At 42.1% G+C, this 72,089-nt stretch overlaps 1 protein-coding gene across 4 annotated transcripts; it reads right to left on the bottom strand.

Moving 5' to 3' along the window:
- Positions 1-16,555: 16,555 nt before the first annotated feature.
- On the bottom strand, positions 16,556-41,685 carry MYB (MYB proto-oncogene, transcription factor). 4 transcript variants are annotated; one of them, XM_082248837.1, is made up of 16 exons: positions 39,878-39,940; positions 34,824-34,938; positions 33,916-33,987; positions 33,699-33,791; positions 31,889-32,109; positions 30,331-30,553; positions 29,141-29,209; positions 27,929-28,033; positions 27,020-27,262; positions 24,816-25,139; positions 24,265-24,410; positions 23,509-23,623; positions 23,291-23,416; positions 22,333-22,425; positions 21,054-21,143; positions 16,556-17,639 (listed from the first exon to the last, which is right to left on the bottom strand). In XM_082248837.1, exons 1-16 carry the CDS (start codon positions 39,928-39,930, stop codon positions 17,529-17,531), a joined length of 2,199 nt encoding a protein of 732 aa, XP_082104963.1. In that variant the 5' UTR covers positions 39,931-39,940; the 3' UTR covers positions 16,556-17,528. The 4 variants fall into 4 exon arrangements, with proteins under 4 accessions (XP_082104963.1, XP_082104964.1, XP_082104965.1 ...); XM_082248838.1 differs by lacking the exon at positions 39,878-39,940 and adding an exon at positions 41,558-41,685 and having other exon boundaries at positions 16,557-17,639; XM_082248839.1 differs by lacking the exon at positions 24,816-25,139 and having other exon boundaries at positions 16,559-17,639.
- Between the last annotated feature and the right edge of the window lie 30,404 nt (positions 41,686-72,089).

Below are 72,089 nucleotides of genomic sequence, written 5' to 3'. Positions count from 1 at the left end.
TCTTCTCCCCCGATAGCTCAGTTTGGCCGGACGGCCAGCTCTAGGAAGGGTTCTGGTCATCCCAAACGTCTTCCATTTGAGGATTATGGAGGCCACTGTGCTCTTAGGAACCTTAAGTGCAGCAGAAATCTTTTTGTAACCTTGGCCAGATCTGTGCCTTGCCACAATTCTGTCTCTGAGCTCTTCAGGCAGTTCCTTTGACCTCATGATTCTCATTTGCTCTGACATGCATTGTGATCTGGAAGGTCTTATATAGACAGGTGTGTGGCTTTCCTAATAAAGTCCAATCAGTATAATCAAACACAGCTGGACTCAAATGAAGGTGTAGAACCATCTCAAGGATGATCAGCAGAAATGGAAAGCACCGGAGTTAAATATATGAGTGTCACAGCAAAGGGTCTGAATACTTAGGACCATGTGATATTTCAGTTTTTCTTTTTTAATAAATCTGCAACAATGTCAACAATTCTGTGTTTTTCTGTCAGTATGGGGTTCTATGTGTACATTCATGAGGAAGAAGAATGAACTTAAATGATTTTAGCAATTGGCTGCAATATAACAAAGAGTGAAAAATTTAAGGGGGTCTGAATACTTTCCATACCCACTGTAGTCATTTTGACTAAAAACGGTTTTTCACACCCTTTGAGACCAAATACAGTCATTTTGACTAAAAACGTTTTTTGACTAAAAACGTTTTTTCACACCCTTGGAGACCAAATACAGTCATTTTGACTAAAAACGGATTTTCAGACCTTTGGATACCAAATACAGTCATTTTGACTAAAAACGGCTTTTTTACACCCTTGGAGACCAAATACAGTAATTTTGACTAAAAACGTTTTTTCACACCCTTGGAGACCAAATACAGTCATTTTGACTAAAAACAGATTTTCAGACCTTTGGAGATCAAATACAGTCATTTTGACTAAGAACGGCTTTTTTACACACTTGGAGACCAAATACAGTAATTTTGACTAAAAACAGTTTTTCACACCCTTTGAGACCAAATGCAGTCATTTTGACTAAAAACGTTTTTTGACTAAAAACGTTTTTTCACACCCTTGGAGACCAAATACAGTCATTTTGACTAAAAACGGATTTTCAGACCTTTGGATACCAAATACAGTCATTTTGACTAAAAACGGCTTTTTTACACCCTTGGAGACCAAATACAGTCATTTTGACTAAAAACTGATTTTCAGACCTTTGGATACCTAATACAGTCATTTTGACTAAAAACGGATTTTCAGACCTTTGGATACCTAATACAGTCATTTTGACTAAAAACGGATTTTCAGACCTTTGGATACCTAATACAGTCATTTTGACTAAAAACGGATTTTCAGACCTATGGAGACCAAATACAGTAATTTTGACTAAAAACAGATTTTCAGACCTTTGGATACCTAATACAGTCATGTTGACTAAAAACTGATTTTCAGACCTTTGGAGACCAAATATAGTCATTTTGACTAAGAACGGCTTTTTTACACACTTGGAGACCAAATACAGTCATTTTGACTAAAAACAGATTTTCAGACCTTTGGAGACCAAATACAGTCATTTTGAATAAGAACAGCTTTTTTTACACACTTAGAGACCAAATACAGTAATTTTGACTAAAAACGGTTTTTCACACCCTTTGAGACCAAATACAGTCATTTTGACTAAAAACGTTTTTTGACTAAAAACGTTTTTTCACACCCTTGGAGACCAAATACAGTCATTTTGACTAAAAACGGATTTTCAGACCTTTGGAGACCAAATCCAGCTCCTCTCTTGACTTCCCGAAGACGCCCGATAGCTAAATGCATTATGGTCTACTTACCCGGAAACACTGAGAGCCAGCGATGTCACTTCCGCATTCCATCTGGAACGCACACCGACCGCTGCCACGCTACAAGTGCTGCACAGTTCTAGGCAGAGAAGTGCAGAGGGGTATACTACCATCTTTACCACAACCCTTAACTAGCAGAAAGCGCATTCACCTTTGTGCCAGGTGGGCACACTTAAATGTAAGCGGACAATTTTTTATTTATTTTATATATTTAATAAAAAACTTTATTACACTATATTTTGGCTTCCCATTGTTTATATACATATATACCTGCCTGAGACCATTCTGATTTGGAGAGAAGGAGGAGTAAGGGGAAGGAGGTACCCTGGAGGCAATATCTTATCCCATTGAGTTAACATACCAGAGGAAAACTGTGGTATAGGAGAAAGTTGGAGGATTGATCCATCCTAATTGAATACGGATCAAAGGCTCCATAGGTCTGTGTGACCTGATGCTATCTAGTAAGCAGGATTGATTACCATAAATATCACCAAAACACGAGGTGAAGCACTTGAATTGAAGATTCCTTCATGTTTTGTGTACTATAGTATTACACGGACTGAGAAACCCCTATTTTGCACAATATGTTATTGTTTACTTATTTTACTTTGTCACTAACTATAGTCACCATTTTGCACCAATATTACAGTAACAATGTGTAGATATATTGCATTCAATACCAGTTGATTTGAACCAGAATATTGCACAAACTGTCATTTGGGCCATCCTTGAGCCATTGAGGTGACACACCCAAGCACTGGGTGCATTGATCTTTGTGGTAGTTTATTTATTATTTGGATTAAGTATTGAATTTTCCAAAATACTGAATCACTGCAAGTATTTGTTTTAGATATTTTTTGAACACACACTACAGACACCATTTTGCACCAATACTGCAGTAACAGTGTGTAGTTATATCGCATTCAATACCAGTTGATTCTAACCAGAAAATTGCACATACTGTCATTTGGGCCATCCTTGAGCCATTGAAGTGACACACCCAAGCACTTGATGCATTGATCTCTGTGGAAGTAATTTGTTTTAGATATTTTTTAAACACACACAGAGGTACACTGAACACATTGAGTAAGCACACAATCACTAAAGAGGCAATTGGGTATTACATATACTATATTTTTTTACCAGCATTGCGCATGCTAAATGATTGCAGGAAATACAGAGACACACCCACCCTGCAATAAGGAATCCACGAATACCAGCGCCTTCTTACACAATACCATTAACCACTTTAAGATCGGATTTTCCTGCTTAACGTCCAGGCCACTTTTTTCAACTTGGCACTGCGCGACTTTAACTGACAATTGCGCGGTCATACAATGCTGTACCCAAACAAAATTTACGTCCTTTTTTCCCCACAAACAGAGCTTTCTTTTGGTGGTATTTGATCACCTCTGCGCTTTTCATTTTTTGCGATATTAATAAAAAAAAGAGCAAAAATTTTGCGAAAAATTTACATTTTCTACTTTGACTGTTAAAAAATATCCAATATATCCAATTTTTGTCATATATTTAAGCCAAAATGTATTTAGCTACATGTCTTTGACAAAAAATTGCTCAATGAGCATATTTTTAAGCACTTTAAGACCAGAAGATTTTACCCCATTCCTGACCAGGCCATATTTTGCGATTCGGCACTGCGTTACTTTAACGGACGTGCAACGCTTTACTCAAATTTAATTTATACCTTTTTTCCCCCACAAATGGAGCTTTCTTTTGGTGGTATTTGATCACCTGTGCGATTTTTAATTTTTGAAAAAAAGCGACAATTTTGAAAAAAAAAAACAATATTTTTCAAATTTTGATATATAACATTCCCCCCAAAAAAATCTACAAATGAAGTTTTTTCAACATTTTAGGCCAATTTGTTTTCTGCTACACATTTTTGCTAAAAAAAAAAAAAAAATCACAATAAGCGTATTTTGATTGGTTTGCGCAAAAGTTATTGCGCTTACTAACTACGGGAAAGATTTGTAATTTTTATTTTTTTTTTTTTACTGGTAATGGCAGCGATCTGCGATTTCTTTTGCGGGACTGCGACATTGTGGCGGAAAGATCGGACCCCTAACTGACATTTTTGACACTTTTGGGGGGACCAGTGACATTACTACCGTAATCAATGCTATAAATATGCACTGTTACTGTAATAATGACACTGGCAGGGAAGGGGTTAACACGATTGGTGATCAAGGGGTTAAATGTATGCCTCATGCTTACTGACGTGTGTGGGGGGAGGGGGTTGTGTGACACAGACACAGATCGCAAGGTTCTGCTATGCTGAATCCTGTGATCTGTCCCTGCCTGTCACAGAGGAGATCCGCCCGCTTTGTTTACACAAGTGCGCGGATTTCCTCACTCTTTCCCCGACGATCGGGGAAGAGAGGCGGTCATCACCGCCTCTCCTCCCCTGGCCCGACTCCCGCTGTGTCGCTAGACCCAGCCAAGCCGTAGCAGTAGCAGCAACGTGAGCGGTCGGCAAGTGGTTAAAGAAAATAATCAGGCGCCTTCACCTACATATACACATTGATGGTATCATTGGTTGTTAGGATGCCAGTGTTTAGAAAGTCATAATGGTGCATAATGAAAATCAGTGGCTTTGTGTAACTATAAGGAAGGCTTGATTCACCTGCTGGCTTTTATAAAATTTTTGACCAATTTTTAGGCATTTTGCCAAGGCACCTGTTGAAAAAGGCTGGCTTAGACTACAGACATAGGTCATGCATTAACCTGTGCATGACATGCCAAGTGCTTGACCACAAACAATCTGGACGCTCCAGATGACGTCGTATGACGAAACGCGTAGGGCGTGGTTCACGTACGTCAATACGTCACTTCCGGGAACGGTGGTTTGAGCCGGTGGAACGCGGAAGCGGTCCGGCGAACACCTCTCCAAGCTGATAGTGAACTCCCTAACTGTGAGTGGATGCTACGTTTGTTTGTCTGGACATAACATATGCTACGCAATGGAGGCTAATGCCCCATACACACCTGCAGATTATCTGCAGACTTTTGTCTGCAGACTTACCTTTTCTATGTAGTGCAAGGGCCTGCCGGATTGCATACAAATTGAAAGTGTTTAGGTTTGACCTCATATTATATGGTTTTGGTAAGTCTGCAGACAAAAGTCTGCAGATAATCTGCAGGTGTGTATGGGGCATTATCCTTTATTTTAGTGACCGAAGAAGTGTCGAGGTATCGGCCAAAAGAGTGTGGTAAGCAGGGGTGTTTTCGGTGAATCACCTACCGACACCATACTTTGTTTGATTTCTTAATCACTACACGGGGTTTTGGCAATATCAGCACTCAGCACTTTATTTGTATAAGTATATGCATAACATATGATGTTTACAGTATGGTACACTAGGCACAGCCCATAAATAGCATGTAGCACTTTATATATCTTATTGCGTGCACCTTTAGCACTATATGCACTTCTCTATTTTACACATGCACGTTTTATAAGTGGTAGCGCCGGTCCCAACATTTTTGCAATTCTTTCTATTTTACTACCTCAGAGGTAGGTTGGAGGCAGCTTACACCACCTTTTTAAACTTTTTAAGCCTGATTCAGTATATGGAAAACTCCATAGCGCTGGTATACATTCCTTTTTTCTATAGTGCAAAATAGCCTAATATTCTAGAGCCAGTTATTTCACACTGCATACAGACAGGGCCCATGGATATGGGGGTACCACAAGTCCTCCTGTATGGGGCCCAGGCAGTTGGGTGAATCAGATGGGGGCAGGGAGGGTGATCGGCACAGCAGGAGGGGGGGGGATTACTGGAATTGATCCCCTGTGTGGCTCTCTCTGCAGCAGGCCCCCCTGTATTCCCCCACTTCCGCAGTGCTTCCTCCTCTCCTTCCCACCGGCAGCTGCAAGCACACAATAGGATCCATCAGGATGGAGAATGAGGTAAGGGTCCAGTAAATGGGTCACATTTACCAGCCACTTCCTTTTATAAATGAACACAAAGAGTGATTCGTACCGATCACTCACTGCGTTTGCTCAAGTGGTTACGGATGTGCATTTGGCTGTTTGGAGTGTAAAGGAATGTATTGCATGGCTCTACCCACTGTCAATGAAATGAGGAGCTATTGCCATGATCCTCCTGGCATAACCATTTTTTTAAAGACAAACTTTACAGCTAGGGGATCAAGCAGGGCGGGAGGAAGGAAGGGCACAGCAATAGTAGACGTAAGCAGCAGTGTTGGATAGTCCCCTGAAACAGACAAATACTTTTGTCGCTCAGGAATTATGAAATGTTGAGTTCACATGTTTTTAATATATGCATGCAGATATGTGTAATCTGCATAGAATTTTCAATTCATGAATTATAATTTCCTGGTTTCTTACCAGCACTAGTACTACTACCTGAAGCTCACGAGTTAGCTTATTTTAGGTTATCCGGCCATAATTTTCAGTGAATTGTACTAACTAAAAAACACAATATATTTCATATTCCTAATATGTGCCTGCTGTACCATGTACTTGTATCAGAAAGCATCCTTTTCTCTCTGTATTGCTTCCTTTGTGTGAAATCCCTGGTGTTCCTGCTTTCCTATTAAAAATTGACCACACTTAGCAGGAGAACATAACGTGGTCAGTTCTGTAGCAATACTGGGAACTTAGCCTGCTCTCCTCCAATGAGCAGACTTGTTGTGAACACACACACACTCACCCTCAGCATGCTGCTGTTTCTCCTCCCCGAGCTGAGAGGGAATGTAATCACTTATAAGAAGGGGGGAAAAAAAGTATTTATAATGTTATATATCTATGTAAATATACACACACAAATGTTTTGCCTTTCATTTCTATTTTAACCACATCCGGACCTGCCAGTTTTACGTCGCTACTTTGACATTAAAGATAGCTGCCATAACCCCAATATTTTCTTACAGGGCAGGCAGTCTGTTCTCACATAAAAGTGGTCCCAGCGGAGTATACGCCGCGGGATCACTTTTATGAGCGGCAGGAGAGGTGCTCCTCCCGCTGCTTTCTAGTCATTTTTCCTGTTTACCGGAGCCGTCAGTAGTGGGGAAAACGATCTGGTCCTTTCAGGTCCTAAGCAGGAAGGTGATTTAGGGCAAGATGGCCCCCATTTGACTCTATGGCCTTGGAGGACCGGAGCGACATCATATGTTGCTTCCTCCTAACTGCCTTAACCACTTACCGCATTCTAACGTACCCGTACGTCGGGTAACTTTGCGGGGTTATACCGGGATGATGCCTCTAGCTAGACGCATCATCCCGGTACCGTGGTTTGAAGCCGACGGTCAGTTTTCCGCCGGTAACGACCGATGCGGCTCGGGAGCCGCTCGATCGTTACCCGGGTGAGCGGGAGGGGACGTCCCCCCCCCTCCCGCCGCCTTCCGTGGCTTTGCTCGGGGCTCCTGTCCCACCGGGAGCCCCGAGCACCCAGCCGGCACGTCCGCCGGCTGGATGGAGTCCCGATGAATGCCGGAAACGGCATCGATCGGGTCTCCGATGACATAACCCGGAGGCGGCGTCCATGACGTCACTTCCGGGTTACTGTGCTGCAAAAGGCGGCAGATTTGAAAAACGGCTGTATGCAAAAATGCCGTTTTTGGCGTTTTGCATACAGGGAAGTGTAGTGGAGGGGTCCAGGGTCTTTTAGACCCTTGATCCCTCCATAAAGTGTACCTGTCACTACATATTGGTGTCACAAGGGATGTTTACATTGCTTGTGACAGCAATAAAAGTGATCAGATTTTTTTTTTTTTTAAAAAAACCTGTAATAAAGTTAAAAAAAAAGAAAAAATAAATAGGAAAAAAAAAATGTTAGCCGCCCCCGTCACCGTTAGCTCGCGCACAAAAAAAAACGTATACGCAAGTCGAGCCGCGAATTAAATCGCTGTTCAAACCACACATGTGAGGTATCGCCGCGATCCCCAGAGCGTGGGCAATAATTTAAAAAAAAAGAGCTACACTCTAACTCTAAACTGGTAAATGTTAAATAAATTTAAAGCGTCGCAGATTGAGATCTCTATTGACCGTAGTTTGTCGCCATCCCACGGGGGGCGCAATTTTAAACCGTAACATGTTGGGTATCTATTTACTCGGCGTGACATCATCTTTCACAATATACAAAAAAAATGGGCTAACTTTACTGTTTAGTATTTTTTAAATGCAGTAAAATGTGATTTTTAAAATTTTTTCCAAAAAAATGGCGTTTTAAAGACCACTGCGCAAATACCGCGTGACAAAAAAAATTTGCAATGACCGAAATTTTATTCTCCAGAGTCTTTGCTAAAAAAAAATATATAATGTTTGGGGGTTCTAAGTAGTTTTCTAGGAAAAAATACTGGTTTTAACTTGTAAACAAAAAGTGTCAGAAATAGGGCTGGGGCTTAAGTGGTTAAAGGGCCCATTTTTTTTCATGATAAAAAAAGACATTTTTTTTTGCTTTTAAAGTAGATGTGAGTTCTGAGGTCTTTTTGACCCCAGAACTCACATTAAAGAGGACCTGTCTTGCATATTTCTATTACAAGGGATGTTTACATTCCTTGAAATAGGAATAAAAGTGATTAATAACATTTTTTTTAAAGGGACATTAGGGTTCGGTAAATAAATCCTCTGTAACTCTAAACTGGTGACATGTAAAAATTGTGAAAGTGTCGCCTAAGGAGATTTTTAAGGATCAATGTTTGTCGCCATTCCACGAGCGTGCGCAATTTTTAAGCATGACATGTTGGGTATCTGTTTACTCGGCGTAACATTATCTTTCACATTATAGAAAAAAATTGGGCTAACTTTACTGTTTTTTTATTTTTTATTCAAAAAAGTGTATTTTTTCCCCAAAAATTGCGTTTGTAAGACCGCTGTGCAAATACGGTGTGACAAAGTATTGCAACGATCTCCATTTTATTCTCTATGGTCTCTGCTAAAAATATATATATATAATGTTTGGGGGTTCTAAGTAATGTTCTAGCAACAAATACTGATTTTAACTTGTAAACAACAAGTGTCCGAAATAGGCCTGGCCCTTAAAGCGTAACTCCACTTTTGTTGAGAAAAAAACATTCCCCTCTGGGTGATCTATGTACATAACAAGGATTTTAACAAACTTTGTTGCAGATTCCTATCTTTTGTTATTCTGAAGAAATCACTGTTTGTTCCTCTGTGCCTCTGTGCTGAGTGGGTCAAATGGGAGTGGTTTCATAATTATCGATCAGCTGTGGCAGCTGCAGGGCACTAATGAGGAAAGCTGCTGGGCCTGCATTCCTTTAGACGTGTTACTATTGGGAGTATCTCACCAAAAATGACATTTTTGTTGCAGGGGATGCCAGAAATCTGACTTGAATTTTAGGCAGGCTAAACAAGTGCCTAAGTCCCGGTTCACACTACCGCGACTTGTCAGGCGACTTGGCCGCCTGACAAGTCGCGATCCATTCAGTGCAATTGGAACCGTTCTAATAGGAGCGACTCAAGCCGCTCCGACTTAGAAAAAGGTTCCTGTACTACTTTTGATCGAAGTCGGAGCGACTTGCATTGACTTCCATTATGTGAAGTCTGTGCAAGTCGCGCTGAAGTTGCGGTGCACAGGACCTTCACTAGTCGCCCCCGAAGTCGTGTCGCCATAGTGTGAACCGACTCTAAAACATAGTATCTTTGCTTGCCTGCTTAAAAAGACATATACACTATACATTGAGTTTAACCAAAAAAAAATGTCCAGTTGATTTGGAAGAAGGCAAAAAAAAGAAAAACTCTATAAAAATAACCATCTTTTCCAGAAAATTACCTTAGACCAGTGATGGCAAACCTTGGCACCCCAGATGTTTTGAAACTACATTTCCCATGATGCTCACCTACACTGCAGAATGCATGAGCATCACGGGAAATATAGTTCCAAAACATCTGGGGTGCCAAGGTTCACCATCACTGCCTTAGACTATGCAAAATCTTCAATTCCCAGGGCACCTTCTCGCAAGATTTTGACAGCTCTGTATTCCCCAGGATCTAATATGCGATCCAGAGAATCAGGCAAATGATATAGCACATGGGTATTCTGTAGATGCTTGTTGTAGGTTCCTAGGTCCACATTTCCATTTATTCTGTCAGTTTGTGTTTAGAGATTGCACAAAATAAAAAATAATGTTTGCAGGATATCATTACCAGAAATATGTTTAATGTATTATTTGTCCAGCATTGGACAAATGCTGGATGGGCCTAGACTGGCTCATCCAGCATTAGTAATTAAAAAGGTATTGTGCAATACAAGATCCATAGCTAAAATGTGAAATTTGCTCTAGTCCATACAGGTATGAGAGCTCGACGACAAAAAAAGTGAGAAAGGTGCTTCACAGCACAAGTACCAAGAAGAAAGGAATATTTATCCCAAACGATCACATAAGTAGATGACTTTACTGTGTATCATAAAATAGTTTGTCTGACTTGCAGTACTGGCATGCTTGGCACTGCATGATTTCAGTTATGCAACAGATAATGAAAATGGCCCTCTCTGGGGAAAGGGGGGGGGGGGTTAAAAAAGAGAATTACAACAGCACTACCCTGTAAAGAAGACAATTTAATTGTCTGGCAGCCCATTTGCAGTAGTTGTGCTGTAGCTTTGCTTGCAGCACCAATCTAATTCAACCCCTCTGGTGTGTCTCTCTGTTAGCCACTGTGGTTCCTCCTGCAGACCCCTTGTCATTGCAGGATGACCAGAGAGGGAAAGAGGGTAGGCATGAATGGAGAAAGAAAATAATTAGAAAAGGGAGCAGGTGATGAGTGAAGTAAAGAACAATGACAGAGGACAGCAGACATGGAGGAAAATGAAGGAGAATAATCACTTAGAGAGGGGAAGTAAATGGTATTGTAGGAAAATGAACAGAAAGAGAAGGCCTGCCATGAATGAAAGTAGAGGAGAATGTCCAGATAAGAGAGTAGGCATAGGTGTAAGTGGAGAATGATCACAGTGGGATGAGACTGAGCATAGGTGAATACTCATATTATGAATGCACATTGCCAAAACACATGAACACTAACATTTCTCCTGCACTGTATTAAGTAACTGGGATTTTCACCATGTGGGTCTTGCAGCCTGGATGTCAAAAGGAGAATTAATTTGCAATAATGCGGTACAACTTGGCAGACCTAAGGGCATGAGAATAATAACATATAAGCTGAAGCACAACCCCTGGCTAAGCATGGAACAGTGTAGATGACACCACAGCCTCAAATGAGCCATTAGGGAAAGGGAATCACAGTAAAGAGTAGCATAGTGTGCATGACAGTGGAAGAATCACATAAAATGAAACACACAGACATTTCAGACCTGGAAGACACACACAGAAGACGAGCTGGGAGACTAGAGTAGAAAGCCACATGAGCAAAAACAGCCTGAACAACTCTAGACTGGCACATTTGACGCTAATAGATATGATGAGAAGAGTGTGGGTTTTCAGAAAATAGCAGTAAGTTAACCACTTCTGGACCGAGAAGCATTTGCCCCCTAAATGACCAGGCCATTTTTTGCGATTCAGCACTGCATTATTTTACAGAAAATTGCACGGTCGTGTGACACTGTACCGAAATGAAATAAAATTGATGTCCTTTTTTTCCCAGCTTTCTTTTGGTGGCATTCGCTCACCTGTGCGATTTTTATTTTTTGCGCTAAAAAACAAAAAAAAAAAAACAATATTTTTCACTTTCTGCTATATAACACATATAATGAAGACACACCAAAAAAAAATTAAAAATCAAAATGTTTCATCCTTTTAGGCCAAATTGTATTTTGATATATATTTTTTGTAAAAAAAAAAAAGAAATCGCAATAAGCATATTTTGATTGGTTTGCGCCTACAAACTAGGGGAAAGATTTGTCATTTTTATTTATCTTTTTACTAGCAATGGCGGCGATCTGCGATTTTTAGCGGGACTACGACATTGCGGCAGACAGATCGGACCCCTAACTGACATTTTTGGCGGGACCAGTGACATTACTGCAGTAATCAGTGCTAAAAATATGCACTGGCACTGTAATAATGACATTGAAATGGAAGGGGTTAACCCAGTTGTGATCAAAGGGTTAAGTGTGAGCCCGGGGGAGTGTTTTCTAACTGTATGGAGGATGGGCTTGTGAAATGAAATTACCACAGAGACCTGTGATCCTATATAGAAGGATCACAGGCGCTCTGATTGTTTCAGAGAAGAACCGGCAGCTGTGTTTACAACAGCTGCCCGTCCTTCTCTATCAGCGGGGAACGATCGCGGGTGCCTGGCAGCAATCGTAGATCAGTGTCCCTGCTGCCTAGTGAGGGCGGGAGTGCGCCCACCCCCCAGCACCACGTGCCTGACCCACGTAGGGCTACGTCAGTTTGCGTAGGCGAGCCAGCCTGCCGCAGTAAATGTGCGGTGGGCAGTTGGGAAGCTGTTAATGCATATCTCAAGTGCAGCGATCTAGCAGCACTTGGTCTGCAGCAAGTCACAGTGGCTTAGTGGTTAGCACTTCCACCTAGCAGCACTAGGGTCCTCGGTTTGAATCAAAATCATGGCAATAACTGCACAGAGTGTGCATGTTTTCGCTGTGTGGGTTTTCTCCTCCACTCCAAAGACATCCTGGTAGGTTATTTTGCTCCTGTCTAAATGGGCTCTAGAGTGTATGTATGAATGTGAGTTAGGGACTTTAGATTGTAAGCTTCTTGAGGGGTTTACCTATGTAAAGCGCTGTATAAATTGACAGCGCTATGTAAGTAACTGTAACAAATAAATAAGTAATTCATGGTGTGAGCAGCATGACCTTTAAAGCGGAGTTCCACCCAAAAGTGGAACTTCTGCTTTAGGGAGTCCTGACCCCCCGACATGCCACATTTGGCATGTCATTTTTTGGGGGGGGGGAGCGGGTACCTAGTTTTGACAGGTACCCGCTCCCACTTCCGCTCGGAGCGACGCGGCGCCCTGAGCGGAAGTTCTCCTCTCCCCCTCCCTCCCTGCAATCTTCTGGGACACGACAGAGGTCCCAGAAGATTGCCGGCCAATCACGGCGCGCAGCGCGACTCGCGCATGCGCAGTGGGTACCCGGCTGTGAAGCCGCAAACTGTAACAGCCGGGTGCCCACAGCAGTGATGCCGGCGCCGAGGGAGAGGATCGAGGCTTCCGGCGGCCGCATCGCTGGACCGTTGGACAGGTGAGTGAATGCCTGGAACTCCGCTTTAAGATTGCAATTCAATATGTGCCCCACATGAAACCATTGCTGCAATCACTAGATAGTGTAGACAGCTAAAGATTGGCAATGGAGCAGAGTTGTAGCCAAGATATCAAAAAATGACAATGCAAAGCTCAAGAACAAGCCAAATCAAGGTCCCAGAAAACAAATCATCTACCAGAGTATTAAGTCAAAAGACAAGCCACGGTTGGGAACAAAAAGCCAAAGAGCATTTTGAGGGCAAAAGCTGGTTCAAAGTAGCAGAACATACTATTTAAATGGCTCATTTGTGATTGCTGCTGCGCCATTGGCAAGCATGCTACGCGTTACTGCAGATGTAGGTCTGATCTTGAAAGCATGTGTGGTCATTGAAAGACCATGGAAGAAGTAGTCCACAGGTTTTTATTTCTAACTGGGTTTGGGTTACTGCACTTCACTTGTTATTAACCACTTTACCACCGGAGGATTTTGCTGTCTTACGTCCAGGCCACTTTTTGCGATTCGGCGCTGTGCGACTTTAACTGACAATTGCGCGGTCGCGCGACGCCATACCCAAACGAAATTTACGGCCTTTTTTTTCCCACAAACAGAGCTTTCTTTTGGTGGTATTTGATCACCTGTGCGCTTTTTACTTTTTGCGCTATAAACAAAAAAAGAGCGACAATTTTGAAAAAATAACAATATTTTTAACATTTTTTTATATGAAATTCCCCCCCAAAAAAATGTAAAAATCAAATTTTTTTAAAATTTTTGGCCAATTTGTTTTCTGCTACCTATGTTTGGTAAAAAAAAAATCATGATAAGCGTATTTTGATTGGTTTGCGCAAAAGTTATTGCGTTTACTAACTACGGGAAAGATTTCTGTCATTTTAGGTGTTTTTTTTTTTAACGCGTAATTGCGGCGATCTGCAATTTTTTTTGCGGGACTGCGACATTGCGGCGGACAGATCGGACCCTTGACTGACATTTTTGGGGGTACCAGTGACATTACTGCAGTAATCAGTGCTATATATATGCACTGTTACTGTAAAAATGACACTGGGAGTTAATTTTATTGGAGAGGGAGGGGTTAATGTATGCCTGGTGCTTACTGACGTGTGTGGGGGGAGGTGACTGAGTGACAGAAGGACAGATCGGATGTTCAGCTATGCTGAACACTCCAATCTGTCAGTCCCTGTCACTTAGGAGATCCACCCACTCTGTTTACACAGGCGGGCGGATCTCCTCACTCGATTCCCCGGCGATCGCCGCTGCTCCTCCCCTGGCCCGACTCCCGCTGTGACTGAAAACAGCGGGAGCGCGCCTACAGGGGGAGGAGTCCAGCGACGTAGGTCTACGTCGCTGGACGGGAACGAGCCACTGTGCCGCAGTAGCAGCACAGTGGCTGGGGGTAAAGTGGTTAAAAAGCCTTATAGTAGCAATACTGACAGAATAAGCAGTGGGACATATAACAGTGGTGTCCAAATTATCTTTAACCACTTTAGGATCGGAGGATTTTCCTGCTTAACGACCAGGCCACTTTTTGCAACTTGGCACTGCGCGACTTTAACTGACAATTGCACGGTCATGCAACGCTGTACCCAAATTAAATTTACGTACTTTTTTTCCCACAAACAGAGCTTTCTTTTGGTGGTATTTGATCACCTCTGCGCTTTTCATTTTTTGCGATATTATTAAAAAAAAGAGCAAAAATTTTGCGAAAAAATTTACATTTTCTACTTTGACAGTTAAAAAATATCCAATATATTAAATTTTTGTCATATATTTAGGCCAAAATGTATTTAGCTTCATGTCTTTGACAAAAAAATTCTCAATGAGCGTATTTTTAACCACTTTAAGACCGGAAGATTTTACCCCATTCCTGACCAGGCTATATTTTGCGAATTCGGCACTGCGTTATTTTAAACGGACAATTGCGCGGTCGTGCGACGCTGTACCCAAATTAAATTGACGTCCTTTTTTTCCCAACAAATAGAGCTTTCTTTTGGTGGTATTTGATCACCTGTGCGATTTTGAATTTTTTAAAAAAAGAGCAACAATTTTGAAAAAAAAAAACAATATTTTTTACATTCTGATATACTGTATATCATTCCCGAAAAAAATGTATAAATCAAATTTTAACATTTTAGGCCAATTTGTTTTCTGCTACATATTTTTGGTAAAAAAAAAAAAATCACAATAAGCGTATTTTGATTGGTTTGCGCAAAAGTTATTGCGTTTACCAACTGCGGGAAAGATTTGTCATTTTTATTTATTTTTTACTAGTAATGGCGGCGATCTGCGATTTTATTTGCGGGACTGCGACATTGCGGCGGACAGATCAGACCCCTAACTGACATTTTTGACACTTTTGGGGGGACCAGTGACATTACTATAGTAATCAGTGCTATAAATATGCAGTTACTGTAATAATGACACTGGCAGGGAAGGGGTTAACACTGTTGGTGATCAAGGGGTTAAATGTATGCCTCATGCTTACTGACGTGTGTGTGGGGGGAGGGGATTGTGTGACACAGACCGCAGGTTCAGCTATGCTGAATCCTGTCACAGAGGAGATCCGGCCGCTTTGTTTACACAAGCGGGTGGATTTCATCACTCTGTCCCCGACGATCGAGAAGAGCGGCGGTGATCACCGCCTCTCCTCCCCTGGCCCGACTCCCGCTGTGTCCGAATACAGCGGAAGCGAGCCTCCGGCGTCCGCCGCTGAGAGGTGGCAGTATCCAGCGACGTAGGTCTACGTCGCTGGACCCAGGAGAGCCACTTTGCCACAGTAGTATCCATGTGAGCAGTAGGCAAATGGTTAACCTAAAATCCATCAGTTATTCCATTTTAAATGAATAAACCTGCCAGTCTTTCAATTGTGGTGTTAAAAAAAAAAAGTCTACAAATACATTTTGAGCCAGTGGGTTTCTACATTGTGTCTACCTATAGCTGGCAGCTAGTACTGATGACTTACAGTCTAGTGTGTTTACTAAGTGATTGTATGTTTTTGGGCCTTTTTGACTACCGGTATTTACAAACTGAAGTCTTCAGACTCAGGTTTGCGAGACTTTACTAATTAAGACCGAATAGCTAAAACTGTAAGTAGCGGTCACAAGTAAATAAGCAGCAAGTGACAGCTGTCTTGACCTTTACTTTTGGCCTTTGATTTTCTTCATATTTACACAGTTAGACCAATATGCCTTGGACTCATAACTAGTTTCATTCTGCATGGTCCCATTGTATTCCTGCACTTTATTTTGGTAAATCCAAACAAATTGCTGTATATACCTATTATGGTTGATAAACTGTATATACATTTTTGCAAAATGTAGGAATATAAACTACACAACATTAGAAAACACTCTTTATTTTTTTAACAAAAGGCAGTAAAAAATAAGTGCAGAAATGCTGCACCAAATGCTTTAAGGCAGCAAATTAGTACAAACAAAAACTCCCAACAATACAGTGTTCAATTTTGTACGCTCAGACAGAAGGCAGTAACTGTACAGAAGAAAATTGAATAAAACTGAGAATGAAAATCTCAGGTTAAACAAACAATATATATATATATATAAAATATGAACACATGAATGCAGTCTTCTCCCAAACCGAAGGTGCAATTTAAAAAAAATAATAAAAAGGTTCTCCCAGAAAATGTACAAAAAATTCTTGCGAAAAAATACAAAACTTTATCAAATGCTAGTGCATAATTAAGCGTGTATCAACATAGTGATATTTTTGTCCTTATTCCAATGATGCTTTCACAATGCCAGCATGTCTACATGCTACAAACTTAGCAGCAGGGATAAGGGGTTAAAAAAATGTATTCTTTGCATTACTTTTATAAAAAAAATTAAATTAGTGAATAAAAATAGAATTTGCTTTTAATAAAAAAAAATCATTACCAGTCAGTAGCCTTTTAAAGCAAGCTAATTTTTGTAAAAAAAAAAAAAATATATCGGCACTCATACAAATATATTTTTCTTACATATATCTGAAAAATAAAATACAGTTCTCAGCATTCACAGAATTTAAGTCACGTATATTTTGTGCTTGTGAACATTTGTGAATCTTGTAGTAATGCTTGCCACTGTTTTGTGTATCAAGGCATTTTGTCAACTGCAATTAGACAGTAAATGGTAGAGCTCCTGCTCTTAATGTGAAAACAAATATATATAAAAACAACAATACTGGTAATTAAGTTTACTTGTTCATTAAAAACTGTTTAGATTTTGCAAGTGTAATAAAATACAATGCAACGCCCAAATAATTTAGGCAGAATTGTCATTTTTGTGTATGGAAATGTACACCCTCCAAATAGTTTTATTGGTAGGATGAAAATCCAACAAAAAGCTCAGAGATTAGAACAAAATGCACTTTGTGCTTCTCCCAACTGTTGTACCACAACAAAGTGTCCCAATTAACAAAACTCCCAAAGTTTAATGTAGAGGAATTGTTCAACAGGATCCCAAATTATCTTTTAAGTGTTTCCAAAATGATAATGCTTGTTCAGATCCACCAGCCCATCACATGACCAGGGTGGATACCGTCTTCATGCATTTATGATACATTTCTGTATACAGCTTCTGCTCGTCTATCTTCCCACAAGACATTGCTTCCAATGTGTTTCCAAGTTGCTGTGGGGAAAAGAGATTACAATCATTTTAAAGCTATAGAAATATAAATTCATTTTTTTTATATCATGCTCACAATTGATCTTTTTTTTTTTTTTAACTAATATGTCCAGGACAGTTCTTAGTCATAAAATATAATAATTCTGCCTTAGTCAAATTCTTCAGAAAAACAAACATACGCCTTTAAATATTTACTTTTTTTTTTTTTTTTCCAGAGTTATGTACAGTCAATAAATACTGGTATTTGCATATCCAACTGAATATTACTACTACCTAATTTTCATATTATATATATATATATATATATATATATATATATATAATAGCACCTACACTTAAAACTAAACTTTTCATGACAGGTATATGTAGCCTGCCATTTCTGACCTTAAAATGTTAGTAGCTTGGTTGTTATGCTGCGCTTCCATACTTTAAGTCAGAACAAGTGTTCAGATCTGGAGAGTTGGAAGGTCCTATACTTATTCCAGGTTATAAATGAATGTTTATTTTACACTCTGGTAAAAGGCCTGTTTCTATGGGCTTAGAGCTTGTGTTGATGGGCATATGCATAGTGCATCCAGGTGCATTATGTTTGCATTTGAGATCAGTTTAAGGTGGTTCTGAGATCACTCGCTGTTCATTGACATTCATTTGATCTGCAGTTAACTGTCTTCTTCTGTATTCCCATTGACTAGTATATAGAGAGAAGCAGTTCTGAAACACGAAAAAGCCAGTTGACACGGGCCCTAAAATAGGTCTAAGGGCCCTTTCACACGGGCGCTCCGTATGTCCGCAAATCATCCCATTTTTTTTGCGGATGATTTACGGACATAATGTAAGTCAATTGCATTGCGGATGTCAGCGGAATACCATCCGCTGACATCCGATTTTCTTCCTTTCAGTTCTGTTCCGTTTTTTGGGAACGGAAAAGAACCCTATTTTTCCTCCGTTCAAAAAACGGAAAGGAAGGAAAATCGGATGTCAGCAGTGTCATCCGCTGACATCCGCAATCCCCATAGACTTACATTATGTCCGTATATTATCCGCAAACGGATGGGATGATATGCGGACATACGGAGCGGATGACACAAATGTCATCCGCTCCGTGAAAAAAAAAAAAAAAAGTCCCGCAGCGGAGCCAAACACCGGAGCGGCCGTGTGAAAGAGGCCTAAGGTGTTTTTTTTTTTATTTACTCATTTATTTTCTTTAAAGGCAAATGTGTAAATGGCCAATAAAAACTCAAAACGGGTATTTAGGATTTGGGTGGGTATCAGTGGGATAAATAATATGCCGACTTTTAACAAGTATTTGAAATTCAAGTGATAAGATTTACTTTTAGTAATATGTGGTTTAGCCCCTCCTCCAATGCAATAATGAAGGTGTCCCTCTCTCAAAGCTGAAATTGTTAATGATGTGATTGTTTTACATTATAACACAATATAATAGACCATAATGGATGGTTAATAGAGATGCTCCTGCAGTGAATATTAATGTATACAACATTCTGGGAAAGGTCTTTGTTCAAATAATATAAATAAGAGAATTTGACATATAGTATATCTCTGCGTGACTCGCATACTAATCTAAATGGTAATGCCTAGCCTGCATATACCTCACAATCATATCAGTGTTTGCATATGTTACCTAAACACCTAGATAAAACTTCTGAGAACTTCCCTGCATCTTGTTCACAAAGCCTTTCCCTAGTGATCCATTGTCCAAAAAAATATATATGTCAATATCCTCCTATGATGTGTTAAGTAAACATAGTGACTTTAAGAAAAAAAAAGAAAAAAAAGTGTGAAACCTGCACATTTTGCTTTTAATCATATCTGTGTTATAAGTCATGTAAACTGCTCTAAGCACTTTTCACTTTCTATTTCCCAAGGTGAATAAAGCATAGATCTGGGTAGCCATTGTGAGGTTCTTACAAAAGCAAACACTTATTTCACGGATGTGTCATAGTAATTTGAAAGAAACAGCTGCACAAATAAAATCAAGGTTTAAAGAGAAAGTAAAAGGCACAGTTGATTGCACGTGGCTGAATACCAGTATGCTACTGGATTTCTGTAGTATTTGAAAATTATATATTTTGCAGGTTTTTAATTCCTTAACTTTCTCTTAATAAATGTATCATTAATGCCTGGTACACACAATGAGATTATCGGATGATTAATCATCTTTTTTTTTCCATGCTTGTCTCATATCAAAAATCAAACCGGTTACTAAAGGTACAATAATTTTCGTATGACAGAATAAAAATTTGCAAGTGATGTAATATATTGTATTTTGGAGGACAACTGTACTGATTGAGCAAAAATTGTACGATCTGGTATTATACGAGCAAAATTTTAATGTTTGTCCCTTTGGAAAATATCGGATTAACTTTCGTGATTGGCTCTTAAAAACTGTGTACTGTCGGATTATAATATGATCACTTCAAAAGCGGTATTTTTCATACGATTCGTGTGGTCGTGTGTGCGGGCCTTAACAGCATGTAGTGACCAAAAACAACCAACAATTAAGGTTTGGGACACTTAATATGCAAGTTTCTTAAGTCACACAAATTTGTGAAGGATGTCTAGGTTGATAATCCAGAGCTTTCACCTTAAAAAACAAGCCAGCAATACCTACTTTTGCATTAATTTCCCGACAGAGTGCTTTTATTGAATGTGACCAGATCGAAGATCTTTTACAAATTGTGCAAAGCATGAGATGGACATTCAGGGGTTGATTTACTAAAATTGGAGAGTGCAAAATCTGGTGTAGCTGGTCATGGTAGCCAATCAGCTTCTAACCTCAGCATCTTCAATTAAGCTTTGGCAAAAAAAAACCAAAAAACGGAAGCCGATTGGTTTCTATGCCGAGCTGCACCAGATTTTGCACTCTCCAGTTTTAGTAAATCAACCCCGCAATGACATACCTGAGTCACAAATACTACTTGAAAAGTGCTACAGCTGAGCAGCTGAAAACATGACAAAGAAATTATCACTTCCTTGTAAATGCTATCTCTACCAGTGCCTTTAGTAACATAACAGCACATAGCAATATCTCTGAAACAACTCCAGATGTAAGACAAAAAACACTTGCCAATTATTTTTTCCTTGCAGGATTTCCAGTGGTACACATGTACTAATATATTTCAGGCTGTCAGTTTAGTGCCTGAGAGATTCCACAGTCTAATTGATTGTTTTATGAGCTGAATAAGTAGTTAGCACTGATATCCTTTTATAAATGCAGTTTGGCATTTTTTCAAATACATTTTTGCATCACCATACAGTATGTAAGCTATGTGACACAGACAGCTATATTCCATGAGCTAAATGAATAGGAAGCAGATCAATATACTGTAACATCACAACAGATAAAAAAATGAATAAAGGTTCACCATGGGAGCAATTATAGTAATAACAAATTACCTGTAATGGGCTTGAAAATCTATTTCTTTGAGCAGTAAATGACCTCAGTCTGTGATCCTCTTTCATCAAAAAAGAGCTGGTAAGAAGATTCTGTAAAAAAGTGCAAACGAGATTGTTTGGTTAACACTGCATGAGTTACAGTGATTTTATTTGAAGCACTTGTTAAAAAAAAAAAATAATAATGTGCAGGTTTTTGGGGGTCTCCATTTGCTACAGCTTTTATAAATAAGTCTTAATATCACTGATAGGTTTTACGTTTGTAAGGCATAACAAAGACTCCCCATACTGAACTCTTTGCAATGGCCACATCATCTTACTATATAGGAGACCACAAAATTAAAAAGCCAGGTGGTTATTCAACCCACCAAAGGCTACCAAAACTGATCTATAATTGGGTAGACCTACTTAAGGACATGTCTGTCTTCAAATGAATAAACAACTTATTATATCAAAGTATATAGAAAGCCAAAATGTATTTTAGTTTGGGATAGAGTAGATAAGGGTTAAAACTCCTTTTAAGTTTTTTTTTTAGACTATGTCCCCACTAGAATATTTTCCCTCTATTCCTTTTCCAGTGATAGTATCACTAAAAATGTTGAAATTCCCCTTCCAGACCAGGTGACAGTAGCCACCAGGAAAAATAGAGACAGTGGCTCTTCCAGTGAGGACACAGTCAGCAATAAAACCCTGGAAGGTGTTACAAGCTTCCTATATACTCTAGCCAAAAAAATAAAAAACTGCTTTAGATACACTTTAAGGAAGTGACTGCACATGCCCATTCCTGAGAAGGACATCAACTAGTCTGAGGCATTGCACGATTCCCCCATCAACACAGACAGTGCTGACAGGGGAATCCTTCCTGCCGAGTAACTGTCTGCTCCGGTTGGGGGCAGCCATCCCTACCGGGAGACGACAGTGATTGTCGCTAACAGCTTTAGCAGCTGCTAGCGATAATTGCAAGAGAATCCAGCAGGCTGGTTGTACCCACATTGACTGATGGTCAAGTTGGTACATTCAGTCTGCCCATTAACGGTTAGAATCTTGGCCGGTTCCAGCTGAACGGGCTTAGTTTCGAACCGTGTATTGCCTGCCTTAGGGACAGCGCATATACTGTAACTTTTTTGTTATCTTCTTTTGACAATGGACTTGTCTTCGAACAATGAAAATAAATTCTCATTTCATTTTCGGGGTATTTTCTGATTATCTTTTCACAGTGTGAAGCTGTGATTTGTCTTCAGTAACTATGAGGTAAACAAATTCCATTAAAGTGCTGACTTACTGGAGTATCTTCCAGAATATTGTGCTGCGTAAATAGCTGTGCCATGAGGTTATCAGATTCCCAGTAGACCATCTTATGAGTTGGAGACTCTACCTGAAAACAACAAATTATACCACTTATGTCAGAATAGCCGTGTTAAAATTAGAGCCAGAAAGCATAGGTTGACATAGTTGTTAACACTTCCAAGAATACCTGTCATTACATAAATATGTGGGCTGATATAGATTAGCAAGACAGTAAGGCAAGTAGCATTTTCTGAAGTAACCAGTTATTGCAGATTACAAATTTCTCTCAAGACAGGTTCCCTTTGACATAACTGCTTTGCCCAGTTTTCATAGCAAGTACTGTTTTAATGAAAATGACTTCAGGAAATTAAAAACTACAGCCTCAGCCTAAAGCTTTAGCAAACTTTAGCTCTTCAGTGGCAGTGATGTCACATGCAATGAAACTGAAAAAGGTACTGTTCAATGCTCAGAGCTAGCTTGTGAGGCTTCTAACACAGGTATTGCTTTGTGATAAGTTCAGTTTAAAATATTGCAGTATAATTGTGCAATCTCTTTTCAAGACAAACATATATTATTCTACATACTCTTATTAACGTTGATGAAAATTAAAATTTCCTATCAAAACGGAAGACGTCTTGAAATAAAACCAACATAACAGGCCCGATTTTCTAAAATATCTGAATCTATGCTGCACATAGTGAAGGAGCAGATTATCCTTTTCACTGTTGTACAGCAAAAATGTGATTCAGTTTCAAATGACTGTATATCACAATGATAAATAGCTCAAACAGTAATGCATTATTCCAGCTTAATTGCTTAGGCCAAACACATTAGAAATCATTAGAGATGGTGAAGTACACTTTATGGTTTTTGCAATCTTTTAGGATTTATATTCATAGTGAAGTATACAGTATATAATACATGGAAGCCTGCGTGAAGATCTACTTGCTTACCTCTTGCTTAATTTTTTTTAGAACAGGTTCCTCTGTTTCAGGGAAGTCAGCTACAATGCCAGACTCATCAGCCTCCTGTTTGATGACTTCCTGAAGGTCTTCTGCAAGGTGTGAGGGGGTGTGATGCTGAAAGAATGTAAGAGAAACTATTGTAAGCATTAAAGCACATCCCGTCTACTTTCTGTACCTGAGCAAACCAGCCCTTTTTATCAGCTTACCGAAAGTTTCAGTGGCCCATATTTGAACTCCTGAGCAGCTAACGCATTTTTGAAAGGAGTGGGTGTTCTTGGAGAGCTGTCCAAAATTGATCGTTTCATGGCTGGTGTCCTAAGGCTGTAAATGTCAAAAGGCAAATGTATATTAGCTATTTTTTACAGTTTAGAAAAATATAAAAAACTCTATATCAGTGCAGATAAAAAAAAAAAAAATACCCGACAACAAACCTGTTCCGATAGCTTTATAAAATGCTAACCACATGTGCTACCTCCAATTTTGTAGCAAAGTGACCTTTCTGAGCACTATTATTGATAATCAGTGTAGCGGATATGAAATGATTGATATCGAGCATACACAAAAACAGAAAAAAAAAAATCACCCAGAATTGCTTTAGTAAAATGTTAGATGAGTGAATGGTTACTACATAACACATATGGAGATTTGTTTACTAAAGCTGGAGAGTGCAAAATTGGGATCACTTCTGCATAGAAACCAATCAGCTTCCAGGTTTTATTGCCAAAGCTTAAGTGAACAAGCTGAGGTTAGAAGCTAATTGGCTATCATGCAGGCTGCACCAGATTCTGAGTGCACCAGTTTGAGTAAATCTACCCCACTATATATGATATTAAAAGTGGACCTATACTGAAATGTTACTTGGCTTTCGGTCATGTGACTGGCAAAACCTTTCACTAGAAACAGCTGAACACAATAATTTGAATGCTTTTGCCCACATAGTGCACAGTAGGGAAAAAACCTACACGTGATTTTCTTTCTGTAGTCGTGGTGTGTGGTCCCGGTGAAGTGGCGTGGTAATGGCGGTCTTGTGGGAAGAACACAATGGGGTGGAGCTTAGAGTTGGTTGCTCGATGTGCATCCCCTCATGTGCTGACACTGGATTCAAGAACTGCAAAGAGAAGTCACAGTGAATAAATTACTATATTGTTCAAAGTAATAGTATACAAAATACATTGCAAGTCTGAACACCTTGCCATAATACTAATAAGCACACTAAATAAAAGGATTGTAGAAGGAAACAGGTTATTCAGAAAAGTGTTATAGAACTCCATTACCAAAGTGCAAGAGCAAACAGACAGAAAGAACCAGCAAGCCTCCTCCAAAGTGCCAAATAAAAACACCAGTTAGGGTTACTGGTAAAATCATTTTAGAGCTCCATGTGTAAGAGTGAATTAATCATAAAGTGAAATTAATGGGTGTGAGAGGAATTAGTCATTGTTTCCAAACATTTAGTTTCTATACTGTTAATTCTTTGATGAGAAGTAGTCAGAATTTTGCAGAAGTCATCATCTACCTGAGAGGGAGAGAAAGGCAGGCTTTTGATAGGGGAGAGACCACTCTCTCCACCGGTTAGGCAACTGAGACGCCCTCTCTTTTTGCACAGGACGATCAACGGCGACTGGCTGCACTTTGAGCAATCTAGGGAACTGGGCGAGGTGGGAGAACCCATACAGAGCATGGTTTTGCCTATGTCTGTATCAGGTACAGCCCCGGGGCCGCACAGGCTGCCCATCTCCTCCGGAGGCTCGGAGTCTCGGCCTGAGGGAGAACTGCTGTTTGAGGAATCTGTGTTTTCACTGGTTTCAAAACTGCTGACTTCACTCCATGATGAAGAATCCTGAAACAATGTAGGAGGCACGCAACTTTAACATAATGTAAGGTGCCGCCTTAAATACTTCCACAAAAAATAAAAAGGTTACTACTTACACATTCATAGAGCAAATAAGAAATGATGCAAAAGTTGTGCTCACTCTTTCAATAGGTATATGTATACATTGCTGCAAAAGGGCTTATCGCACATTTTCTCAACCAGTTGTATGTGTATTCTAGGGGACAGCTACGTATCTTTTCCAGGCCATAAAACTGCATAACAAAGTTTAAAATTGTATCAAATCATAAAATATATGGTACTGGCTGGAAAAGATAAGCACAATTTCAGGGTAGAATAAAATGACATGCATCAATGTGTAGATTAAATAAATTGATCCATATCAGTAAGTATTTGGCTTTCATAAAGTGCTACATTGCTTAAAGTGAACATGTGAGGATTGAAATTTGCACACTACCATTACTGATTTGTTTAGAAAGGTGCAGGCTATGGAACTGTTGGCATGATCCTAGCTTCATTTATTTAGTTAGTCACTGACCTTGAATAAGCATGCACAAAGGGAGTTCAGACTTCACTAGCTGCATGCTTGATCTGGGTCAGCAACCCAGTATGTGGTTAAGACAGAATCAAGATGATTTTTTCCCAAACTACCACTTTAATTAAAAGCCAGCAATGGCTGATCCTAGATTTCAACGCTTTCAGGTTTTGGTTATGAATCTAAGCAACACTGCTCCATCACAATCATATTTTGGGGGTCTATAACTATTCACTTATTTAGATATTAACTAATGTTTCTTTTAACTGCAAAATGTACACATAGGAATGGTTGGAATGACCATCAAAGCAAAGTATTAATAGACAAACAACATGCAGCTTTAAGCTTGAAAAAGAAAAGGAAATAAAAATGAGAAACTGCGTTCCGCTTGGTAAGTATACAGTAAGATGCAGGCATACACTATATATATACCTGTACTGGCAAATAAGGACTCTCTCTCATAGTTGGCAACATAAGGTCTTAGATCTTACCCTCTGCATTATAATAATTTTATTTGCAGCTCCGCCGGAGCCCTACAAATGAATACTGACTTCTGGCGTACAGGGAGAGTAGGCAAGACACCAAGCAGATAGAGCATAGTGCCTGAGTGACCAATTGCCATGTGTCTGAACATACTAATGTTCAGAAAATTGGGATTTACATAGGAAATTGTGCAGGCTTCAGTGGCACTGTGAAAAAGGTTTTTGTAGCACAAAAGGAAGTAGTGTTTGCCTTTATTATCTATCTGCCAGGCAGCTTATTGCTTTTTGTTTTAGTATTAAGTACAGGTGCACTTTAAAGTGGTTCTAAACCCTTAAATATACCCAGTGAAGTGATTGGTCTCAGGTGCTACACAGAGATAAAGCAAATTATTCTGCAGCCCCCCTCTCATCTACATCCATTCAAAGTCAAGAATTTATGAAGCTAGTCTGAGCTGTCAGAAAACAGGGGACGGGGAGCTAAAATTACACTCAGCAGAGCTAAGTGATGAGAGCTCAGAGAGCTGATTGGAGAGAAGAGACACCCTATTTGCACAGACTAGTACACACTATAGAGAGATATGCTTTGTTCATATTTCATGTCTAAGGTTTACAATCACTTTAAGGTACAGCAAACTCTTCTGAATGTAAATCAGTAGGATTGCTTTCTGAACTAAGTTGCAACAGAACTTCAGACTTTACTAAATAGACTGTAGTGGAAACCATTAGGAATTAAAATTTAGCAGCACACAAAGAATAAATTAGTAGAAGATGAGCTCTACCCATAAATATGAATATTCACACTTGTAATGCTGTGTTTGCCACTTTCACTTTTTGAATTTGAACTTGATCTATGAAATGTCTGGATTACTTACAGGATCAATATACTGCAAAGTATCAGTGTATTCAGGCACATTCTTCATCTGTATTAACAGATTTACACCAAAACACCGAGCTGGTGAAGCACTTTCTTCAGGAAGGCACCCATGGTCCATCGGAGGAGAAGGTGTACAGTTATGGGGTTCTGCAAGGCAAGAGCCAGGAGCACTGTCACCATGGGGCCTAGAGTTGTCAGCGATTGTTGTGCTCTGCCACACGGGATATTCTTCTGCATGGTTCTGTGTTTTACAAAAAGAGATGAAAAAAAAAGGAGGAACTTAGAATGAAATTGCTCAAGGTGTCTCACACACAGCTATGGGCCAGATAAAAGCTGTTGCATCATCTAAAGTACTTGCACTTCTGAAACAGTTGTCAAGATGTTTCCTTTCATCAATGTAGTAGCCAGCTTGAAATACACTGCTATGTGTTGTGTCATCATGCAATGACTATTTCATACTACAGAGCTACACATGCAGCAAAGTCACAGTACATGTTTAATAAAACTGTTAAAAAGCTAAAACTCCTTAATCAGTTGAAGTGTTCTATTTGAACCAAAAACTTGGTTCTGATACTGTTCTCAAAGGCTACATCTGCTTTAATATAGGATATTTAACATTTATACTATGATATGACTTGCATTAACAACTTATAAAAGTGTATATATATATGCAACTAAATGCTTTAAAAAAGGTAAGACTAAACTACCCTATGCTGTATATTGTATTAGCCCTTAATGGTACAATTTTAATGTGTCTATTAGTGCATATGACTACATTTGAATATGTGTAAGATCTAATCTTTGTTATAAGGACACATTAGCAAAGGCATGTGATTGCTATTCCAAACATAATTTATCTGGACTTTGGATAGCTTGCAGAACCCAGGATGAGTGAGACCGAGCTTACTGGTATTGCATGATGTCCCTTTAGTTCATTTTCGGTTGACATAAGTAGTAACTCTAACTCTTTTATTCTCTTTTCTTTTTCTGGATCTTCATCATTATAGGGTCTCTAAAAATACACAAAATAAGAAAAAAAAAGACAAACCAAAAAAATCAATTATTGGTAGGCTTTAGTCAGATGTCAGAAAGCTAAAAAAAGGAAAAAATTGTAAACTGCCTGCAATAAATTGGGCTGTTTCTAGCCAACTAGTTGGTGTTTTTCAGCACTTCACGCAATCATTTGCACTTTTTACTGAACAATATTCTCCGTATTGTCAGAAAGTGTCCCAGCGAATGAGCCCCAAAGCCTTTCCTTTCTCAGCACGTGCCCTTCTGTTACTGTTAGTCGAGAACTGTAGTAGCAGCTCTGCAACAACTTATTCAAAGATAGAGGTTGCCTCCCTGGTAACACTCTCAGTGTGTTACATGGTTGTCAGCCTAAGTTAATACAGGCAAAAATACTTTATTTTTGATCACTGAGAAGCTGGATTGTTTATGCTTTGTTCTCAGCAAGTTCCATCATAAAGTAATCTTTACCCAAACTTAAAGCCTGTGATAACAATAGCACACAATAGAAAATACTCCACTATTCTTGCTTAGTCATAACTTCCCCTTTCCCTGGCTTTTCCTTTTGCTATATGAGTGTTTTAACAGTGACCACAAATTAGCTCCTGGGTGGAAGCTCTAAGACTAGTATAAAGAACAAGCTCGTGTGCATCAACTTAAGCAAAATGTGCAAATATGATATTCACATGAATTGGTGATCTGGGTATAAACTAGGAAATTACATACATAAATTCTCAGAACATTTGAATGTAGTTGAAGACCTAATCTGCTATTAACATTCAATGAATGGACTTTACTGAGTGAAAACCACATTCGGTTAGATATTCATACATTCGAGAAAATGTTTTCAATTTTGCTCCTTTGAATGTTCTCGTCATTGCGGTCGAAAAATTAATGCTGATTTGACCCAACTATAGATTAGAAAAAAAACAAACTAATGTTCTCACAACTAAAAGTGTCAAATTAAATTCTACTAGTGTATACCCAGTTTTACACATAGATAACTAACAGATCAATATCCTACAATGTACTGAAGGAGAAAAGACAACATAGCTAATAAATGTCATCCATAAATACTCATTTTTAATAAATGACTTGCAGGAAAAAGTACCTGGACAACAGCAGTTGCTGGTTGAGGGACGTTGACTATATTTACATGAAGTGCTACAGGATAAGGTGCCTGTGAATAGAGAGTTGAGACAATAAAGCATACCATTTCATACAACAGTTCTCAAATGCACTCTACTGTCAGTGTTAATATGTATCACTTGTATGGTCTCCATCATTTGCAAGTATAAGTTGAATCCTACTATTCTATTTTTTCAAACTACAAGTGAAAGCATTGGGATAGATTGTACACAGTAACCATTGTTACTACACAATAGGTGTGGTTCCACTACCAGGTAAGTAAAAAAAAAAAAAAAAAAAAACTCCCCCTATATCATAAATAAAAGTTTTGCATAAATGTTTGCATTAGTCCTCCACATATTCAAACTAGGAGGGATTTGCCCTCTGTCTCTTGAAAAAGCCTTTATGATTATGATGAAGCACTGCTGCCACCAAAACCAATAATTTGACCTACATTTGCATCTCCGGTCTTAAAATTTCTAATTTTTTGGCTTGCTTATAAATATCCTATGTTCATGCTACCTAAAAGTTACTATTTCAGAAACATACAAGCAGTAGCTTTTTGGAAAATAGAAAATGTGCCACATTTTAATTAGGCATGTAGAATATAATTGCTTTGAATGTCATTATGCCCGCATGTACATTTGTGCGGGTGCGTGTGCTCCATGTGGTCATTATGATTTGTGTTAAATGGCATCCAACACAAATACACAAACAAAAACAATGCTCCTTACCCCCAAGCACACAATACATTGTCTTGCACACATGCTTTGTCTTGTATTGTGCTGGAAAAAAATCCAAGTCCGGTGAGTATTTTGGTTTGTGAACACATATTGAAAGCCAATGGAAAACGACCAGGCAGTTTAAAAGGCCCCAAAAGAAAGAATGTAATATGCTAGTCTTATTTTGAAAATGGGGGTGAGTAAAACTTGTGTTCACATCTCCTTTCCAATCATGATAGAAGAATAGGATTTTTTTTTTTTTTGTATTAGTTTTAAATAAACCTAATTTTATAAGATGGAATTGGAAAATGGATGCAAAAAATTCTTGTATATAATATACAAAGCTCTTCAATAATATACCTCTGTAAAACAACCTGTAGTACAATACTAATCAGCAAAAAATGTAATGTAATATTATCCAAGGATGTAGGTTTTTGCACACGTTGCTTACATTTGGTGGCTCAGGCAGATGGTAATAGAAACTTGGGACTTGGCTGTTTTGAGCAAGCTGTGAAGAAGGTGCAGTGTGAGTTGTGAAGCTCATTAAGGGGTTTTTTGTAAAGTTTGTGGCTACAGAATGCTGGTTGGTTTTGGATGATTCCTGCAGATAACCTTCCTGTTCGACCTTGCGTCGCATTGTAGAATTCCAGTGGTTCTTGATAGCATTATCCGTCCTGCCAAATATAAAATTTAAAATGTTACTGGAATAGAACTGATAATGTTATAAAAGTACTTTTATAACAAAGTTACTTCATGGAGTATGGTCAAAATGAGGACTTAAAAATAACTCCATGTGTTAAAGATCTCTAAACAGGGTGAGGTAACTGTAAGTCAATGCATTACGCTTAGCTCTGTTCATGTATTACATAGATTTTTAAGTCTAAAATTCAGAAGCTGGTACACACCTGCTCCTAGAGAATTACCCTACAGGCCTTTGGAAATAGTTTTCAGCCCCATTGTTGGCAACGTCCATATGTGGCTACTGCCCAAAACTATAGAGTGCAGACATCAAAAGCACATGGCTCCCACATATCAGGTCATTGTAAACACTCAAGGGGAATTCACACTATATGCAGTTACATACGTTTTACCACATAGTAAAATGTCTGTCAATGCATGGACTCACAGGAAACTATTTCTTCCTATGTATCCCATTTACACCGCAATGCAGCCTAGCGCTGCAGTAAAATGCAGACATGCTGTGTTTTATCGCAGCACACAGGGCCCAATTGCAGTGAATGAAGTGCATGTTTTTTTACAATTCAAATAAAGCTCGTAAAAAAAAAAAAAAGGGGGCCATGTGATGCAGTGAATCGTGTAACACACTTTCACCTAGTTCAGCCGGAAACACGGAGCAGTCAGGGTGGTGAATTACTCCTGCCACTCTGTGTTACAGTGTGAATTGGCTCTAAATGTATAACACAGACAAAAATGTAACATACGGCTGATTATCAATGCTTAGATCTGGTTGCTGCATTAGTTTTCATTTTTCAGCCAAAGAACAGTTTCAGAAAGTGCAGAAAAAGTGGAAGAGTAAATGTGGCCACCCAGTGACAAGGAGTGTATTATTTGCCAGATCACTAGGAAAAAAATCTTGAAAATATAAACTGAAGCAGCCATCACATTTAAAGCTAAAATATATTTTTTTGTTTTTGGGTTTAGATGTATTTAAAAATTACAATAATTGCCATCAAGTGAGCTGAAAACTTGGAGTGGCTCTTTAGCAAACTAACATACAGTTCCAAGCCATACAAGACATTTTCCCTTTTAATTAAAGCATGCTGTGCTGCCTAAGTGAATGTTTTTAAGTAATAAGCCATTTTACTGGGTTTCAGTGGATTAGGCTTACAACAATAAAAATGTATTAAACAGTAAATGAAAGACCTGGAAACAAATTTTGTATGCCTATAAAAAAAAGCATGAGTAAAAAACAAGGAAAAACAGCCAGCAATACTATTTGAATCCACAGTTAATCAGAACAATGTTTATGGTGATGCCTGTTCTATTACCTCCCAGGAAGAAGCTTGGCAATTTCTGCCCATCTATTTCCAAGACGTTTGTGTGCTTCGTATATTATTCTGTCCTCTTGCTCTGTCCAGGAGGTCTTCTTCACTTCTGGATTCAGATGATTGTGCCATCTCTCTCTACATTGCTTACCGATTCTCCCTTTTAAGTGCTTGGCAATGATAGACCAGCGTTTGGGGCCATATTTCTGTACTAGTTCAATCACCTTAAGAAATGTAATAAATGGTAACACGTAAATAACAAACCAAAAACATGACATGTATAGCAGTGATCAAAATAGGAGTAGTAAATTTATATGCTTTATTTTTTGGTTCATACAAACTCTTTTCCTAAAAACCTTTAATTACATTTAAAGAGCATTTTCAGGCAAGAAAAGAAACCAATCACTGTGCCAAATAATTCTATCCAGCAAGCCTTAGAACTATGCTAAAGTCTGCAAGTCCACCAAGTTTACTTTAAACTGGTCTTTCTTTAAGCAACTACATCTAAAATTCAGGGAGAAACTCTGAATTTTCCCAGGAGCACTGGGAGTTTACTTCTAGAAAAATGTGCTGTGTAACCCTCTCTCTCTGTAATTTTGTTTTACATCTGCAAGAAACCTTCAGTGCCTGTGTTTGGGTAAAGTTCTCCTGCTTGCAAAACCGTGCTCCTCAGACCACCACATTATGAACAGAAAGGAATAGGATGGACTGGTATACTACAGCATTGGCTGGATGAAACACTACTGTACTAAGGAGGCAGGCTGTGCTCCGTGTATGCATATCAAGGTTCAATTTTATTACATTTTGACTAATGTATAACTATAAAGGCCAGGTTAAAAAAATGTATGAGAAGAGAAAAGAAATGCTCCTGCGCTTGAGGGGTTGTTCATGCGTCTTGGATTGCTGGACACGACCTTGGCTGGAATTGTCGTCGTCCTGATGTGCTGCCATTCATAAATGGTTGGGGAAACCACAAGTGAAGTAAAAAGAAAAAATATAGAGGGCGCACCACCTAGCGCATTACCTTAAAAACTGTTTATTGTTAAAAATATATATATACATCATACTCACAAAAATGAATGGAACATAGAGTTCTGAGAAAGGGGGTACGTCCCTGAAACGCGTAAGCGGCAGTTAGAAGTTCCACATCACTATAAGGTCTGTACCTCCATATCCAGTGGACCTCCTTGGTGGACTCACTATCTCTATTTTGTGCCTATGTTCCATTCATTTTTGTGAGTATCATGTATATATATTTTTAACAATAAACAGTTTTTAAGGCAATGCGCTAGGTGGTGCGCCCTCTGTATTTTTTCTTTTTAGCTTAAAAAAAATGTATATCGTTTTGAAAAAATAAGGGAGAGTTAGAATGTTTACTTTTTTTTTTTTGTTATCTGTGGCCCCACTGGGGAGTTTGTTCTAATTGTCCTCATGTGTGGTCTTACTGGACAAAATAGTTTGGAAATCTCCCAAATGGGAACTATGGGGTTGATTTACTAAAACTGGAGAGTGCAAAATCTGGTGCAGCTCTGCATAGAAACCAATCAGCTTCCAGGTTTTATTGTCAAAGTTTAATTGAACAAGCTGACGTTAGAAGCCATTTGGTTTCAATGCACAGTTGCACCAGATTTTGCACTCTCCAGTTTTAGTAAATCAACCCCGCTGGCAGCAATGAATACCTGAGAAAGGTTCTAGCACTTCCCAACTTTAATCAAAACTAAGGGAAATGTTTTGGCTATACTTAGGCTTTCTTTCAACACACAGAACAAAATCACTGTATAATCAGTGAACAGAAAGTTTGTAGATGGCTTACCCGCTGGTCTTCTTCTTTGGTCCATGGTCCCTTAATAAGTTCAGGGTTTAAAACTTTCTGCCATCGATGCTGGCACTGAACATCTGTTCGATTCTTTGGTGATAGAAATAAACAGAGATCAGAGTTATTGCATTGTTATACTGAGAATTTGTACTTGTTTTTTAGTGCCTTAATGAAGCATGTACTGTATATTAATCAGTCTTCCTTGTAGACTTACCAGAAGGAAGCTAGCAATAACCTTCCAATCTTCTGTACCATTCTGTTCTACTAATTTCTTCAGCTTCTCATCCTGTAACAATGTAAAAAAGTTAGCGTCAATTATTATCCCACTATTATAGCTCAATATTTTTGGTCAGGTAATCAGAAATTTTGCAGTGTCTGGGCTCCTCCCCATATCTGGTCTAAATTATTAATTGTTCTAACAGATTTGAGACATTTCACGTTAACTTATATGTAAAGCTATTCAATACCTTGATGCAGTGGTCTTCAAACTGGGGCCCTTTGCTTGCCTTTATCCAGCCCTTAGGGCACTATTCCTCCCACTGATATGAGACACTATTCTGCCAACTGACACCAACAAGAGGGCACCATTTCTCCCATTGACGCCAACAATGGGGCACTATTCCTCCCAATGACACAAACCTAATATCACCTAATATCAAATGTGAGGTTTACTCCCACTGATGCCAATAAAAATTTCCGCTCCCGCTGGCCACATTCCAACCCCCCCCCCCCCAAAGTCTAAAATGCAAAAAAAAGGTCCTTTGTTTAGAAAGTTTGGAGACCCCTGCCCTAATGCATATTGTGCAAGCCAATAAAGGCACTGCATAATATCTGAATGTATGATAACTGGTATAAACAAAGACTGCTCTTCAGTTTTGTATAATTAAACATGACATTACATCAGTAAGCAAACACCTCAAAAGACTAGCTGCCAGTTAACTTAAAAATAATAACAGGTCACTCCCTGTCACTCGCTAAGCAACCACTCTATAACAAACCTGGAACTTGGATGCCTAAGTCAATGAGTTTAGAGTCCCTGAAGGAATTATGGTATATAAAACAAATCCCAGAGCAAACAATAAATCTATACCAGTGATCATCAACCATATAGCAACAAGTTACCTCCTCACGTGTCCATCGTGTTTTTCCCAAGTGACGTTTTCCTTTGGAAAGCATGCCATCATAATCGTGTTCATACATTTCTATGTCGTCATCATCTTCCTCTGAGCTGTATAAGCTGCAGGCAGACACAAGCATCACATCAGAAAGTCATATTTTATCTTCATTCACCATCCCCCTGTTACAAAATCACTTTAAAAAAAGGAAGAGTTTCACCTGAAAATCTTGCACAACAAGATTTTGCACGCTACTTTGCTGGTCTGATACTGTGAACAGGTTCTACTGTTTTTGGTATCCACAGATACAAGAGAAAGGTCCTGGCAGACTGCTCAGTGCTCTACATGTTCAGACCTGCTTCTGCTGTCAGATGAGTGGCAAATTGCACATTTGGCAACCTTTCCACCAATAAAGTCAAAATAAGCCTGAATGTCTAAGGATAGTAAAAAGAGCCTGATATTGTATGTCATTTACACAGGCAGGCCTGAGATTCTTTATCTGCTTTATGAAATACTCCAGCATTTGTGACTCTTTGGAGACAACCCAAACTTTTGTCTTCGCCTTCTTCTGAGTGAAGGAAGGAGCTTACAATCTGACCTTTATGCCGGATTTATCTATACTTAGGACAATAGTTTATACTTACTATATAATATACTATACTATATATATATATATATATATATATAAAATATTATAATACCTATTTCAGGAAAAATGCAAAACTTGAAGAAAGACTGCAAATTTAAGGTAGCAGAAAATGTTTCAGTCACGTTCAAACCACAGAAACAATTGGACCCACCATTCCATTTCCAAATATATGTCACAATGTTGCCATTTATTTAGTGTTAAAGTGGTTGTAAACCCTTACAAATACCCAATGAAGGGACAATCCTCAGGTGATACACAGAAATGAAACAAAGCCTCCTATATAGGTTGTACCAGTTTATCTGCAGTCTTCCCTTCTCTACACCTGTTTAAGGTGCAGAATTGATAAAGCTTGTCTGAGAGTTCCGAAAAAAAGGGGACGGAGAGTTGAAGTTACACTCTGCAGAGCTCAGTGAGGAGAGCTCTGACAGCTGATTGGAGGAAAGAGACACACCTCCCCTTCACACTACACACAGGAACAGAGCTGAGGCTGTCAATAAGCTAGAGTTCCCTCCATGTCACCATTTTTCTCTTGGTGTCAGGAAAACTTGTCAGAAGTGATCCACACTGATAGAGGAAGGAAGCAGCAGACAGAAATGACACTTAAAGGGCTGTACACATGGGCTGAATATTGGCCAGCATCAGCAGTTCAATAGAAACCGGCCAACATTCGGCCCATGTGTACAGCAGCCAGTCTGCCGAATGTCATCCATTGGCACTCTCAGCCAATGGCTAAACGCGCCGACAGGAATGTTCTGGCGGGGGCATCCCCCTGTCAGAACACAATAGCTCAGTGGGGGAGATCACTGTACTAATATAGCATGAGTAGTACAGCGACTCCCCCCGAGCTCTTCAGTTTTTTTTTCCATTCGGCTTGCTGGGTTGAATGAAAAGAAACTAATAGTGAGTACTAGGCTTTAGTGCTTTTAACTTAGACAAGTACACACTACAGAGGGATACGCTTTGTTCATATTTCATGTCTAAGTTTGCAACCGCTTTAAGTTGTGTATGAGTAATAAACACTCCCACGAATACACAAATCTCTCACATCCATAACTGCAATAGGACTTGCTGGAGCTACTGAAAGGCATCACAATTTATGAGAAAAGCTTTCAAACAGCTCATTTTTGCACTGCTTTAGTAAAAAAAAAAGGCTAAGGGTCAATTCACACTAGCGCGACTTGTCAGGCGACCAAGTCGCCTGACAAGTCGCGGTGGGTCGCCTGCCATTGATTAGCACAGGACCCGTTCTAATAGGAGCGACACAAGTCGCTCCGACTTAGAAAAAGGGTCCTGTACTACTTTGAGGCGACCTGCATTGACTTCAATTATATGAAGTCCGTGCAAGTCACGCCGAGCTCGCGGTGCACACAGGTCGCCCCACCAAGTCGTGTCGCCCCTGTCTGAATGGGCTCTTAAAGTGTTATACAGTATCAGCATAACCCTTCAATGGCCAGATCAAATGTTTAAGAGATACATTAAAGTGACTCATGACACTAAAGAGAGCTCCCTTTCGGAATATGTATTTGGCTAAAAGCCACTGCTATCACGTTGTTTTGTAAACAAACACAATTGCCAACACACCCACACTTCATGGGCCAGAAGACAAAAGCAGTGTTTACCTGAGTGCTGCAAAGCTGAAAGTCAAAAAGAAGTCAGTTTTCCCTTTGCAGTGATGTCTTTTTTTAATCTTGCTTGTTCTACTTGAGACCCCGTCCAAAATAGCACAGGCTGTTTTAGAATTACTAGGTCAGCCTAATTTATGACTAAGGGGTTTCCCCGTTAGCAAAATCTAAGTGAAAGGAAAAAGGTTGGGGTTCTCATACAATTGCAAGCCGCCTGTCAGAAAAACTAAAACATAAAAAGTAGCGCCTAAGAACAACTAAATATTCTGGCTGCATGCGTTCTGTACTTGGCTCCTGATACACGTTTCATTAATAAAGGAGGGCATGTCTCCTGACAGGAAACTACCGCTAATTCAAGTCTTTCAGATACCCTTCTTCTTGGTTAAAAATGCAGTGTTAGAACAGATGTCTCTCTATGGAAAGAGATGATGTCAAATGAAACTACTCTGTGAAAGAGAGATCATCTGTATGATAGTGCAAGTATCTACAGAATTTACAAGCAAAAAAGATACAAGCCAAAGACAGCTTGAAGGCAGATATATGTTCTTTGTTTTAGCACAATTCATACAGTACTGCCAATGAAAGAGCGGGTTAAATATTTGGTTTCATCAGGCTGTGGTTAGTGGAAGGTAAGCAGTAAGTTATACGTTTGGAAGGAACTCAGTTATGCAATGGTCTAGGAGGTGAAAGGGAAGATAGGTGGCCACATGGGTGGGGGATGTTTTACCGCTTTTACAAATAGGCCAAGACAACAGTCCACCACTCTAAGCAATGAACTGTAAACTTAACCACGCATTGGAAACTAGAATCTAATAGGAGTCCGCCACTCTAATGTATGAGTATATAACCATAAATTTAATATTCTCACATTGTAAACTAGAATCTAATATCTGAGTCCACCATGCCAATATATAGGCAATTAACCCCAGCTATGTTAAATGATGTCAAAGGATTCACTAATCTAAAGACATGCTAGTAGGGTAATTGGCTCCTGTCTAAATTGGCCCTAGTATGTATGTATGAATGTGAGTTAGGGACCTTAGATTGTAAGCTCCCTGAGGGCAGGGACTGATGTTGCATGATGGAATGATGCCTTGTAAAAAATGGACAGCAGTATAAAAGTACCAATAATAATAATAATAATCATAAAAAATGTCATGACTTGCACTTCCTATTCACAGAAAAATAGTAAATGTAAACATATCTGACTTCACTGTGCCAATTTATAGTTAACTAACACCCCTGCTATGTTAGATGATGTCCAATGTATTTACTAATTTATATGGATTGGCTTGCAGTGTTCACATTCACAGATAAAAAGCAAATGCATTGACCCAGCAATCACATATTGGTAAGCTAGGATCTCATATCTGAGTCCTGTAGATACCATCAATAATCAAGCAGCAGAGCAAGTTTTAGTGCACATACAAAAGACAGAAGGAGCAAGTTCAAGTCCACAAGGACTCCATCTCCACCAGGGGCACAGGGCACACCGCTCTTTTTCAAGACCAATTAAACTAAAATTGAATTGCCCATAAAGCAACCCATTAACTCTCCTATCAGCATACAAATACATGCATGCAGTAGACAGATAACTGATATTCCCCTTTCCAGCAATAGAGCAACCACACTAGGAGCCAAAATTAAAGCACACATACATGCGAGATACTACAGGGTGAAAAAGCATGCACCACCCTGCAAAAATGACACAACCATATACAGTGACTATGGCTTTGAATCAGCTTTCTCTACAGGTCAAACAATGAGAAAAGCTATGTCAGAAAACAAATCATCTTCCCCTCCTGCAGAGAACGGGCCAAGCCAACAATGACACGTTACAGCAGTGCAGCCACTACACTGGCACATGCTCATAGAATGCAAAGCACCATCTACAGCAATTCATTTCCAGTTCAATGGGCCAGATATGACATCAGATGTTCTGTATTCATTGTGTTTAGTATTGATAAGCCTTCCAGATCAAAGACTAATCAATATTGAAATACCCACCTCTGCACTATACACATATCTCCAAGAACAATGCACAATCTACAGCAATTATGTTCTATTTGAAAGCCCAGATGTCACATTATATGCTTTATATTTCATGCTTAGTATTGGTAAACTTCTAGATCAAATACAAATCAATACTTCAAGTTCAATACTCACTATACCCCACCACTGTACTGCACACACAATACACAACCTAAAGTAATCCATTCTCTGTTTTATAGCCCAGATGTGGACATGAGATGCTCCACATTCTGTATATATTATAGATATACTGTCTAGATTGAAGAATGATCAATACTGCAACTTTACTATAACCACGGAACAGTGCACACATTTAAAGCAGGCCATTTTCAATTCAATGGCTCATATATGACATTTGATACTTTACATTCACAGAGTATTATTGACAAGCCTTCTAGATCGAAGGTTTATCAATACTACTGTTCCTTTACCCCACCTCTGCACTATGTACACATGTCTAGCAACAAAGCACCATCTACAGCAAGTCATTTTCAGTTCAATTACTCAGATCTGACATTGGAAAGCTCTACATTCAGTGCCTAGTATTGATGAACCCTTTGCATGGAAAGTTGATCAACACTCCAATCCATATATATCTATATGTATAGCCTTTACCTCTGTACTATACACAAATGTATAGCAACAATGCACAATCTACAGCAACTCATTTGTAGATCAGACTGTGGATTCATTATATATTAATCGATATACCTTCATGATCAAAGACTAATCACTACTGTAATCCTTCCTATACCCCACCTCTGCACTATGGACACATCTCCAGGTACAACACACAACCTACAGCAATTCATTTTCAGTGAAATGGCCGGATCAGACATTGGACACTCTACATTAATTGTAAATGATCAATATATCTTTATGATCAAAAACTACTCAATACTGTAATCCTTTTTTATAGCCACCTCTGCACTGTACACATGCTTAGCAACAATACACAATCTACATCAATTCATTTTCAGTTTAATGGCCCAGATCTGACCTTGGATGCTCTACATCCAATGCATATTATTGATATACCTTCATGATCAAAGACTAATCAATACTGTATTACTTCCTATACCACACCTCTACACTGTACACATGTTTAGCATCAATATACAATCTAAATAAATTAATTTTCAGTTCTACAGCCCAGAAAATCTGACTTTGGATGCTCTACATTCAATGCATATTATTGATATACCTTCATGATCAAAGACTAATCAATACTGTATTACTTTCTATACCCCACCTCTGCACTGTACACTTGTTTAGCAACAATGTACAATCAAAGTAAATTCAATTTTCAGTTCTATGGCCCAGATCTGACTTTGGATGCTCTACATTCAATGCATATTATTGATATACCATTGTGATCAAAGACTAATCAATACTGTATTACTTCCTATACCACACATCTGCACTGTAAACCTGTTTAGCGCTAATGTACAATCTACATGAATTCAAATTTCAGTTCTATGGCCAAAATGTGACTTTGGATGCTCTACATCCAATGCATATTATTGATATACATTCATGATCAAAGACTAATCAATACTGTATTACTTCCTATACCACGCCTCTGCACTGTAAACCTGTTTAGCAACAATGTACAATCTACATAAATTCAATTTTCAGTTCTATGGCCCAGATCTGACTTTGGATGCTCTACATTCAATGCATATTATTGATATACCTTCATGATCAAAGACTAATCAATACTGCAATTCTTCCTATACCCCACTTCTGTCTTATACACACATTTCCAGGTACAATGCACCATCTACAGCAAATTCACTTTGAGTATAATGGGTCAGATCTGTTATTGGAAGCTGAACATTCAGTGTAGATGGAAGGTTTATCAATACTGCCATCTATATATATATATATATATATATATATATATATATATATCTCCCCCACCTCTGCACTATACACAGATCTCTATGCATAAGAACATGGACAGGAGACTGTCTCTATGCATAAGAACATGGACAGGAGACTGTCTCTATGTGATCAGCTAAGGTGCAGAAGCTTCTAATGACAGAAGACTGGAGGCAAGCAGCGCTGCAGCAGCTGGAATGCTGAGCCCCGGCTTTCCCCAATGGAAGTGTATCGTACTACTATGCTGATGATGATGCTGAGGAGTGGGATGCCGGTCATGTAGTGAGGAAAGTCCCTTGTAGGACAGCGCTGAGTGCTGCAGCCACGTGCGGTGTGCTGAGAGAAGAAGGAAGGAGCTCCTCATCCACCTGTTACTACATAGCAATGGATGACACACTGTGTGGGGGGGCAGACAGCAGGTGCCCGTCCTCCTCTTCTGTATTCTGCACATGTGTCTCTCTGTGTGCCCGGTACAGTGTAATAAGAAGAAGAAGGTCCAAGCAGGTGGCAGGCTACAGAAGGTGGCAGCAGGCTCTATGTATGACTTCTCATTACCTGTTCCTGAGTCTCCTGGCCATCCTGAGGTGAAGGTCAGGGGAGGGTGAGGTGAGTGTGTGTTCCTTGCTCAGAGGAGTACAGTGCACTGAGAGTGCGGGGCTTGGAGAAAAAAGGAGGAGAGCCCATTCCGGGGGAGGGGGAGGAGTCTGAGGAGGGGACAGGTTCACTTCAAGGACTGTAAACACAGATTTCCCCCTAAAACAAAAGCACATTGGGCACGCCCCCCTCCCGCCAAATCTGCCGCGCTGCGCACGCGCTCTTCCGCCGCCTGAGCAGTGCCGGGAGGGTGCAGGCAGCGGCAAAGGACAGGCGCCCTTTCAGACACAATCCCCGCTCTGGGTGGGAGGTGCGGAGAGTAAATAAGGATGTCAGTGGCCGGCAGCACGGAAAGCATTGTCACTGGGGTGTGTGTGTGTGGAAGATGTGTGCACACAGGTGTGACACCACAATACAAGAGGAGGAGGGGGCTGACACTTTTCTAGAAATCACCTCAAAACTAACTTTTATTTTTACCTCATAAAGTACTTTTGCTATATTCTAGCGCATGTCCCAATAAGAGCTGAACTCCAGCTAGGAATGTAATTGCAGAGGTTCAATGTGTGCTGATACATAAGGGGTCATTTACTAAAATCCGTATAGAAACCAATCATAGTCCAGGTTTTTTTTGTGTAAAAGCTTAAAGCGGTGGTAAAATTTGTTTTAAAAAAAAAAGGGGGGTTCCCCCTGCGGGTTTAACCACTTCAGCCCTGGAAGGTTTTACCCCCTTTCTGACCAGGCTGTTTTTTGCGATACGGCACGCGTTGCTTAAACTTACAAATGCGCGGTCGTGCGACACTGTACTCAAATAAAATTGATGTCTTTTTTTCCCCACACAAATAGAGTTTTCTTTTGGTGGTTTTTGATCACCTCGGCATTTTTTATTTTTTCCGCTATAAACACAAAAAGAACCACAATTTTGAAAATGAAAATATATATCTATATATATATATATAGATATACATTTTATTTTTACTTTCTGCTATAAAACATACCCAATAAAAAAATTTAAAAATCTAATTTTTTCATGAATTTAAGCCAAATTGTATTCTGCTATATATTTTTGGTTAAAAAAATCCCAATAAGTGTATATTGATTGGTTTGCACAAAAGTTATACAAGCTACAAACTATGAAATACATTTATGGACATTTTATTTTTTTATTGTTTAGTAATGGCGGCGATCAGCAATTTTTAGTAGGACTGTGACCTTGCGGCAAACAAATCTGACACTAAGTGACACTTTTTTGGGGACCAGTGACACCAATACAGTGATTAGTGCTAAAATAAAATTCACTGTAAGGGTCCTTTCACATGATGCGCCGTCCGGCGCGGTCCGTTCTCTGCTTAGCAGGGATTGATCCGCCGATCCCCGCTGAGCAGGCAGGTGACAGCTCCATCTCTGCTCTGTGTGCAGAGATGGAGCTGTCAGATCCCTGCTGTCCTCTGTGGGGGAATCGGATGAGAATGGACTGCCTGTCCGTTCTCATCCGATCCGCTGGACGGATAGAAAATAGGGTTTCCATCCGTCCGGATTTCACGGACAGGATCGGAATCGGATGGCAGCAGGTGTCAGCGGAGGTGTCCCTGCTGACATCCGCTGCCCCATAGGGATGCATGGAGCATCTGATCAGGTCCGCCTGAAAAACTGACAGGCGGATCTGATTGGATCGTTCGTGTGAAAGGACCCTTATTGTATAAATGGCACTGGCAGGGAAGGGGTTAACACCAGGGGCAATCAAGGGGTTAAGTGTGCTCCTATGGAGTGCTTTCTAACTGTGGGGGGAGTGGATGCACTAGAGCAGGGGTCCTCAAACAACAGCCCTCCAGCTGTTGCGGAACTACACATCCCATGAGGTATTGTAAAACTCTGACATTCTCAGCCATGACTAGGCATGATGGGAATTGTAGTTCCTGAACAACTGGAGGGCCGTAGTTTGGAGACCCCTGCACTAAAGGAAAAGAGAGATCTGTGTTTTAGCTTAGCTGAACCACAAGGTCTCTCTTGTTTACATAGGCAGACCGCCATTCTGTCATTCCTCCGAATGATCGGTGGGTCCTGGTGGCCATCGCGGCCACTAGACCCTCTGATTGGCTCCCGCTGTGTTCAATCACAGCGGGAGCGGTGCGTGCGCACCCCCTACATCTTATGCACACAATCACGTACATGTGACTTTGCGCAGCTGGGCCGCCCTGCCGCAGTATAGATGCGGTGGGTGGTACGGAACTGATTAAAGTATAACTAAAGACAAAACTTTTTTTTAGTTTTGGATTGAGTGGAGAGAGATTGGAGCACCTGCCCAATTTTTATTGATGTCTGTGCCCCCATTAGAGAGATTCACTCTCTCAATTTGTCCTGTTTACAAATTATCATTAAAAGTGAAAGTAAAAGAAATCCCAAATTTCGGGTTGTCCCCATAAAAGTAATAAAGGGGAAATCTTCCAATGGGGACACTAGTTCTGGTGACCTGACAAGAAAGGGCTTTCCTTTCACTTTCTGTTTGGCTATGGAACAGAAAGTGAGGGGAAATCTCTGCAATAGGACACAGATGGTGGAAAAAAACCTGACAGCGGCTATAACCCTGTTTTGCTCTATTCCCCTTTTTGTATCTATCTAGCACTGATAAGGCTGTGCTGGTGAGCACTGATAGGCATCACTGTTGGACACAGTGACAGGCAGAACTGATGGGCACTGACAGGCGATACTGATGGGCACTGACAGGCAGAACTGATGGGTACTGATGGACAGCACAGATTGGCAGCACTGATGGGCACTGTTAGGGCTGCACTGATGATCAGGACACTGGTGATCAGTCCCCTGATTATCAGTGTAGATGTCCCCTGTGTGGAGTGGCGCTTACCGACTCTCCTCTCCTCACACGCTGTCAGCTGATCACATGGTAAAGAGCCGCTGTGATTGGCTCTTTACCCTGATCTGTGGTCAGCTTTGTCTGAAGGACACACCGATTACAGATCCCTGCCGATGCGCACCGCAGGGGGCGTGTGGGAAGCGCAATCACGGGGGACATCAAAAGATGCCCTTTCACAAATGTGCAACCGTGCTGTAGCTGTCATTCGGCTATAGCGTGGCCGGGAAGAGGTTAATTGAACAATCTGAAGTTAGAAGCTGATTGGCTACCATGGACAGCTGCACCCGATTTTGCATTCTCCAGTGTTTGTAAATCCTACTGTTTCTAGATTGGACCAATTAGCCTCATAAACACGGGATGTAAAAAATGCCGCTTTATTTTCTGCTTCTAAACGCCTCTCTATGTTCGCCTATACACATATAGGTGTTTACAAGCATTGGACGCAGAAAAAAACCCACTTACACGTTCAGAAAAAGAACGTTTTATCAGAAAAAAAAACACCCGATGCTCCTAAACGCAGGGTAAGTTTAGTGCTTGGATGTTCATTCACTTCAATGGCTAGAATGAATGAATATTCTGGTCAATGAATGAATGAACGTACAAACACTTCATGCTCCTAAAAGCATTTGTAAAACGCGGCTTTAGTTTTTTTTATTCTGCTCCTCTCCTTCCAGGAGAAAAGGCATTCAGAGGAGCTGGGAAAACACCCAGTGTGCATGAGGCCTAAAAGTGTGCATATTCCATACTTCTGGAAGCTGGAGATCACCACAGTGATCCTTCCCTCTTCCAGATCACATGCTGAGCTTCTGCCCTGTGCCATAGTGACCACGGGCAGGGAGTCATAGTTCAGCATGGGCGCTGTTAACAGAAGTTTTCTCAGTCACTGCAAGGTATTCTGTGACTGGAGGAAGAGATCATATCACTGGCCCACCTCTCCAGCGCTTCAACACTTTGCACTCATTGAGAAAATGCAAAGCATTCTCCGAATGGCACCCATGCCAAGCGAGTGGCTTCCTGTGGGTACTATGCAGCGCAAGACCTGAAAGAAGGCAGGAGTATGGAACATATTTACTTACGTGACGTCAGTCGAAGCTAATTAAACGTAAAGCTGGCCTTACACCTGTAAAATGTCACTAGAAAATTGTTCTTTTCAAAACATTCAATAGACTACCTAAGAGTTAAAGGGGACAGTTCAACAATCAGTTATTAGCTTACCAGTTCTTAGATGTGATGGCCTAATTCGGTTTCTTTTTTAGGATTTCCTTCCTTTATTTTCACCAGGCAATCCAGCCAGTACATCTGTTTTTCAACAGACCAAACTTCCCTAGATGTAGCAGTTAGAGAGTTGAAAGAAACCATTTAAAACTGGCAGGGGTGCTTACAATGATCAGCTCTAATTTATTTATGTTAAACCTTTATCCCAAAAGGAAAAAACACAAGCCTTTTTAATTTTTAAGTATTAGGAAAAGGAGGGAGTTGAACTTGAGTGACAAGTGAGTGATGTCAACCACGTTTATAGCCGGCAATCACAGAATGGTATTGAAAGCAGTCAGGTGATTGCTACAAAGTAAAAAGTTTTTTTTTTGTTTTTTTTTAACATTTTTTTTAACTTCAAAAAGGTTTTATGTAAAAATATTTTTTAACAATTTTTAACTCAGGTCAAAATGAAATTAATCAAAATTATATTTTGCTGTCTGCTTTTGAACCAACAGGTGGCGCTTTAAGCTCCTTATCACATTTTAAAGACTTTCAGTTTGCTTTTTTGATGAAAGAAGCTTTTATAGCTCAGTAACTCATACTAGTGATTTTTCATTATTCAGACAGATGGTGGCTCAAAACAAGTAGCTCTGCTGTGTTTTTACACAACTTATAGAGCTGTTGGAATCCTTTGTAATGCATGAAATGTTTATTTGTGAAACAAAGGTTGTATATGTTTAAATATTTATATAGTAATATATTTATATATTAACCACTTAACGACCGCCCAACGACTATTTACGTCGGCAGTTTAAACCTAAATACCGGTGTTATGGCAGCAGATAGCTGCCATAATCCTGGTATTTTTTTAAACTGCGGGCGGTCGGGTTTCCGAGATGGGTGGTCCCAGCGGCGGATTCGCTGCGGGATCACCCTTGCGGGGTGGCGGAAGAGATGCACCCCTCCCGCCGCATCCCGGTACTTTTCCCCGCTTATCGGACCCGCCGGCAGCGGGGAAAACAATCCGGTCCCGGATCCTCACAGACAGGATGTCGAGTGAGGGCAAGCTTGCCCTCGCTCGACTCTATGGTCTTGGAGGACCGGAGCGACGGCAAACGTCGTTGCCTAGCAACCGGTTTAAAGGCCCCATTTTTTTTTTTTCATTTTATTTTTTTTTTTTCATCTTTTAGTGTACTTGTGAGATCTGAGGACTTTTTGACCCCAGATCTCACAAAAAAGATGTCCTGTCGCGCCTATTTCTATTACAAGGGATGTTTACATTCCTTGTAATAGGAATAAAAATGATCAAAATTTTCTTTTTTTTATAAAAACTGTGTAAAAATAAAAAATAATAAATAAAATAGATAGCAAAAAAAAAATGAAAGCACCCTGTCCCCGTTAGCTCGCGCGCAGAAGTGAACGCATATGGAAACCCCGTCCACATATGTAAACGGTGTTCAAACCACACATGTGAGATATCGCCGCAATCGTTAGAGCAATAATTAGACCTCCTCTGTAACTCTAAGATGGTAACCTGTAGACATTTTTAAAGTGTCGCCTATGGGATCTTTAAATACCAAAGTTTGTCGCCATTCCATGAGCGTGCGCAATTTTAAAGCATGACATGTTGGGTATCTATTTACTCGGCGTAACATTATCTTTCACAATATGTAAAAAAATTGGGCTAACTTTACTGGATTCTTATTTTTTAATTAAAAAAAGTGAATTTTAATTTTTTGGAAGACCGCTGCGCAAATACGGTGTGATAAAAAATATTGCAATAATCTCCATTTTATTCTCTAGGGTCTCTGAAAAAAAAATATAATGTTTGGGGGTTTAAAGTAGTTTTCTAGCAAAAAAAATTATTTTAACTTGTAAACACCGAGTGTGAAAAACAGGCCTGGGGATTAAGTGGTTAAAATATACAACATATAGATAAGGCAACAGTTTCAAATGTATCAGCTTAAAGCCTAACTTTGAGCTTGTGCTTCCCCTGCAAATCTCCTACCTGTTCCCTCTTTTCCCTCCTGCAAAGGCAGTATCATTGTATGCCTTTCTGTGCTTTCATACTTACCTTTTCCAGCCTGTGATGTAAAGCCACAGGGTCCTCTTCTCCTGGTTGGGCATTTTCTCACTGATGCAGAGGTAATGACGATAGCTCTGGTTTCTGCACCAGTACACTGTGAATAGAGGGCACTGTGCTAGTGCCCCCTTAGGGGGTGGGGCCATGACACCTTGCACTCACAGTATGTGTTCAGTCTTCTGGTTTGAATAATGCTGGGTGTTGTTAAACCTGAAAGATCGTGGACATCTTATGGTAAAGGTGAGGTGCTGCAGGGGGCAGTTCTGGAGTGAAGGTAAGTATTGGAGCCTGATCTGCTTTTTTAACACAGCATGGTGGACAATTTAAAGAAATAAAAAATTAGAGGTGGGCTTTAAAAAAAAAAAAGGAAAATAAAACTGGCTCAAAAGAGTTTTCTTCACTTTATAGTTGTCATGAAAGGAAATCATGGCCCATGGCTTCAACACATTTTAAATCACTGGTCTAGAAAATGTATGCAGGTAAAAGGAGCCAGCTCAATAGAAGAGATGGTCAGAGACTTCAGGCTTAATACGAGAGATGGCCAGAGACTGCAGGAATGATACAAGAGATGTTTAGAGACTGCAGGCATGATACAACCAGATGGTCAGAGACTGAAGACATGCCACCAAAGGTGGTCAGAGACTGCAGGCATGATACAAGAAATGGACGGAGACTGCAGGCATGCCACAAGAGACGGTCAGAGACTGCAGACAAACTACAGAAGACGGTCAGAGACTGCAAGCATGTTACAAGAGATGGTCATAGACTGCAGACATGCCACCACAGTTGGTCAGAGACTGGAGGCATGATACAAGAGATGGTCAGAGACTGCAGGCATGATACAAGAGATGGTCAGAGACTGCAAGCCTGATACAGGAGATGGTCAGAGACTGCAGACATGCCACTACAAGTGGTCAGAGACTGCAGGTATGATACAACAGATGGTCAGAGACTGCAGGCATGATACAACAGATGGTCAGAGACTGCAAATATGATACAAGAAATGGTTAGAGACTATGGATGTGATACAAGTGATAGTCAGAGACTATGGGCATGATACAAGAAGATGGTCAGAGAGTGCAGAAATTCTGTAGTAGACCATTAGAGACTGTGAATATGATGTAGGAGTTGTTGGAGACTGGGGACATGCTTGAAAAAAACAGTAAGAGACTGGAGACACATAACATGAGACTGTTCGATAGCACTGCTATAACAGGGCAATAGGGAAACACAAATTAACATCTGCAGGGGCCCAAGGGCCACAATAAATAAGGGCCACATGTGGCCCCGGGCTGCAGGATGGGCACCAGGGGTTTAGGGTTTATAGTTGGTGAATAAGTGTACCTTTTGTAGAAGGGCACTTGTCTTTTAAAACTGTCCAAAAAGTATATATTTTTTCTCCCTGTATTTACTCTTGTTTCTATCACTCTGAATTATAAAGAGCAATGGAAATGTATTTGGTGTCAGCATTTGGAGAGTGGGAAGGCCTCTATATATCACACAGTACCTACACTGTAATTTCAGTTAGCCCAAACATTGCTTGTGTCTAACACAATGGTTACATGTCAATATATATCATCTCTAAAATGTTACCAGTAAAATAAAACATTGTTGCCAAGAATTAGGTCATAATATGAATCATTGTGGGCTGCTCAGTGATGTTATTGTGATGTGTCTGTAAAGAGTTTTAGCTGGCCAGGATGTTTTGGGCTATCTGTAGGATTAAAGTCAATGCTGGTGCAGCAAACCTACATGTGGTTTAAGGTTGCTTTATACCTCTTCATAGAGAACCCTCTCTCTTACAACTGGGATTGCTAACATAGCAAGAATGAGCTGAAAATGTCCATATTACCTTGCTCTAGGATTCAATGTACATAGCCTTAGAATTTCATTTATTGCAAAATCTAGAGTATATTATCAAATGCTCTTCTACCAAATGACCAAATACATTAGCAAAAAATATTTTTGAAATGCACATAAACCAAATAATGCCACATATCAATCACATGATGTGAGGCACGTCATAAATGCCCCTGCTCCTGGGGAAGTCTTCTAAGACTAAACACATTGGAAGGGTCCAGTACTAGTGGTGCAGCATCCTGGATGAGCCTAAAGCCTGGTACACATGATAAGATTATCAGACTAATTATCGTCCATTTTTTTTGCATGCTAGTTTCCATATCGAAAACGAATAGGTTACTAAAGTACGAAAGTTCCTGTATGACGGAAAAAAATATCAGAAGTGATGTCATGTATTTGTATTTTATTTTATATAAAAATTGTACTGATTAAAGAAAAATCATACGATCTGGTATTGTATGAGAAACATTTTCGTATTTGTCCCTTCAGATAATTTCTGACGAAAGCTGTGTAGTAACGATTGGATTATCGTACGATTGTTTCCAGAACTGTACTTTTTGTATGATATTCTGATCATGTGTACAGAACTACATTTTTACGCCATGATGGTTTCCTTTTTCTTATGTGTTTCAGTTTGGTAATGATCAAGAGTGTTTTAAAAGGAAGGAACACCTTTTTTTTTTAAGTGGATATAATATCGCAATTGCTATTATTAAAAGGAGTCAATGAAATCTGGTGAGTTGGCCTAATTTGGGAGATCATTTTTCTGGATATATACAATCTTTTCACAACCTGCACGTGGGACACATGGTGGACAATATTATGGTGGATGGACACTTTGTGGGGATTTATTAAAAAGTTTCTGAGACAAGTTCTTTATCAACTGGTGCCATTGCTCTTCACAACCAATCAGCTTCTATCTTTTATTTTGTCCACATAGCTTAGAAAATAAAAGCTAAAAGCTGATTGGCTGCACTTCAGTTGTGACAAAGATGAGACAAAGTTTGTCTCAGATACTTTCATTAAATTTCACATTTATATACAGTATTTTAATGTTGTTTATAATTTCTTTGTAAAAAAAATGATGTGTTTCAATGCATTTTTATGCATGCAATTAATTTGTTTTTAAATGTATTTTAGTGCTGTATGTTTAGATGCTTTATTTGGTTATAAAAGTACAATAGTACATGTGCATAGGTGTGAAAGGTCCTCAGTGACTTTAGGACCAAAGGAGAGACTATTAATAGTGCTTTCCGCTGTATGGGGGATCCTTTGGTGGCAAAAAGTTTTTTATTTTTATTTTTTGGACTTCATAGATTAGTGTTTTCCATAAAACGGTCCCTGTGACCAATGTTTTAGAAAAGCAAGCTATTGTTTAAAACAGGCTGAAATATAAGTTATACTTTTTCTTACTGTCTTTTTCATTATTTAAAATGCTGTTTATGCAAACAGCCATATGCTACTAAGGGTGATTATTTGCCATGTATCTTCTCTCAAGGGTACATCCCCTTCAAAAGTCCCTTGTGTTCTTTTAGGGACTTGTCATGCCTATGCTGGTTGGAACAGGTGGATTAAGTGTCCAGTGTCCTTGCCTGTATGTAAAATACACACATACATATTACAAGTATGACCTATCTTGTACACTCTGATGAATATTAATAGCTGCAGAATAGCATCATGTCCAGTTCAAGACCTAAAACACTTAAATAATAGATGAGGGAAGGAAAGGGTGGTAGAACATTATATTCCATAGAAACAACAGTGGCTTTATCTTGCAGCGATTAAGACTTGCAAGTCTGAAATGGCTGAAAAAGCTGGAATACCCGGCTCTATGATTTAGGAGGTATCTGGGCTATAATGCATTGGTTCAAGATGCACTATTTGCTTCAAGGAAGAAGAAAGGAATACTTTTCATTTTCTCTATTTAAACAGAACTATCCCTTTTTTTCAAATTTCCAATGAAAGTGATGACATATAGACATGCTGTACTCTACAGTAATTTTATTATCCTAATTTTTAAATCATTCGTTCATTAAATCATTTTTTAGAAGCCCTGTAAAAGTTTGTTTCTTCCTCATTTCTTGTTCCAGTGAGTAAAAATAAGGGGAGATATCCCCAGCAATGAAATAGAAAACAAAGCAAACCCCACCTTTCTAAAAAAAAAAAAAGATTTTAATGTTGTGTCCCCAATGCAGAAATATCCCCTTTTTTTTTGTCTTTCAGGAGAGATCTCTCTGATTATTTTTCCTTGACTACCTACTTAAAGCAGCTGGGTTGGCCTTTGAAACACAGTAAGGATACTTGCAAGTACAGCCTTGAATATATGCCCTGGAGTATATTTCTCTTTTAAAGGCTCATTTCCCTCTTGGTTGGCATCCTTCAGTGTCTTCTTCTATCTCCTTGCGACAGTTCCTAGTTCTCTTACCACCCTCCTTAAAGCTCTGAATATCTCCATCTAATTACAGGTATGCTTACATTTCCTGTTGCATTCATTTTATACTATAAGTTACAAATCCAAAAGAGTTAAGCCCCGTACACACGATCAGATTATCGAACGATCTGTCGTCCGTTTTTTGTGGCATGCTAGTCTGACGTGGAAAGTGAAGAGGTTATTTTCATACGAATTTTCCCATACGACAGAATTCTACTTCAAAAGTTATGTCATGTGTTGGATTGCTTTGTATGTGTTCTTTCGTCTCTGAGCATGCCTAGTCTTGCTCTTAAGATTTTTTTCTGTCAAAAGCTGTACTAATGAGATGAAAATCGGATGTTGTTTTGACGGACGACAAAAATTTTATAGCCTGCACATCAGGATTTTGTCAGCCAAAAAGTCGGAGTCGGCTGTCGAAAGCACCATACTAACAATCCGAAAATCGGCAGATCGGTCGTCGGACGAATTTTCCCTACAGATTTTCTTATCGTGTGCATGGGCCTTTAGGCTGGCCATACATGTTCAATTTTCTTGTACAATGTTCTGTTAGAATTACAACAAACCACATAATATGAGGTCAAAGCTAAACAACACTTTCACTTGTATCCAATTAGGCAGGCCTTTGTACTACAAAGTTGAAGGTAAATTTCAAAAATATTGTACAGAAAATTGTAAGAAAATTGTATCATGTATGGGCAGCCTTAGGCTGGCCATACATGTTCAATTTTCTTGTACAATTTTCTGTTAGAATTACCACAAACCACACTTTGCAGGTCAAAGCTAAACAACACTTTCACTTGTATCCAATTAGGCAGGCCTTTGTACTACATAGTCGAAGGTAACTTTCAAGAAAATTGTACAGAAAATTGTGTATAGTCAGCCTTAGAACCCCTTATATTGGCAGACCTGGGAACATATGTCTAAAGATCTCACCACTGGAGTCCCAGAGAGACCTAAGAAATTCTCCAGCATCTACCAAACACTGTAACATCATGTCTGGGTTCCCTGCTCATTTAAAATAAAGTAGTTGAAATAAAGATTTAATGCGATTTTCACTTTTAATAATTTTTTTTATTAAAGTTTTATAAAAATACATAGCATAACCTATATATGCACTTTATTACCATAAGTATTGGGACGCCTGCCTTTACACACACCTGAACTTTAATGGCATCCCAGTCTTAGTCTGAAGGGTTCAATATTGTGTTGGCCCACCCTTTGGAGCTATAACAGCTTCAACTCTTCTAGGAAGGCTGTCTACAAGGTTTAGGAGTGTGTCAATGAGAATGTTTGACCATTCTTCCAGAAGCGCATTTGTGAGCTCAATCACTGATGTTGGACGAGAAGGCCTGGCTTGCAGTCCCCGCTCTAGTTCATTCCAAAGGGGTTCTATCAGGTTGAAATCAGGACTCTGTGCAGGCCAGTCAAGTTCCTCCACCCCAATGTCGCTCATCCATGTCTTTATAGGCCTTGTTTTGCACACTGATGCAAATCATTTGGTGGAGGGGGGGATTATGGTGTGGGCTTGTTTTTCAGGGGTTGGGCTTGCCCCCTTAGTTCCAGTGAAGGGAACTCTTAAGGCATCCGCATACCGAGACATTTTGGGCAATTTCATGCTCCCAACTTTGTGGGAACAGTTCAGGGATGGCTCCTTCCTGTTCTAACATGACTGCTCACCAGTGCACAAAGCAAGGTCCATAAAGACATGGATGAGCGAGTTTGGGGTTGAGGAACTTGACTGGCCTGTACAGAGTTCTGACTTCCACCCAATAGAACACTTTTAGGATGAATTAGAGCGGAGACTGCGAGCCAGGCCTTCTTGTCCTAAATCAGTGCCTGACCTCACAAAAGTGCTTCTGGAAGAATGGTCAAACATTCCCATAGACACACTCCTAAACCTTGTGGACAGCCTTTCCAGAAGTGTTGAAGCTGTTATAGCTGCAGAAGGTGGGCCAACTCAATATTGAACCCTACGGGTTAAGACTGGAATGCCATTAAAGATCATGTGCGTGTAAAGGCAGGTGTCCCAATACTTTTGACAATATAGTGTATATTAGATAGTCCAGTGCTTCCACGTTATTGCATAATAAATGTATACCCTCCCCAGTAAATATGTTTATGTTTTGCTTTTTCTGTCATCATTTAAATTGGTATTGCTTGCTTCTCTACCTGCACTGTATACATAGGTATATTGTTAATTAGTCTCATCTGTGAACCTGATTGACCTAGCTGACTACATGTAAACATTTCATCTTCCTAAGGAATCATTACCATGGCAAATAGGAGTTGTTGGTAAATATACAAGCACATGTCTCTTACAGTGTATCATTGTAGTCTTTCTTTACTGTACAAGTCCATTTTAAGGACAGAAAGACATTTGCATATTAGGGAAAAATGTGCAGCGTCCACCCTTTATATTGAGCAGCTTTGCTGATTGTTATGTGTAGGGTGTTCAATGAGAGCACAAACATCACTAAAAGATCATTGGTCTGAACACAGACTATGCAAATAAAGAGATCTCTAAGTTGTGTGCACCTACCAAACCTGTCTGAAAGGCATGACTTGGATTAAAAAAAATAAATAAAATAAAGCTTCTCTATTTGCATAACCAGATGTATATTTAAATATAAAGCAATTAGGAAAATGTTTTTCAGCAGGCTGGTACAGGCAGCTGTACAGCTGTGTAGTATAAAGGATTTTGTTGTAAAAACAAAGTCATTTCAGTTTAATTAGACTCATTCTCACTTTAATGCAAATATCTGTTTGCAATCTTCCGTTTAAATATTTTAATGTTTTGTTTATTGTGCTATGAAGAGCATATATATAAAACGATTTTCTTCTCATTTCAAAGTGTATTATATTTTAGTTCTTGTATGTTTTTGTATACATACAAACAGTGGCGTCGGCAGGGGGGGGCTGACAGGGGCTATAGCCCCGAGTGTCCCTTTGAAAAGCCCCGAGTCTCCTCTTCAAGTTAGAAAACTGTTAGCCCCGAGCCTCCTCCACCCCCTCACCTGGCTGGCTGACTGCCGCTGTGTACTCCTTCGCTGCCTTCGGTCGTTCTTCCTTCCTTTTCGCCTGCAAGCCGTGGAGCCGCTGACACACTGGTTGCTAGCCTGCCGCTTAGCATCTAGCAACCAGTGACGTCAGTACAGGAGCGTCAGGTCAGGTCACGTGACAGCAGCAGCAGAGCGCGCGGCGGCCCCGAGAATTCCGCCTCCGCGCCATGAACTGACTCCACCCACCGGCCACCTCCCTCTTCTGGCACTGGTGCCGTTTCCAGTCAGAGAGGAAGAAGAGAGGACATGTGGTGACCACCAGCCAGGACCAGGTAGGCGGCAGGGCGGGCAGGCGAAAGCTTGCCAGAAGCCGGCGATCGTTGGGGAAGAGAAGAGGATTGTTTTGTGAGGGACCAGGTGATGGCTTAGCGTAGAAATTATAGTAGGAGACCCAGTAACATACATGTGCATTAATTTACCACTGTTGGAACTTGGCAGGACTTTCTTTAATGGCTGGTGTGTGTGTCACTGGGACAGGAAGATGGGAGAAATCTCTGTAAAGGACGCACAGGGAGCAAAGAAAGCTTGCCAAAGGTTCTATGCTTCTTTACTTGAGTAGAAAAAAAAATGTTACTAGTAGTACTTAACAGCTGAGCTCATACAGAACTGGGCCTGGTTGAAATATATATATTGAATATTTCAACCAGGCCCAGTTCTGTATGAGCTTAGCTGTTAAGTACTACTAGTAACATTTTTTTTCTACTCAAGTAAAGAAGCATAGAACCTTTGGCAAGCTTTCTTTGCTCCCCGTGCGTCCTTTACAGAGATTTCTCCCATCTTCCTGTCCCAGTGACACACACACCAGCCATTAAAGAAAGTCCTGCCAAGTTCCAACCAAAATACTGTCAGCAATACAAACCTAAAATTAAAAGAAAATGTTTGGCTGCTGAAACTCCACAGTGCCGGTTCACACTTGTGCGATGCGGGAAGGCTGCGAATATGCAGTGTGTTCCCGCATCGCATTCGCACATCTGGCAGTTCACACTGCCATATGCGATATGCAGGGGGTGTCAATTAAAAGTTAACGACACCCCCAGTTGCGATCGCATATCGCAGTGCGTTCTGGAAGTTCGCACAGAATCGGATCGCACAAGTGTGAACCACTGTGCGATCCGATTCTGAGGCGGCTCAAAAAATGCCTCATGTGCGTGTTTGCTGCGGATGCGCTGCGAATTCAGCCATACAAAGTGTATGGCTGAACTCGCATCCGCACAGGAGATCGCATGTAATGAAGGAGCAGTGCGCTCCGAATTACATGCGATGAGCGCATCCGCAGAAGTGTGAACCGGCACTTAATATTGCCTATATATATATATATTATTTATATTTTCCATCTCCTGTCTGTACCCTATCTTCTACTTGACTACAAATACCGTCTGGCAGCGCACAGGCCTCTCTTTTCTGCTTTTATACTTGCATGTTAGGCCCCTTTCACACGGTCCGAATTCCGTTGTGGACCGTGCTCTGCTCAGCGGGGATCGATCCGCCGATCCCCGCTGAGCCGGCGGATGACAGCTCCGTCTCGGCACTGTGTGCGGAGAGGGAGGTGTCAGAGCCCCGCTGCTCTCTATGGGGAATCGGATGACAGCGGACCACTCTCATCCGATCCCCAGGACGGATGGAAAATAGGGTTTCCATCCGTCTGGATTTCACGGACAGGATCGGATGCGGATGGCAGCTGGTGTCAGCGGACATGTCACCGCTGACATCCGCTGCTCCATAGGGCTGAATGGGGCATCCGATCAGATCCACCTAAAAAACTGACAGCAACACCCACCAGCACTACCCACCAGCAGTAATCACCAGCAGTACCCGCCAGCACTACCTGCCAGCAGTAACCCCCAGCACTACCCACCAGCGGTAATCACCAGCAGTAACCGCCAGCACTACCCACCAGCTTTAGCCATCAGCGGTAACCACCAGCATTACCTGCTAGCATTACCCGCCAGCACTAACTACCAGCACTACCCACCAGCATTACTCACCAGCAGTACCCGAAAGCATTACCCACCAGCAGTAACCACCAGCAGTAACTACCAGCACTACCCACCAGCATTACTCACCAGTAGTACCCGAAAGCTTTACCCACCAGCTTTACCCACCAGCAGTAACCACCAGCACTACCTGCCAGCAGTAACCGCCAGCACTATCCACCAGCGGTAACCGCCAGCATTACCCGCCAGCACTAACTGCCAGCACTACCCACCAGCATTACTCACCAGCAGTACCCGAAAGCATTACCCACCAGCAGTAACCACCAGCAGTAACCACCAGCAGTAACTGCCAGCACTACCTGCCAGCAGTAACCCCCAGCACTACCCACCAGCGGTAACCACCAGCAGTACCCGCCAGCACTCCATGTCTGACCCTCTCTTCTCCTCCTCTCTCCTCTTCTCCTCTCCATGTCTGACCATCTCCTCTCTTCTCCTCTCCATGTCTGACCCTCTCCTCTCTTCTTCTCTCCATGTCTGACCCTCTCCTCTCTTCTCCTCTCCTCCATGTCTGACCCTCTCCTCTATTTCTGACCCTCTCCTCTCCATGTCTGACCCTCTCCTCTCCATGTCTGACCCTCTCCTCTCCAATTCTGACCCTCTCCATGTCTGACCCTCTCCTCTCTTCTCCTCTCCATGTCTGACCCTCTCCTCTCTTCTCTTCTCCTCTCCATGTCTGACCCTCTCCTCTCTTCTCTTCTCCTCTCCATGTCTGACCCTCTCCTCCATGTCTGACCCTCTCCTCTCCATGTCTGACCCTCTTTCTCCTCCTCTCCTCTCCATGTCTGACCCTCTCCTCTCCATGGCTGACCCTCTCCTCTCTTCTCCTCTCCTCTTCATGTCTGACCCTCTCCTCTTCATGTCTGACCCTCTCCTCTTCATGTCTGACCCTCTCCTCTCCATGTCTGACCCTCTCCTCTCCATGTCTGACCCTCTCCTCTCATCTCCATGTCTGACCTTTTCCTCTCATCTCCATGTCTGACCCTTTCCCCTCATGTCTGACCCTCTCCTCTCTTCTCCTCTCCATGTCTGACCCTCTCCTCTCTTCTCCTCTCCATGTCTGACCCTCTCTTCTCCTCTCTTTTTTCCTCTCCATGTCTGACCCTCTCTTCTCCTCTCCATGTCTGACCCTCTCTTCTCCTCTCCATGTCTGACCCTCTCTTCTCCTCTCCATGTCTGACCCTCTCATCTCCTCTCCATGTCTGACCCTCTCCTCTCCATGTCTGATCCTCTCCTCTCTTCTCCTCTCCTCTCCATGTCTGACCCTCGCCTCTCCATGTCTGAGCCTCTCCTCTCTTCTCCTCTCCATGTCTGACCCTCTCCTCCTCTCCTCTCCATGTCTGACCCTCTCCTCTCTTCTCCTCTCCTCCATGTCTGACCCTCTCCTCTCCATGTCTGACCCTCTCCTCTCCATGTCTGACCCTCTCCTCTCCAATTCTGACCCTCTCCATGTCTGACCCTCTCCTCTCCATGTCTGACCCTCTCCTCTCCATGTCTGACCCTCTCCTCTCCAATTCTGACCCTCTCCATGTCTGACCCTCTCCTCTCCTTGTCTGACCCTCTCCTCTCCTTGTCTGACCCTCTTTTCTCCATGTCTGACCCTCTCCTCTCTTCTCCTCTCCTCCATGTCTGACCCTCTCCCCTCCATGTCTGACCCTCTCCCCTCCATGTCTGACCCTCTCCTCTCCATGTCTGACCCTCTCCTCTCCATGTCTGACCCTCTCCTCTCCATGTCTGACCCTCTCCTCTCCTTGTCTGACCCTCTCCTCTCCTTGTCTGACCCTCTCCTCTCCTTGTCTGACCCTCTCCTCTCCATGTCTGACCCTCTCCTCTCTTCTCCATGTCTGACCCTCTCCTCTCTTCTCCATGTCTGACCCTCTCCTCTCCATGTCTGACCCTCTCCTCTCTTCTCCTCTCCATGTCTGATCCTCTCCTCTCCATGTCTGATCCTCTCCTCTCCATGTCTGACCCTCTCCTCTCCATGTCTGACCCTCTCCTCTCCATGTCTGACCCTCTCCTCTCCATGTCTGACCCTCTCCTCTACATGTCTGACCCTCTCCTCTCCTCTCCATGTCTGATCCTCTCCTCTCCTCTCCATGTCTGACCCTCTCCTCTCCATGTCTGACCCTCTCCTCTCCTCTCCTCTCCATGTCTGACCCTCTCCTCTCCATGTCTGACCCTCTCATCTCCTCTCCATGTCTGACTCTCTCCTCTCCTCTCTTCTCCTCTCCATGTCTGACCCTCTCTTCTCCGCTCCATGTCTGACCTCCTCTCCTCTCTTCTCCTCTCCATGTCTGACCCTCTCTTCTCCTCTCCATGTCTGACCCTCTCTTCTCTTCTCTTCTCTTCTCTTCTCCTCTCCTCCATGTCTGACCCTCTCTTCTCCTCTCCATGTCTGACCCTCTCCTCTCTTCTCTTCTCTTCTCTTCTCTTCTCTTCTCTTCTCTTCTCTTCTCTTCTCTTCTCTTCTCTTCTCTTCTCTTCTCTTCTCTTCTCTTCTCTTCTCTTCTCTTCTCTTCTCTTCTCTTCTCTTCTCTTCTCTTCTCTTCTCTTCTCTTCTCCTCTCCTCTCCTCTCCTCTCCATGTCTGACCCTCTCCTCCATGTTTGACCCTCTCCTCTTCATGTCTGACCCTCTCCTCTTCATGTCTGACCCTCTCCTCTTCATGTCTGACCCTCTCCTCTCTTCTCCTCTCCTCCATGTCTGACCCTCTCCTCTCCATGTCTGACCCTCTCCTCTCCATGTCTGACCCTCTCCTCTCCATGTCTGACCCTCTCCTCTCCATGTCTGACCCTCTCCTCTCTAATTCTGACCCTCTCCATGTCTGACCCTCTCCTCTCCATGTCTGACCCTCTCCTCTCCATGTCTGACCCTCTCCTCTCCATGTCTGACCCTCTCCTCTCCTTGTCTGACCCTCTCCTCTCCTTGTCTGACCCTCTCCTCTCCATGTCTGACCCTCTCCTCTCTTCTCCTCTCCTCCATGTCTGACCCTCTCCTCTCCATGTCTGACCTTCTCCTCTCCATGTCTGACCCTCTCCTCTCCATGTCTGACCCTCTCCTCTCCATGTCTGACCCTCTCCTCTCCATGTCTGACCCTCTCCTCTCCATGTCTGACCCTCTCCTCTCCATGTCTGACCCTCTCCTCTCCTTGTCTGACCCTCTCCTCTCCTTGTCTGACCCTCTCCTCTCCATGTCTGACCCTCTCCTCTCATCTCTCTTCTCCATGTCTGACCCTCTCCTCTCTTCTCCATGTCTGACCCTCTCCTCTCTTCTCCATGTCTGACCCTCTCCTCTCTTCTCCATGTCTGACCCTCTCCTCTCCATGTCTGACCCTCTCCTCCATGTCTGACCCTCTCCTCTCTTATCCTCTCCATGTCTGATCCTCTCCTCTCCATGTCTGATCCTCTTCTCTCCATGTCTGACCCTCTCCTCTACATGTCTGACCCTCTCCTCTCCATGTCTGATCCTCTCCTCTCCATGTCTGATCCTCTCCTCTCCTCTCCATGTCTGACCCTCTCCTCTCCATGTCTGACCCTCTCCTCTCCTCTCCTCTCCATGTCTGACCCTCTCCTCTCTTCTCCTCTCCATGTCTGACCCTCTCTTCTCCGCTCCATGTCTGACCTCCTCTCCTCTCTTCTCCTCTCCATGTCTGACCCTCTCTTCTCCTCTCCATGTCTGACCCTCTCTTCTCTTCTCTTCTCCTCTCCTCCATGTCTGACCCTCTCTTCTCCTCTCCATGTCTGACCCTCTCTTCTCCTCTCTTCTCCTCTCCTCCATGTCTGACCCTTTCCTCTCCATGTCTGACCCTCTCCTCTCCATGTCTGACCCTCTCCTCTCCATGTCTGACCCTCTCCTCTCCATGTCTGACCCTCTCCTCTCCTTGTCTGACCCTCTCTTCTCCATGTCTGACCCTCTCCTCTCTTCTCCTCTCCTCCATGTCTGACCCTCTCCTCTCCATGTCTGACCTTCTCCTCTCCATGTCTGACCCTCTCCTCTCCATGTCTGACCCTCTCCTTGTCTGACCCTCTCCTCTCCTTGTCTGACCCTCTCCTCTCCTTGTCTGACCCTCTCCTCTCCATGTCTCACCCTCTCCTCTCCTCTCCTCTCCTCTCCTCTCCTCTCCTCTCCTCTCCTCTCCTCTCCTCTCCTCTCCATGTCTGACCATCTCCTCTCCATGTCTGACCCTCTCCTCTCTTCTCCATGTCTGACCCTCTCCTCTCTTCTCCATGTCTGACCCTCTCCTCTCTTCTCCATGTCTGACCCTCTCCTCTCCATGTCTGACCCTCTCCTCCATGTCTGACCCTCTCCTCTCTTCTCCTCTCTATGTCTGATCCTCTCCTCTCCATGTCTGATCCTCTTCTCTCCATGTCTGACCCTCTCCTCTACATGTCTGACCCTCTCCTCTCCATGTCTGATCCTCTCCTCTCCATGTCTGATCCTCTCCTCTCCTCTCCATGTCTGACCCTCTCCTCTCCTCTCCATGTCTGACCCTCTCCTCTCCTCTCCATGTCTGACCCTCTCCTCTCCTCTCTTCTCCTCTCCATGTCTGACCCTCTCTTCTCCGCTCCATGTCTGACCTCCTCTCCTCTCTTCTCCTCTCCATGTCTGACCCTCTCTTCTCCTCTCCATGTCTGACCCTCTCTTCTCCTCTCCATGTCTGACCCTCTCTTCTCCTCTCTTCTCCTCTCCTCCATGTCTGACCCTCTCTTCTCTTCTCCTCTCCTCCATGTCTGACCCTCTCTTCTCCTCTCCACGTCTGACCCTCTCTTCTCCTCTCTTCTCCTCTCCATGTCTGACCCTCTCTTCTCTCCTCTCTTCTCCTCTCCATGTCTGACCTTCTCCTCTCCATGTCTGACCCTCTCCATCCCACCCCATGTCTGACCCCCTGTACTCCTCTCCATACCACCCCTTGACTGACCCTTGACTGAGGGGGGGCATTGGGTGGAGCTTGGGCGGTACTTTTAAATGTGGGAGGAGCTTGGGCGGGACTTCCTTTAAAATGTGGGAGGGGTTATCAAATTTACCTTCGGGCTGAAGCCCCTGGTCTTTTTCCCGCCTAGCAACGCCCCTGCATACAAAGGTCCTAAGAGTTGGCAAGTGTGCTCATGTGGTAAGTAATGAAATGATACATTTGAAGCCTAGAATTTTACTAGTTTGGGACAAATATTTTTACTACTCTCTATTCTCACTACTCAACTGAATGGAAGGAGTTAAAACATTTGAATTGGGCTAAAGTGTGTCCAGAACTGGAAACATCACAGATCAAATGTACATATTTGCCAGCAACCACTTATCGTCAATTACATTAAAATCTACATTGAAGAATGATCACATCACAGAAGACATAGTGCAACGTTTCGGAGCTTCACATGCCTGATGAAGGGGTCCTGCGTGGCTTGGAAATGTTGCACTATGTCTTCTGTGATGTGATCATTCTTCAATAAAGATTTGGACGTAATTGAGGATCTGTGGTGTGCTGGCGAATATGTACATTTGCACTGTAATTGGTTGTCTCGTGATCAAACCTCAGATGGCAGCCTCTGTGATGGAAAACTGGCTTGAATTAGGTATAGTTTAGAACATCTGTCAGGTTTTCACTGGTGTCTGCGTCCCCTTTTGAGAGATTCGCCCTCTCTATTTGTCAAGTTTATTGTTATCATTAAAAGTGAAAGTGAAAGAAAATCCCCCACTACCTACTGAGGAAGCCTTTTGGGCACGACGCGTATAGGGGCAGAGCCACGCTGCAGGAGCCATAAGATGCATATGTTCCAGATGTTTTAAATAAGGATTGACTGAAAATTCCATGTGTAATTGTAAGAAAATGTTGTGGCATTTCTGCATTAGGAGCTTTAAGCGACAGTAGGATGAATTAGAGCAGGACATTTTTTGTAATTAGTAAAGATGTGACCTGTTACCCTTGAATCCTGTGTGCTGCCTCCAGGAAAATTTCCACCACAAATGGGAGAGCCGGCAATGCCCTAGTATCTCTGGTGTGATCAATTTTCTACTACCAGCATCTGGCCTGGATGTGGGGTCTTACTCTTACCTGAAAGACAGAGGGCCTTGCTTCTTAACTCATTAGATTCATAAAGCTATAGGATTTTCCCACCTCTGGGAGCAGATTCTTCAAAGGGAAAAGCAGGAATACGAAACAAAAAGATCTTTAGTAAAAATCAGCACATAATACACACATTACACATTGTTAGACACAAATTTACCCCTTACCCCCCTTACCGCCCTGGGTGCCACACATTGGGGGGTGTCAGACAGGACCGTCTTAATGAGCGGGCACCCCTGGTGCATGTTGGGGCCCTGCACTTTCCCTGTTATTGCAGCTTTGTGAAAAAGTCAATTGGGTCAGTAGAGAGTCTAGCAATGTGGGGGATGCTGTCTGTAACACTCCCCTGTCATCTGATCAAGTTAGGCTGTCCCTCAGGGATATTCACTATCTCCTGAGGTAACCAGAGTTGGTGGTGTGGCTGCCTCTTCCACTCCCCCTACAGACTCTTTGCCTCAGGCTGATCCTGCAGCTAAAAGAGAAAGAGGAGGAGTGAAACCAACAGCGTGGGGTGTGTACCAGAATACATATTGCCCAAAATGTATTAAGAAATTTTATTTTTTAATTTTTTTTGAATATGTTTTATAGCAGAAAATAAAAAATATTGTTTTTTTTTTTTTTTTCTTTCAAAATTGTCGGTCGTTTTTTTGTTAATAGTGCAAAAAGCGCAGAGGTGATCAAATACCACCAAAAGAAAGCTTTATTTTTGGGGAAAAAAAGGACAAAAATTGTATTTGGGTACAGTGTCACAAGGTCGCGCAGTTGCCTGTTACGGTAACGCAAAAAATGGCCAGGTCATGAAGGGGGAAATCTACTGATACTGAAGTGATTAATAAAGATGGTGACCTGTTATTATCTGTTTGCACTTATGAGAGTCTCCACCTGTCAGCAGCAGGTGGGAGGAGCTCAGAGTTTTGTTCTCCTCCAAAGTTTGATTGGGCAGTCCTTACCGCCAGTCCTCTCTTTCTCCAATCGGCGGCAGGTGGGCAGGGCCCAGGGTTTTACATACTGCTCCAGGGGTTTGTCGAATCAGGAGAATTGCTTTCAGAAATCCTGGCCCTGCTGACCTAATGGGGCCAGGGCCCAGAACAGGAGACTTGCTTTTACCCCTCTATCAGCCGTCCTGTCTTTATCTACAGCAGGGATTTCAAACTCAATTTCATTGCGGGTCACATCAGCATTAGGGTTGCCTTCAAAGGGCCAGTTGTATCTGTAAGACTATATAAATACATTTAAAATTTGTATTATAAATGTTTTTAAAAAGCCCTGGGTTCGAGGGCCACATGAAATGGCCTGTTGGTCATTGGAACGTAATGAACCTTTTCCTTATGATGACCTTCCTACATTGTGACATAATAAGGGACTTTAGGTCCCCTCCTGTGCTCTTCTGCTTGTTGATGTTCATTATTTGGTCCGTGTTGTTTCCCGGTTGGCGCACGTACTATGTTTGTAACATGTTCTGCCAATATCTATTTCTCTGCGTTCCAGTTTTTTCTTTACTCATTGTACACATGTATCGTGTATTTGATGTATGTTAATGCCTTTATTTTCAAAATAAAAACTTTTGTACAAGAAATGGCCTGTTGGGCCGGATTCAGCCTGCAGACCTTGTGTTTGACACGTGATCCACAGGGTCATTAGATTTATTTGATGAAAATTTATTGTGATAAAATTAATTTATCTATTGTGTTTATGCTATTGTTTTAATACTGCATGAATAATGAGATAGCTACAAGGTTGACGAGAAACACAAACACCTAGTGCAAAATGCTCACAAAATCAAAATTGTAGTGTTAGGTTGAATCCTTTTTCTTAGGAAATCTAACCTTTGACGTTTTATACCTCCAGTAAATTCTACATATTTGCATATATCATATAAAAGTGTTAACTTTACAGTACAATAAATGGTTTGCCCCCAGCAGAAGCTAGCCCAAGTACATCTGCAGTGATGCAGGTTGTGATAAAATATGCAAACAAAACCTTACAAAAGGTGCTCTTTAATCCTTGTCATAAAATTTCTTAGCAGCTGCAGAAAAATATAAGCAAATCCTCAAAATTACAGAAAATTATCTGGATGTCAACAGTCACACTTGAATCTGAAAGTAACTTACAAAAATTAATACAGTATATTTAATATAATGTGTGTTAATACTAATATAATGTTCCATAGATATATTTTTTTTCTAGGAGGTTTTTATGTACGTTTGTGTGTATATCTGAAAGCTGAGCTCTGGGCGTGTTAAACTCATATTTTAATTGCAGGTGTAGGTACCCAAATGTGTCTTGCTATATTCATCCTGATATCACTTGCATGGCAGTACTAAGACTGGAAGAGGGAGGTCCAGCATTAGGTGTCACAGACCCTGCTGCCATGCTTATGTGCTTATGGTCAACTTGTTGACATGAAGACAGAGCAGAGAGATGACCTCATTAGTGTGCTGCTTTCTCCTTATTATCCATTCAGCAGGCTTGGGTATGTTTGCTCCCCTATTTTTGATCAAGCTGTGTTGCTACTGCAGTGGAGGTTGAGATTTTGTCTGTTCTACAGATTGACAAGTCAACAGAATTACTATCTTTTGGTAGGTTCCCATATGTATTTCAGCTGGGTATTTGGCTGCTATCCTGATTTCAGCTTTAAAAAATATGTTTCTCTTACGTCCTCCGACAGTCGCCGCCCATTCACACAGTCTTCACTTATGGGGTATTGACTTCATCTCCACAGGAGTTTCTAGGCATAAGACTTGTAAATAAATCTACATAGTCACACCCATGGGGGCTGTCCTACCAGTCCAATACCCCCCTGCAATAGCCATCCCAATTCAGTTTGTCTTCTGCCTAGCTTCAGGAATGGATAGGCTTCCCTGTGCTGAGGCTACAGTCTCAGCCTTTTCTCTTTTTCTTTTATGATTTATTTTCAAGAAATGTCATTTTTTCTTTACTTTGCTAGCTGTTTATTTTATCAGCACTAGTTAGTGGATCTTTGGATGAAGATGGAGTTTGCGGAGCTGGGAATCGGACTGACCGTCCTGGTTCTCCAGGACAGAGGGTCAAATGGAATCCCAGCCCGCCATCGAGTGTTTCGCAGGCTATGTTTTTGCCCTGGCCTCATAAACGACCCATCCCTGTCTATCAGGGATGCAGCCGGGTGAGGTGGCTACCTCACTGGACACAGCATAGGTTGGTCCGTGCACTACTAGTGTCCTGCGTTTTGGCTGGCAGCACTCCCCTGCCATCTGAGGGTGGGCGGTTACCCGCTTGATGTGAGGCACCCCACGCCATCGGGTACAGGTAAGTACATTCCATGTGGGGCCTCTGTCTGGGGTCGGCAGTCCGGTGTGTCTGTGGTGTCCCCTGTGTGTTTTGGGCTCCCTGGTACCGGTCCCTGCGGGGGCTTTTATTCTCTCACAGCAGCGCTGTGTGGGGTTTTGGGGGTCCCTCTCCTAATTTCTCTTTAGGGTGCTTGGGGATGCAGAGGCGACCACTGCGGGGTTAAGAACCGCCGGTCCGCCATTTTAAATGTGGGCAGCATGTCTGGCTTCATTGTGGGCGCTCATACAGCATGCTATGTAGTGTATTTTCGCGCCTTGCGGCGCCATCTTGTGTGTGGCAAACAATCGTTCCGAGCACATGTCGGTGGCCATCTTGCCAAAGCCTCCCATTAGTTTCCATAGGCATCCATTTTCCCTTGGCCTGCAGCCTGGTTCAGCCTCCAGCGGTGACATCACTTCCTCCTTTCTCACAGGAGCGACCGAAGGAGCTGGTAACACTTGTGTGGGGTTCTGTCCTGCTGTTCTTTTTCCTGCCTGCCTTGTGGAATCTTCCTGGTCAGTTTTATCCCTGCGGGGGCTCTGTGTGTCACAGTCTTATAGCGGTGTGCTGGGGAGGGGTCCGCAGCGCACTTAAAGGGCCAGTTTAAAAAAAAAAAACTTTTCTTTGCTGTTATGGAATCCCAGGACAGCAAATTCCCACCAGCTTTGGTGGGGGATTCAGGGTCCACTGAATCCTCTAACCAGACTAATTTTGCTGCTATTGTGGCAACTTTGGTGTCAAAAATGGATGTGCTGATGTCTGAACGTGCTGCTAGGAAAAGGCCTAGGATTTCCTTTTCTTCTGATTCTGAGTGTGACATGGTTGTTGTAGGTAGCGTGGCCCTTTCGGGGTCTCGCTCTTCTCAGGACCCGCAAGAGTCTGAGGGGTAGGCGGAGGTCGCAGGGGTGGATGAATCTCCCCCTGGGTCGCCCGAGGAACGTGCAGCTATGGATGAGTTGATCCTAGCAGTGAAGGAAACACTACATTTGGAGGATGAGCCCACTCCTCCGGGCGTTGTGTCCTCTTTTGGTACACACAGGACCCGCAAGACGGCGCAGGTTTTTCCTTGCCCCGCAGAGTTTCACCATAAGGTGAATGAGCTATGGCGTAACTTGAAAGACACCTTTGTGGTGCCTAAGAAGTTTCAACTTCTCTACCCTTTTGCGGCTACTACGGCTGCGCGCTGGTGTGTGCCTCCTCAAGTGGATCACACGTTGGCCAGGTTGAACAGGTCTACCCTGTTACCCACTGAGGACTCCCCAGTGTTTAGGGATCCTACTGATAGGAGACTGGAGTCTCTTGCCCGTCATTCCTACATGGTGGCGGGTTCCATGCTCAAGCCTATTTTTGCCTGGTATGGTGGCTCAGGCTGTGGCGGATTGGATCAAGGTGCTCAAACGCACACTCGTGGCCGACTCTGCTCCTCCCACCACGGTGGAAATGGTGGAGCAGATTCATCATGGGGTCATGTATTTGTGCGATTCGGCTCTAAATGAAACCCCTTTGGCGATACGCCTGTCCAGTGTCGCTGTGGTTAACCGTCGTTTAATCTGAAATGCTGAAATGCTGGTCGGCTGACCAAAAATCCAGGAAGACGGTGGCTGACATCCCCTATGCAGGGTCTCGCCTTTTTGGAGAATCCTTGGACGAATTGGTTAAAGGAGGTACGGGGGGTAAAAGCACTCTGCTGCCCCAGAATCCTAAAGGGGAAATTTTTCCGTGGTAAGCGGGGCCCGTCCTTTAAACCTACTCAAGGGTCCTTTCGTGCCTTCAAGGTGCAGAACAAGGGAAAAACCCTTCAAGGGCCAAGGTGGGCAGAAGAAGCCCTGGTTTGGCAAACAAAAATCCGGCCAGGCCAGTGCGGCGGCTCAGTCCGCCTCTGCCTGAAGGGGGCGCCCTCACCCATTACAGGGGTGGGGGAACGTTTGCGTGGTTTTCCTACAACCTTGGCGGCTCCGAATCACGGACAGGTGGGTTCAGGAAATCATTCGGTCAGGGTACAAGATTGAATTTCTTTCACGGCCGGTGAACAGATTCTTTCCCTCAAATCTTCATTTGACCCCAGGGCGGTTACAGGACCTACATCAGGCAGTGCAGGATCTTCTCGCGCAGGGGGTGATTGTCCCGGTGCCTCATCGGGACAGGTTTCGGGGTTTCTATTCAAATCGGTTCACTGTGTCCAGAAAGGAGGGTAAAGTGAGTCCGATTCTGGACTTAAAAGCGCTGAACCGCTTTGTGCGCGTTCAAAAGTTTCGCATGGAGTCACTCCGCTCAGTGGTGGCCTCCCTGAATCCGGGAGAGTTCCTGGCCTCCATAGACCTGAAGGATGCGTATCTGCACATCCCCATTTTCGAGGGTCATCAGAGGTACCTCCGATTTGCTATCGTGGAGGATCATTACCAGTTTGTGGCGTTACCTTTCGGTCTCGCTTCGGCTCCAAGGGTCTTTACCAAAGTATTGGCACCTGTTCTGGGCCTGTTGCGGGCACAGGGCATTGCGGTCTTGGGATATCTGGACGATCTCCTGTTAGGATCGAGTGCCAGTCAGAGCCCGCTGCGTGATCTGTCCACTGCGGTCCAGACGCTTCAGGAGTTCGGTTGGACGATCAACGTTCAGAAGTCGACCTTGTCGCCTTCGGTTCGTCTTCCCTATTTGGGAATGGTTCTGGACTCTGCTCAAGCAAAGGTGTTCTTGCCGGAGGACAAGCTCCGGACCCTACAGACCAAGGTCAGGTCCCTCAGGGACAACGACTCCTCGTCACTCCGGACCTGTATGTGGTCCCTGGGGTTGATGGTGTCGGCCTTCGAGGTGATACCATTTGCACAGTTTCACACACGATCTCTTCAAGCGGAGATGCTCGCCAGGTGGGACAGACTACCTCAGTCCTTGGACCTGAGGGTGTCTCTGAGTCACCAGACCAGAATGGATCTATCGTGGTGGCTTCAGTACCCGGCTGTGTCGGACGGGAAGTCCTTTCGGCCAATTCTGTGGACGGTGATCACCACGGATGCCAGCCTGTCGGGCTGGGGTGGCGTTCTGGGCAACCTGTCTGCCCAGGGCACTTGGTCAGTGGAGGAATCTTCCCTTCCGATAAACATTTTGGAATTGAGAGCGATCAGGCTGTGCCTGCTCCATTGGTTGGATCGTCTTCAGGGCCATCCTGTACAGGTGCAGACGGACAATGCCACTGTGGTGGCTTGCATCAACCACCAAGGGGGCACCAGGAGTGCCCGGGGCGGCCCAGGAGGTGACCGGTATTTTGTCTTGGGTCGAGACTCATGTCCCGGCGATATCGGCAGTTCACATTCCGGGTGTGGAGAACTGGCAGGCCGACTATCTGAGCCGCCAGACCCTGGACCAGGGGGAATGGTCCCTACACCCGAGGTGTTTCTAATGCTGTGTGCGAAGTGGGAATCCCTGGATGTGGATCTGTTCACTTCTCGGCTAAACCACAAGGTGGAAAGGTTCGTGGCAAGAACACGCGATCCTCTGGCAGACGCCTCGGATGCGCTGGTGGTGCCTTGGCATCAGTATCAACTGATATATGCCTTTCCTCCGATTCAATTGTTGTCCCGATTCCTTCGCAGGTTGGCCTCGGAACAATCACTGGTGATTCTGGTAGCGCCGGACTGGCATCGCTGGTCCTGGTACTCGGACATCGTTCACCTGGCCGTAGAGCCTCCGTGGCGGCTGCCAATGCGAGAAGATCTGCTGTCCAAGGGACCGATCTTCCATCCTGCTTTACAGTGGCTGGCTTTAACGGCCTGGCTGTTGAAAGCCAGGTCCTGAGAGACAGGGGTCCCTCCTCAGAGGTTATTCCTACTTTGATCAAGGCTAGAAAAGCCTCTTCTGGTAAGATTTATTACCGTACATGGAAAGCTTATTTTGCCTGGTATGAGTCCAGGGGTTTCTCTCCTCGTTCTTACTCAGTGTTGAGGGTGTTGGCTTTCCTCCAGACTGGTGTGGACCAGCGCCTTGCGTTGGCCACGTTTAAAGGCCAGGTATCTGCCCTGGCTGTTCTTTTCCAGCGCCCTGTGGCGTCTCATTCCTTAATTTGCACCTTTATTCAAGGTGTGCGGTACTTGGCCCCTCCTAGAAGGGAGCCCTTACCTCCATGGGACTTGAACTTGGTTCTGTCTGTATGGATAGGGTGAGGAAGTGATTGGCGCTACCTAATGGGGTGTTCGGGAAATCTAATTGTTTATATATTATTGCGTCACTCCTACAGATAAATAATAAATAAATCACTCTATACTGGTATGGCGTGTGTATGTGTGTTCAATATAAATACGCGTGATGAAAAGTGGATTCGAATTCCTGTGTAGACAAATTATGTGATAATCATAAAGGATAAAAGATGCATAAAAAAATGTTATGGTGTATATAAAGTACAAACATTAGAAATAAAATTAAAAGTATAAATATCAAGCCGCACGTAGGTGTAGAAAAATATATAAATAAATAAATATGTGCAGACCCAAAGTGAACGTGTGCAAATCTAATTGTTCATATATTATTGCGTCACTGTAGGAGTGACGCAATAATATATAAACAATTAGATTTCCCGAACACCCCATTAGGTAGCGCCAATCACTTCCTCACCCTATCCATACGTTTGATGCTTCCCTTTTAGGGTCGCATTTTCTGAAGTGGGCAGCAGCCAAGTGTGGTGTTTTTTATAATCTTTATACACCATTTATCCTAAGCGCGGTCTCTTTTATCATTGGTTCTGTCTGTGTTGCAGCGTTCCCCGTTTGAAAACATCAGGGAAATCTCGTTGCCTATGCTATCTAAAAAGGTGGCTTTCTTGGTAGCGATCACTTCTGCTCGCAGAGTGTCGGAGTTGGCGGCGTTGTCTTGCCGCTCCCCTTACCTGGTGGTTCATAGGGATAAGGTGGTCTTGCGACCTAATCCGTCCTTTTTGCCAAAGGTGGTTTTGGAATTCCACCTGAATGAGGATATTGTTTTGCCTTCGATTTGTGCGAATCCCAAGCATCCAAAAGAGGTTGCCTTACATTCCTTGGATGTTGTCCGGGCGATCAGGCTTTACCTGTCGTCGACTGAATCCTTTCGGAAGTCGGATTCTCTATTTGTCCTTCCTGAGGGACCTCGGAAGGGTATGGCTGCGTCTGCAGCAACCATTGCCAAATGGATCAGACAGACCATTGTAAAGGCCTATTCGTTGCGGGAACGGGTTCCTCCCTTCCCTGTCAAGGCGCACTCTACCAGGTCGATGAGTACGTCCTGGGCCTATCGGCATCAGGCCTCGGTTGCCCAGGTGTGCAAAGCTGCGACTTGGTCGTCGGCGCACACCTTCTCAAAATTCTACAAAATTGATGTTCTGGCATCAGCTGATGCATCCTTTGGCCGCAAAGTTCTCTGTGCTTCTGTTCTGTAGGGAACCCTGGTTTTTGTACGGGTTCCTAGCTGTTGGGGCTATTTTCCCCTAGGTTATTTGTTTTCCTGGGTTGTTGCTCATGTTTGAGCCTTTGTTTTTTGTTACCCAGAAGGTTGCCTTCTTGTACATGTAAGGTTCCTTTCTCTGATGTAGGTACTACGTTGCTTTTCTGGCGGTTGCGTTGCCCACCCCTCATTTCTACACTGCTTTGGGACATCCCCATAAGTGAAGACTGTGTG

This window comes from Pelophylax lessonae (assembly GCF_965119305.1).
Source record: "Pelophylax lessonae genome assembly, chromosome: 3".
In the NCBI taxonomy this organism is placed as follows: Eukaryota; Metazoa; Chordata; class Amphibia; order Anura; family Ranidae; genus Pelophylax; species Pelophylax lessonae.
The sequence above is the reverse complement of the archived record's forward strand: the minus strand, read 5'-3'. Positions and strand labels throughout refer to the sequence as shown.

What these genes read in the sequence shown, in the direction of transcription:
- MYB (XM_082248837.1), bottom strand. Translation starts at nt 39,930, where the DNA reads ATGAATTGCTGTAGGTTGTGTGTTGTACCTGGAGATGTGTCCATAGTG. An exon ending in CAGCAACTGCTGTTGTCCAG is followed by an intron (nt 28,034 to 29,140) that starts GTACTTTTTCCT and finishes GTGTATTTTTAG; the next exon opens with AGACCCTATAATGATGAAGA. An exon ending in CTACAGAAAGAAAATCACGT is followed by an intron (nt 23,624 to 24,264) that starts GTAGGTTTTTTC and finishes TGACATTTACAG; the next exon opens with CCTTAGGACACCAGCCATGA.